The sequence below is a fragment of the Rutidosis leptorrhynchoides genome, chromosome 9 (assembly GCF_046630445.1).
Source record: "Rutidosis leptorrhynchoides isolate AG116_Rl617_1_P2 chromosome 9, CSIRO_AGI_Rlap_v1, whole genome shotgun sequence".
Classification (NCBI taxonomy): domain Eukaryota; kingdom Viridiplantae; phylum Streptophyta; class Magnoliopsida; order Asterales; family Asteraceae; genus Rutidosis; species Rutidosis leptorrhynchoides.
In genome coordinates this window covers 277,761,206-277,833,294 of record NC_092341.1, presented here as the reverse complement: position 1 = coordinate 277,833,294, position 72,089 = coordinate 277,761,206, and the positions used below count along the sequence as shown (strand labels likewise).

The following is a 72,089-nucleotide window of genomic DNA, read 5'->3' as shown; positions in this document are numbered from 1 at the left end:
GAGCAAAATAATTATATAGCAGTGAACGGTTTCGAACATATAGCAGCTAAATTTGTGATGGTTGTCTATGGTGATGAGGGTATTGAAGTTTTACTACCAAGATATGGAGATTAGGAAGTTAAATGATTGTGTGAATAACATGTAGTACTCGTTTGTTTTGTAATCAAATTGGTGTCGACAGGATATTCGAGCAAGAGATGAAGACAGATGAAAGAAGTAAGAGTACATAAAGCATGAGCACGATGGGTAACAGAATTTGGATTGTTCCTGTGGCCAAATTTCTGATTGGTACTTGATGAATCAATTATCTACAGTAAGAATTGTCAACAGAATTCATTCCTGTGTTTAGGTTTTTATATATCAGATATGATTTTTAAATAAATAAAAAATGCGTACAAATATGTAATTATATAAATATATAACTGTATTTATATATATGTATATCTGCATATGTAATTTCATATGTATATAACATTATTTTGTATATTTATATGTATTTATATATATCTGTGATTATATATTTGTTTATGTAATTTAATTTTAACTAATATTATTAATTGTTAATATATTAATGATAATAATATTGTTAATATTTATAATAATAAGAATAATAATATTAATATTAATAACAATAATAATAGAAAAGAATAATAGGTTTAATTATGAAAATGATCACTACAACAAAAGTGTACATATAGGACACCCAAATTGGTCCTATAATGTCACTTTATATGACCTTTTGGCCTGATAGGACCAACAGGAGATGTGTACCAACTAAGGCGGTCGTATTAAGTATAGACGCAAAAAAGTGTCGTAAAAGGTAATAAGATTATGAAACCAAATATCGGGTCCTATAATATAATTAACGACCACCTGGAAAAGTCCTTACAAGTACGTATCGTGTGACTTTTATTTAGATTGAGACATACAAAAGGGTCGTAAAAGTAAAAAAAAAAATTACATTAGTACCAACAAAGGGGTCCTATTTAAGTTTTATATTTATTAAGGACTAACAAAAATGGTCTCATTATTATGTTAGTACCCAAATAAGAGTCCCATTATAAAAAAAATACTACATTAGTACCAACAAAAAAGGTCCTAATGTATCGACATTCTTGTTTAGTACCAAGAAAAAAGGTCCCAATATACACAAATGTTACTATAGTACCACATAATAGGGTCCTGATATAATGATTTTTAAGGTTAGTACCACTAAAAAAAGTCCTTATATAAATTTATTAAACCTTAAAACCACAAAACGGGTCCTAATATATAATAAGGTGTTAGTTTAGTACCACATACAGAGTCCTAATATAATGTTTTCAAGGTTGGTACCATTAAAAAAGTCCTAATACAAATGTATTTTTAAACAATATAGCGTCCTATCAAGTAATAGTATTAAAACCATAAAATGAGTCCTATCAAGTCATAGTAATTCCGAATAGGTTTCTATATTCAGATCCAGTTTGGTTTTCGGATTTTGGCCAGTTTCAGTTTCAATGTCAGTTTTTATTTAATATGATAATGGACACCAATTAGCAATTTATACTAAAAATCAAATATGAAATAAAACATAATTAGATTTCAATAAATTATTCTCATAACATAAAAAGCACCAAACATAAAAAATTCACAAAATAATCCAACATATAAAGACATCGAATAACATTTGACAAAAAAATTAAAAACAATGAAAAGCAATACAGAACATCTTGGATAAGCAAGTATCTTTATCAGTCCAAAGGTACAACCTACAAATAAAGAAACCATATATTTTATAAGCATAAAATGCATATTATAAAAATTAATATAATCACAAATTTATGATAGGCATACCATTATGAACGTAGAAGGCCACGCGATAGACGTAATTATAGAGAGCAAAAAATAATCTGGCATTTCTCCATCCAACGCAAATCTTTAAGTTGGTGACACCTGCACCTTCAGGTGAAAAGAAGAAATCAAATAAACATTCGTTCAATAACTTGTCAAAGATCCAATTAACTTTTCAATTTAAACTTAAACAAAAGAAGGTGTAAATGCTAGAATTATATTATATTAAATATGAAAACTAACTAGATGTAACTATAAAAAGCATACTTTTTTCAAACCTTAAGCAAAAGTTTTTCAGTTCCTAAAAAAAACCAGCATCCCTGTCTGATTCCGGTAGCAAACTGACCAAATGCTCCAACTGTACACATGTGTGAGAGTCTGTACCAAGAAAGACCTTAACGCAAAGTTATGAACAACAAAAAAAATAAGTGTGAAGAGTTCACACAGTAGCAATCAGAGGTGACAATTTCGTCCTATAAATGGACTGAAGTCGATTCAGGTTACGTTTATCTCTAATAAAAAAAAACTAAATCAAGAACCGGGTCAAGTAATTCAAACAAGTCATAAGTCACCTGTACTTTTATAAGCATAAAACTCCTAGATAATAAAAAATTTCAAACCTAATTGACCCGCTCATTTTACCAACTCATTTAAGATCTTCGCTTAAATTAGACTAATGGATTCAAGAGTACCTCTCCGAGTTGTGCAAGAGCAACATGATATACACCTTTGAAATCAGGATTAGCCCACACTAACATTTTAAACTCATTTAATATACATTGAACACATGATTAAATATCATATATGTTACAAAATATAATATCATGATTTCCAAAAGGTGAGAACATAATACCTTGAAGTAGCTAAGATCTTTAATATAATAAAAGTATTTTATCCCTTGCTCGTAAGTATTTGATCTTTAATATCTAAAAGTTTCTATTAGCCACTTCATCAGTCGTAAATATATAGTGGTCAGGTATAATAACAATCTTTTCACGGTCCCAAACCTAAAACAATAACCACATAAGTCATAAGCTCACCACAACCATTTCGCATCATACTGCAAATTAAACGTACCACTAAAAAGGTAAAACAAATGTTTTGAATACTTCGGCATCATTTCCAAATTCTTTTTTAAATATTCGAATTGCACCCAGGCTACAAACATCACGTGTCATCAAAACATCAATGTTGACACATACATTTTCACCTGGGATCAAATGGGATTTTTCAGCAGCCCTAGAAAAGATCTTTTCTGTCATTGTCATACCGGTCCTAACTTGTAAAAATACATTCCAATTAGTCATAATCACACAATTCACCCATCTTTATCAATATTATCAAAAGTAAAACAAAAAATGGCAAAAAGGTAGAGCAAAATCAACAAAAAGCCCACAATAAAATTTTATTAGCTTCTCCACTTTATGATTTCAATTACTAAGTCAATAAGCTAAAACTGTACATAGATGAGCAAAAAACTCAAATTTCTTTTTTCCTATATATAATCAATCTATGATGCCATAATATTAGCTTTACATATGAAAGAAAAAAGCTAATCACTTTGCAACAATATTTGATGCTTGTTATAAAATTTTATATTATCACAAATTCATCAGTCATGTACACTTAACAAATAGTCCTATCACATGTATGTATCTATGTATCTATGTATCCCAGATTAAACAATCCAATCAAACTTGTCAAACAGATTTATCCTCCCTAAATAGCAGTTGTTCCCTTACTTAAGGTTTAAAACAACAAATAGTCGTACAAACGAATGACTTCTAACCACAAACCATAATAAGAACTATTTTAACAGTATTGATTAATTTCTAAATGAATGCTTATCCTTCCGAGCACATAAGCTTCAAATACAGACATAAGTTTCAGGAGAGGTATATAGCAAAGGAGTGATAATATTTTCTAAAGACTGACTTACAATATTAAACTCTCTTTCACTACAAAGGAGTGATAATCAACAACTGTCTCTTCATAAGTTTTAGGACATCAATATAGCATTCCCACCCCAAATTAAACCTTAAAACATTATTAACTGAAGCACCAATCCAGGAAATCTATATGTACGTTGGGGAATATACGTAATAAATTGAAATAATCCATGACGAACAAACCTGACGATGGTGAATTTCACGCAATTTATAACATCGATCAGTTTTGGCATTATTATCAGATCCAATGAGTTTTACAACAAATGAAAATACCAATCTAATTAAACCCTATAGATTGCAAAAGTTTGAGAAAAAAACAGTCATTTTGCATAGTTGTCTTCAAAAATTCGAATGAGAACTTCCATTGGAGAAATCAATGAAACAAATCAATTTTGATAAGTAATCGATTGAACAAATCGATTAAGAAATCGATTACTTAAACGATTGGAAAAAGCAATTAGTTAAAAAATCGATTACTTAAACGATTGTAAAAGGCAATTAGTTAAGAAATCGATTGAGAAAATACATGTACTTATATCTCTAGCAATGTTTTTAGGGAAATCGATTAAGACTGATTGAGAAAAGCAATCGGTTATGGATTAGGGTTTTAAAAAAGCAGCGATCCGTTTAGCATCTGTGATGGGAAGGGAGATTTTTGGGGAATTATAGAAGTGAAATAGATTTAGGATGAGAAAAGAATTTGAGATAAAGAGAGTTAATTTGGGCCGCTGGATCTTTAAAAATTTTTAAGCACAACTTTTTTTCTTTTAAGAAATGTAGATTCGTTACAAATATTAACAAACAAAAAAATGAATATTTTTTACTTTAATTTTACTTTAAATTATAACTTCGTTAAAAAAGTAACAGTACTCTTTTTTATTAACAATATTCCATTAACATTTTTCCATTACTAGGACAATTATTTTTGAAGTCATGGAGTATTCAAATTAGACAACTATCTTATTTCAATTAGATTAGATTGTAGATATGCTTCTACCTCTATTAGATTCTAATAGTTAGCAAATTTTCAATTGTTCCTGTGTATTGTAATTTCGTTCCGCTTCCTGTCTTTGTATCTCTAAAAATTATGTCATAAGCGGCGTCGGTGGTGGTAGCAGAGGCGGCGCCAACGATGGGAGAAGCGGCGATTGTGCCCCTTTTTCGTGTGTCGCACTTTGGGAAAACTGAAAAAAATAATAATAAGGGAATTGGTAGGGTTGATGGGGGTAGGGGTTGATAACTTTCTCATAAAAAATAGTTGGATATCCAGGATAAATGGGATTCAAAATTATTCAAATTTAAATTATTTTTGTCAGCTGCTCAAAAATAAAAGGATTCTTTGCCAAATCAAATTTAAATCTCTAACACTTTTTCATTTCATTCCTATACAAATGAAAAGGAAACGGTTGCTATTTTTTAGAATAAAAGGCGGATTGAAAATTGGGGAATAATTTAAGGGTTTTAAATTTTATAAATTGTTTTAGCGTTAACTTTTGTTTTTTTTGTTTAACCAAATTATTTAGTGCCTATCTCTTTTCAGCAAAATCTAGGGGTGTATAAGATTTGATCTGACGCCGTTTACACCGAATATTGAACCGAAACCAAATAAAAAAAAATCAAACCGAATTTGAAAATTCATTTTCGGATTAAGTAAAATCGAAACTGAATTTGAAATCGGTTTTCTGTACAGTTTTCAATTTTGAACATTCTGAATTTCGTTAACCAAAAATTGAATATCAAACTGAATTCAATTTATAAGATATTAAATAAATATGTACGCGATATATGATTTGAATAGATAATAATGGACAGAATACATGAATACGTGATCATTAAGTATCAATAAAAGGTAAGAAAGAAAATTAATGGCAGGAAAAAACAATTACAATAGAGCAAGAAATCAATGAGAACAAATTTTTTAAACAAACTCACTTGGCGAAACGATAACCCACGGCGAATGGGCGATGATAAGTGTTTGGAGAAAAAACCTTTGATTTCACCAAATCGGTAGACTAATTATTTAACATTTTATTGAATTTCTGTTGCTACATATAAGTCATATACTTTCAGTTTTGTTGCGATGTTAACTATATATTAAAAAAATTAACTTGTTAAAAATAAATGTAATTAATCCAAGTAAAAACTTATAATAATTTAGTGAAACAAAATGTTAAATATTACATTTTTATAACTTTATCAAAAAATTAATTAACCACTCATAACCGCCACCCACCACCACCTCCCACTTACCACCACCAACTTCAACCACTACCACCACACCACCACCACCTTCGACCACCATCCATCACCACCACCTACCAACTACCACCAACCACCACGACCACCAATAACCACCACCTTCCTCCACCACCTACCCATAACCACCACCCACCACCAATCACTAACACCAATGACCACCACCAACCACCAACAACAACAACCACTACCTCTCACTAACCACCACCACCTCACCACTACTTACCACTACTAACCACCACCACCACCACCCCACCACCTACCACCACCATCCACTACCACCGCCAACTATTACCCACCACCATTAACCACCATCCATCACCACCACCTACCAACTACCAACCATCACGTACACTAACCACCACCACTACCTACCCATAAGCACCACCCACCACCAACAGTCACTACCTCCCACCAGCCACCATCACCACCACCAGCCACCGCCACCTCTCACCACTACCAACCACCACCATACCACCCACCAACTATCACCACCACCCACTACCGCCATCAACTATCACCCACCACCATTAACCACCATCCATCACCACCAACTACCACCAACTATGAAAATAATGAATGAAGAGTGGGAGTGATAATGGTGGTGGTGGAGTAGTTGTGGTGAATGGTGATGGTCGTGGTGGTTACGGTGGCGGTGGTAGCAATGAGTACCACCGGACCAACAAGCCATAACCAGACCATTAAACCACCACTGAAAAATAAGACAACCGGCGATCACCCAACCGCCACCGGAACACCAAACCGACCCTGGATCACCACCGGACTGCCAAACCATCATAGGACCAATGAACTATCACCCAAACACCACCGGGCTACAGAACCACCACGAGACCACCACCAGGCCATCATCGGACCATCAGACCCCTAGACCAATGAACCATGATCCAACCACTACCAAATAGACCCTCACCAAATCAATCATTAAAATTTGGAAGCTTTCCTGGTGTTTATGTTTTGTCAAATAGTTATTCTTTTGTTATTTATTGTTGCTATTCTAATTATGCAATATAATTCTGCTGTTCCAGCTATGACTTTCAAAAGCCTTTAATTAACTATATTGTTTTCAGGTAATCTTTCGTTTAAATTCTCCTATGCATTTACTTTGTGTTCCTGAACCTATTTCAATTTTAATTTATGTTTATTTACAAGAATATGTGTTTACATTAGGTGAAAGAATGAATAATTTGATAGTCAAGATAGTGAATAAATATTTAAACAATGATTATTGATATGTTTATATAATATATATGTTCGATCCAGAGTCAACCACGATATAAAGATGATAACTTATACTCGTATTATTATTTTAAAATATAAAATTAAATAAATATTATAAATATAGAATATTTGAATATTGATATTTACAACAATATATTTAATAAATAAAAATATTGGTATGTAGATAAACAATGGAAAACTAAAAGGTATTTCACTCTCTGAAAAATTAGGCGCCAAGGTTTCCTGTTCTTTCTCAAAATTTTAACACTTCCCTGTTAAATGGATTTTTAGTACTCCGTATATTATTTTGATTAACGGACATTTATTCTTAAATGTATATAAATAGTAAACGAATATAAATAGTAATGTGAATTTCTTTTTAGGATGAAGAAAATATTTAATAAATAATTCATCTGTCCCATAAAATAAAATTGTCTATTTTAGTATTTTTGTTCATCCCAAAATTATTATTACTTACTGTAAATAACTTTTTGAAATAATTAAAGTTTTAACTGTGTCTCTTTTATTGTTGAAAATTAATTTTAAGTATAACAATTAATTTATTAACTATTCTTTAAAATAACATTAAATGAAAGTTAAATTTTAAATTAAACGATTTATTAATACTCCGTATTTTTTAAGTTTATTAAAAAATTGATACTTGATATTGACATTGATATTTGATATCTACACGTATTTCAAGGTCTGAAAAATTAGCACCATGCCGCGAAACTTCACTCTTGTTTTCCCCCAAATTTCTTGAACTGTTAGTTCCCTCTTTAGTTTTATTATCAAGAGCCTTTAAGTTTTAACATTTGCCTCTTTTAGTTTCATAAGGAAACCCTAATAGTACATCTGTTGCTAAATCGTATTTTAGATCCCGTCGCTTGATTCGTTCATTAAGATACATTGAATCTCACCTACCAGCGATTCAGCAACATGGAATCACAAACTCTCGGTCAATCCATTGCATATATAAATTGAAGGTAGTTTTTTGCGATTTTAGTCGTACTTGAAGGTATTTGTTATTTTTAATTTTGTTCATCATTTTATGATCTTTGATTTCTATTTGTGTTGCGTTACAGGGGATTGTTTTTTTAATCATTTTAGATGATGGCTAATTTCACCAGAAGTCGTACGATTTAGCAACAGCCTTGTTCAAATCACACCATGGTCACCGTCCTACAAGGTATCATCACAAATTCAATATGCTGATCTATAGTGTTATACATAACTTTTGATAATGTTTTTGGTACTCCAACTTTGTGTACACTCAATTTAGGGTTCCACAGCTAAAATTTTATATTCTGTTTGTGCCAATCGTGAATTTTGGTAACATTTTATTTTCAACTTGTGCAAGTATTGCTACATATGTCTTAAAGAAGATGTTATAAAGAAACTTGATCCACATACACAAACATAGACTGAGTTTCGGTCTTCATTTGTAACATATTGTGACATAATTTTTAAAACATTTACTTAGGGAAAATAGAAGAAAACATAAATTCTTGAACGATTGTATCTTCAATTAGCAGTTGTATATATATGAAGCATAAATCACTAAAATCCCGCTCGACTTTCTGCTTTCTTCTTCTATGGACATGCTTCTTTCTTCATGGATGTTCTTTTGTCTTCTACGGACATGTAAAATAATGAATGGGTCCGTTCAAAGCCTGTGACCCATCACCATTTTTAGCCTCTTTAAAAGCAAATAAACAGTAATAATATTGATAAGATTACAAGATCTTTATAATTTTACAATAGAATTGTAGTTTGTTTAAAAAATCAATATATGACTATATGAGGCTTTAAGTTTGTGAAAACATGTTTTTCAACTCTTTTGTCCTTGCCAACCTATTGGAAGTAAAATACATTCCCATCTCATATTTGGTTTTAGCTGCTTTCCTTTACTTTATTTAATTGACCTTTTGGAGATAACATATAACTAAGATGTTCCATTTCCAAGTAGATTAGTCAAAATTGCCGCTGTTATTTAGTGTTTTACTACATGTCACCCGTTATACTGACATGGTTTCATGCAATGGAATAGATGCGTCATATCTTGGCATGAAAACCTAATAGTTGCAGCCATGGTGTTTTGTCTTCCTTTGCTTCGAGCTATATATATGTATCTGACTGTAAATTTACCATGGTGTGTCAAAAGATTGTATATGAGCATCTTTGTTTTGAGAAATTTTACAATTGGAGTTGTATATATACTAGAGCCTTATAGGTACATGTTAAGGCATTTGCACCTTTTGCGTTATGGGAGTTCGTCAAAAGTCGTTTGTTTATTAGCCTCTTCCATTTATTATGATTGAAATTGCTTACACCTCTGCTGAGAGTTTATATTGCATTAAGAGAAGGTTATACTATAGATGAGATATTTTATTGTTATGTATATGATGATTATTATTACAATAATATTAATATGTAATTGCAGGTGCCTTTCCAAAAAAAATGTAATTATGGGTAATGTTTAATCAAAATTACATTCTTACTAGACTTGCTCAGATGGTATAGTTTTTTATTGTATGTATAAAGCTAGCTCAAAATACTACTCCGTAGTTACCATCGACTCTTTTATGTGAAGTTAATGATGGTTTAATTGAATATCGATTATGTAGGAATCTTCAATGGCTAAATTCATCGTGCAGCAATATATACCAGCAGTCGGTGGAGAAAAGGGTTTTAATAGAGTTGACAGTATGTACATAGTAAAGGTTTAGATGGTGGCAACTGGCTACACTGATGGAGATGAAATAGCCATGAGTTGCGATGGTGGTAAGCTGATGAATCAATTGTGATTCTAATTTTTGGTTCGAAGAGCATGTTAGATCGTGCTCTCGGGGTAATCAATTGCGCTACCATGGTTGTTGTGAACAAGGACGTGTGTGGGTTTCCAAAGACGTCGATCCACCAGTTGATCAGGAAGATAACATAGTTAGTTGTACAGCTTTGGGTTCCTCTGATTACACTGAATGTCGTAAATAGGTACTAAGACGATTATGCAACGGACCCATCAGCAGGGCTCAACAGAACGCCATTCACAAATCTAGAGGATGAAAAATACCAGAATAGTAAAAACACTGCATAAGTACTCGCAGGAATCTGATCTAATTTCTAGGTAACACCGTACAACTTCATTTTATCTTCAGTTTATTACACTTTGTAATTGAGACTCGTCCGCAATAAATGACTAACAACAGCGTACTATAGTAGAAGCTCGTCAACTAAAAGTTTAAATAAGTAACCCCGAATATATGTTGACCAACTGTTTCCTGTTACCCACATCAAATAGTTACAAAGTGACCACAAACCAACATCATGTTGACAACAAGCCAGTTCACCGAACCAAGCCAGTTCTTGGGTGAATGGTTTTAGCTAATAGCGCCACTTTTTTACAGGGCTGGAGATTTAGTTGAACCAAGTATGGGCGCCGAAGCAATGAGCGATGTTTCCTCTTCAGGAAGCAGGACCTGTTAAATTGGCAGATCTGCAAAGAATCTTAAATTGCTGGAGCAGCTGGTTATGGAGGTTATCAACAACCGCAGCAGGTAATGGATCATGAGTTGTGTCCACAAGCTGATCCTAAGTTATGTTCATAAGCTGGTTAGGGCTATTGTTTGTTTCGTTTGGTGTTCATAAGCTGGGCTATTGTTTTGTTTTGTTTGATTTTCTTATTTTGTCACGATGATTAATAATAAATTTTATTATGATACAATTGAAAGTAATGTCCTAATATTTCACATCATAGTAAGACTCATACAAATTCAAGGGTAAGTGTCGATCAAACATTTGGTGTCAAAGGCCTTTTCATCTTATTTTGCTTTGCGTTTAGCTACACATGGTCATCTATATATGATTTATCACATGTTGTTTCTCGAATGTTGTTGTTAGTGAGGCTACTTCAATATTGGGTGGATTCCTGACCACTTGTCCAATTGGTTATGTTGACCCAACAATCCGGCTCTTCAGATGTTGAAAGTGTTAACTATGAACTACCCGTGGTGACAGTTGATTGTGTTGACCCAACAATCCGGCTCTTCAGATGTGAGTTTTTTTCACGTTTGTTCATATGTTCAAAACTTAGTTGCTTCTCAAATGTGAAGTTCATGAATTTTCAATATATTATATCGTGTGTAATGAAAAGCCGTACGATAAAGCTAAAAATGTTGTGACTCTTGCTTTAAGTCCAGTCGTGAGGGCCCTTGTTGACCCATATGAAGCTATGAACTAAATACGAAACTTGGATAACTTAAGAACCACATGCAGTAGGGATGAGATCGGTACTAGACCAGTAGGGAACCGAAAATACCGATAGCGAATTTTGACAATTTCAGGAGCCGATGACCGAACCGTTTGACACAAGCAGTACCGGTTTCAGTATCGGTACCGGTATTTTTTGGTATATACTGTTTAGTAGTTGGTACCTATTTGAAATGAGTAAGTACCTTCACATTGTTTTCACAAAAGTCAAGAATTATGTGATTATGTGAAGTGAACTATGTTTATGTTTACTACATGGAAAGCTAGCTTTAAATTACTTAAAATTATGTGTGTGCAGTTTATAGTATAATTCACATGTCTTTCTTTTTTCACACGTACATTTCATAGTCTACATGTTATATGTGCTTGACTGCAATTCATACGCAAATTCGCTAGGCACGTGATTTACTTCTACATGTATCATAACACAATCTCAAACATTTATTATTTAACTAAAAATTATTTAAAAATTTAATGCTTACACATTAGGAAATTTACATAGTGAAATTATGAGATTAGATTAGATGAAGATAAGTGTCATTTGTTGTGCCACAACATAAGATCGGTCGAACATTCCCAATGGAACGTGCTTAGGACTACAATACTTGCAAATAATTAGGACTACAATACTTGTTTAGTACATGGTATTTGTAACTTAGGTAATTGAACGTGCAAAAAACCAAATCTTTTGTTTTCGGTTTTACATATAGGAGTAATGGTACCGAACCGTATAGTACCGAAACCGATTATTGTTTAAACTAGGAACACGAAACCGTTAAATGTATTATAAAGTCCTTTTTAATGATTCACATAAAGGGTCATATGAAATCATATGCTAATTAAGATTCCAAAGCTCCTCTACCATATTAAATAATCAAAGTGTTTTAAAAATTTACAATGATAGGACATAAGTATCACATGTCCTATTAGCTTCGGATGTAATGACTATGACAAATAAATGTCATGTGATATTTCATTTCATATGACTTTTATATAAGTTGTCCCATTAAATTAACACATAATGCGACACAAAACCGTTAAATGTATTATAAAGTACCGTTTAATGATTCACAATTAAAGTGTCCTATGAAATCATAAGTATTACATGTCTATTAGCTAAGTATATAATACGACTATGACATATAAATGTCCTATGATAGTTTATTTCATATGAGTTTTATATAAAGTGTCATATTGAATTAAAACATAACGCGACACTAAATGGTTAAATGTCTTATAACGAAACATTTGATGATTCACAATTAAAGTGTCATATGAAATTATATGATAATTATGACCTCAAAAACTAAAAATGTCCTATTAAAAAATTTAAGTGTCCTATTATATCTAATATAATACGACTCACACAAATAAATGTCTTATAAAGAGTATCTTTCATATGACCGTCATATCATGTGTCCTATTACTCTACCAAATAATAAGACACACACATTTAAATGTCTTATAAAGTCCCTTTATATGGTACACAATTTAAATGTCCTATTATATCATATTAACTATTATGATAATTAGGACCCCAATAGCTAATTCGTCCTAATAACATACATTTATAGGACATATGTACAAAATGTCCTTTTATGCTACAATGTAATAAGACTCTCGGAAATAAATGGCCTCTAAACGTATATTTTTTGTGACGTTCAAAACAAGTGTCCTATTACATAAACACATAATGAGACACTAACGAATAAAGGCCTTATAAGCTCCTATATTAGGATCCACTTTCTAAGTGTCTTATGAAAATATTTGATAATAGGACACAAAAAAATAATGTGTCCTAGAAAAGAGCTCTTTAGGATCCCACTCTAAAAGAGTATATCATAATGGGACCTAAATATCGTCTAGTCCTATCTAAGTAACTTTTACGACCTTATTTTACTAGGTCCCAGGAAAAAAGGTCCTATATTCTCACTTTTGTTGTAGTGGATAATAATAATATCATTACTTACAATACTAAATTATATATTTCAAATAAAAATAATAATTTTAATATTTCTGATATTAATATTAATAATAATAATGCTAATTATACTAATATGATTAATGATAATAATAATATTAATAATAACAATATTATAAAAATTGATATATATATCAATTTCACATTATAGATTTTATACATTTCAAATGATATTAATAATACTAGTGTTGACATTAATATTGAAGTAATGACAATTTTATTATAACATCTATAGTTATACATGTATTACATATATGTATTGTTACTTTTGTAATACTTATTATTCATACAATATATCCTATAATAACTTTTATTTATCATCCATTATTTTTAAGATTACATTATATTAGAAATCACATATGTTTATAATTAGATTCACTTTTTATAATAACATAATGATTCTGTTTTATTATTTTACATTTCAAATTTTGTATTTATATATATATATATATATATATATATATATATATATATATATATATATATATATATATAATTACATATTTACTTACAAAACAAATTGTTCGTGAATCATCGAGAATAGTCAAAGGGTATTTGCATATATGAAAACAGTTCAAAATTTCTTGAGATTCAACTTAACAAACTTAGCTTATCGTGTCAGAAACATACAAAGATTAAAGTTTAAATTTGGTCAGAAATTTCCGGGTCGTCACAGTTAGGAGTAAAATTTTGTCAATGGATCCATTAACTAGTATCAATAAGGCTTACTATATTATTCAACAAGTTGAAAAACAAAAACAAGTCACTCATCATGATGTTGAACCTACTGCTTTCTTTGCAAATCAAAAATAATAAAGGCAACAACAATGCTGGTCACATGAAATTCAATAAAGAAAGGAAGGATGATAAGAAGTGTACTTTCTGTCAATTAGAAGGTCATGTTTATGAACAATTTTTGGAGAGGATTGGTTATCCTGCTTGGTACAAGTGAAAGAAAGGAAAGAAAGGCAATAAAATGGCTGCAAAAGTAACTGTTGAATTCAACAATTATATGCATAAGAATACACCTATTGACATGGAAGAAGAGAATGATATAAACAATGGCAGGGTTGATGTGGATCAAAAACTTGTTAATGTTCTGTGTTAAGAGATGATGAAGATGTATAATGATAAATCTATAGACTTTGATGGTGCAAGTACATCCAGGCCACATGCAGGTATATCATTCCAAGCTTCATTAAATATCTTGACTAAAACATATAAAGATTTTAATGTGAAAGAGGATTGGAAAGTTCATACATGAGCATCACATCACATGTCAATCAAAGGCTTTTTTCCCATTTTCCTTCCTTTGTTAATAATGTTTTGCAAAATAAAGTTGTTTCTGTTTTTGATGTTTCTCTGGATTTATTCCATTATAGACTTGTTCATAGTTCATTTTTCAAGTTAATTCATGTAACTGATTGTAAACAAGCAAATGTATCTCAATTTTTCTATGATACTTGTTTACTTGCTAAATCTCATAGATTAGATTTCCCTCTCAGTCAAACTAGTAGTCAAATTCATTTTGAAATGATACATTTTGACTTATGGGGTCCATATAAAATACCTTCTTTGACTGGTGCACATTACTACTTCTTTACTATAGTGGATGATTACTGATATGACCGAAATGGGCAGTTTTATTTATGCGGTGTTGTTAGGCCGCAAGGCGTCATAATCAGCTATCGAGAGGTGAGAGCAATAGTTTTAAATTTATATTTAGCGGGGCCTATGTTGTACTATTTTTTATTATGGTGAGTAAGGGAAGTATGACCTAGGGTCAAATTTTTAAGATATCAGTAGAATCAAACCTATAACTAAAGCTTAAGATAATCCTAAAGTGAAGGAGTAGTGGTGTATTACCTAATTTTGGGTTTTCTAGTTTATAAGATAAAATAAAGTAAGTGCAATAAAATTTGTAATTCAGATAAGGTCAAAGCAAGTGCATACTATGGTTTCGTCAGTTACTTTGCCGAGGTTATGGAATGTTGGCTCATGAATAGGTAGTGACCTTATATTCACTACACTGGTCCTAACGCTCTTGTCATAAGACATGTCACTGGGTAATGTGTTAGGCTTGAAGATTCTGAATAGACAACAACGTCCCTTACCCCCGACACCCATGCAGTCTGACTACAGGCATACACGTTCAAACGGCTCATCTAATTGAGCGACTCGGTTGGGTGACGTATTAACATTCAACAAAGTTCTAAACTTTCTTAAGCATAATGAAATACAAGGTATGCCATATCCGAGAGACGTGATGTGTTTCGATGCTTTCGTTAATGATTGGGTTTAAAAATATAGTTAGGTCCTTAAAAAGAGTTCAACCATAAAGCCATGGACAAGTCGGTTTGACTTCCATGAACACGTTCGGTTATCCTAACGGTTCAATCCTTTATATGTTTATACAAACATTTCCTTAATTAACTAAGAATCCCTCAAGCGGGGTACAATGCTTGAGACCGCGTTATGGTGAAGTGTGCTAATCAGCACTGACCGGGTTCCATGACCTTACTTAGCAGAGGTACAGCTTACAACAACCGTTGTGCTTCAGCGTGGACGTACGTAGTTTATATGCTTGGTGACTACACTAGCATGGTCTAAGACCGACAATGTACTATGGGCCTAGTTAGATGTTTCACTATGAAAGAGTCCTCAGTCGGAATCTAAGGCTCGGTGGACTTACTACAACCGGTGTGCCTCATTCAAACTTACGTTGTATCCGATAGACTTCTCTTACCAAGGGGTGACACATATAGTGTACTCTGAATCGGGGTTCGCGACTTCCCAATAACATAGCTGATAATTACGTTCTATTAGTTGGAAAAGTGATTGAGTTTAAAGCATAATCGAAAAGCATCTCGACAACATACACAAACCATAATATTATTTCGGCATTATAACTAACTACACCATAGCATACACTAAAGATAACTACTCGCTAATCATGGTAACAATATCACAAATCATAATGATAGAAGACCTTATATAAAGATAAAGGATAGAAGTACCAGTAGATTAAACGAGTTCTGAATACAAAAGTGATAACTTCAAACTCCAGACTGCTCCTAATGCAATCTTCGTCATTCTTCTCCGGGTACTACGTTTCCTGCACAGAGTCGAAGATATTGAAAGTATGACTAATATTGTAGAAAGAGAGAGAGAAGCGAATTGAAGTGTGTGTAAAAATGGATGACAAATGGCCTTTAAATAGAAATGGATTTTGTTGTCATACGGCTGGCCGGCCGTATGGCTAGCCGTATAGCCTGCCCGTATGGCATGGAAAACCGTTTCTTATGCCCGGATGCTGGCAGGCTGTTTATAATGTAGGAAAACCGTATGGAAGGCCAGATGGTAGGCTGTATGGAAACTCTGGTCTGCTATTTTTTCCGGGATCGTAACTTTATTTTTGGGGTCGTAACTTGTCTTTCACCGTTTTCGCTCTAGAATCTTCATTTTAGCTCCGATTCTCTTGATTCTTTTTACACCAGCTTCGTAATTACTTGATCTTCATTTTTAACCGACAAAGCGAGTATTTTGGCGAAAAAGCTCGAAACTTATTGTTTTTGGACCTCAATACTAGGGTGAAAACGTGACTTTTTAGCCGATATCAATTACCCTAGGTGTACATGGACTTATTTGTTGCATACAAAAGATAGTATACCTACTTTACTGTCCAATTTTCTGTCATACATTCATACTCATTTTCAAGCCAAACTCAAAGTCTTGAGGCCGATAATGGTACTGAGATAGTAAATAAATCATGTTTGCAATTGTTGCTCTCAAAGGGTATAATTCATCATAAATCCATGCCTTATACCCCTCAGCAAAATGGGGTGGTGAAAAGAAAACATAGGCACTTATTGCACACTGCTAGAGAACACAGATTACATGCAAATTTGTCCTTAAAGTTTTGAGGTGACTGCATACTTACTACAACCTACTTAATTAATAAAATGCCAATAAAGATTTTGAACCGAAAAAACTCCTTTTGAGCCGCTGCGTGGTAAAAAACCATTTATAGAAATTTTAGGACCGTAGGTTGCTTATGGTATGTTGCACATGTTAAATCTAATAAAGATAAGTTTGAACCAAGAGGAGAAAGATGTGTTGTTATTGACTATCCACCTTGACAAAAGGGTTATAAATTGTATTTTCTACAGTTAAAGCTATATATTTTGTAGCTGAAATGTAATTTTTTGAGAGGATATATTTCCATTCAAAGAACCACGTAAATATATTCTGAATGGGAAAAGATCAAACAATTTAACATATTTTCCAGTTTATGGTAATGAAGAAGAAATGCAGCAAGTTATTGAATAAAATGATGTTTTGTTCTGGGCGGGAATTACCACATACAGAAATATATGATGTAACTAGGCAGGAATTACCACCTGTCACTTCTAAAACAACTCAAGTCAATCCAATTACAGTCAATCTTCTGATTTACCTATAAGAAGGTAAGTGAGAGTATCTATTCCACCAGTTTGGTTACAGGATTTTGTTGATCCAACCAAAAAAAGTCATCATGCATCTAGTGTAATTACATACCCATTGTTTACAAAGGAATCATTTGCTGAATATCCAAATGATTTTGTTGTTTCTTTAACTAAGGTACAATCATCCACTAAACCAACAAATTACTTGCAAGTATTATCTGATCTAGGTTGGCTAGAGGCAATGAATAAAGAGATTATGGCTTTGGAAAACAATGATACATGGGAATTAACAGAATTAACAGAAAATTATAAAGTTGTTTCATCAAATGGGTTATATAAACAAAACACAATGCAGATGCATTGTTGAGAGATTCAAACCCAGACTTGTGATTAGAGGTTTTGAACAAAAAGAATGAGTAGATTAAAAACATACTTTTACTCATGTTGCAAAGGTAGGTACAGTGAGAGTATTGATTTCTATTGCCAATGCCAAACACTGGCCATTACATCAGTTGGATGTAAATAATGCATTTCTCTATGATTACGTGGATGAAGAGATTTATATGAAACCTCCAAAAGGTTACACAAAGGTTAGAGAAGGTCAAGTGTGTAAACTGAATAAGTCATTATATGGCTTAAAACAAGTATCAAAACAGTGGAACCCTAAACTTGTAAAATACTTGGTTTCAATAGGGTTCAAACAATCTAAGCATGATTATTCTCTAATTGTCAAGGCTAAAAATGGTAAAATTACAGAAGCTTTGATATATGTAGATGCTATTTTAGTCACTAGGAATTCAGAGAGTGATATTCAACAAACAAAACAAGCTTTGGATCAAAGGTTTACAATACGAGATTTAGGCTTGACAAGGTACTTTCTTAATGTTAAATTATGTAGGACAAGAAAGGGCACTTACATACATCGAAGAAAGTATATACTTGACTTATTGACAGATGCTATTTTGACTGCTGTAAACTAGCCACATTTCCAATGCCTCAGACTCTCAGAGTATGTAGTTGTCTCTAGATAAAGGTGACAAATTGTCACAACCAGAGTCTTACAGGAGGTTGATTGGAAGGTTATTTTATCTGTCTATGACTAGACCAGATATATCCTATGCAATACAGCATCTTAGTCAGTTTATTTCATCTCCCACGTGTCCACATATGGAAGCCACATTCCATTTACTTCGATTGAAAGGCTCCATTTCAAAGGGTTTATTTTACCCAAAACAACTACAGTTGAAAATTGCAGGATTCTCAGATGCAGATTAGGCATCATGTTTGATGACAAGAAAATATCTCATAGGGTATTGCGTATTCATTGGGGATATATTGGTTTCATGAAAGACTGAGAAACAAGTAACAGTAACAAGATCTTCCTTCGAAGCAGCATATAGAAGCATGGAAACTACAACTTGTGAACTAATTTAGTTAATACACTTATTACAATATCTGCATATCACAGTCCCAATCACCTTATTCTGTGATAATAAAGTTGCTCAATAAATTGCAGCTAATCCATGTTTTCATGAACGCGACAAACATCTTGACATTGATTGTCACTTTACTCGAGACAAGATTCAAGATGGTTTTCTTCAAACATCATATATACCGACTCATTTACAATTGGCAGACATAATGACTAAGGCACTAGGTTCGCATCAGCATTCTATACTTACTTCCAAGTTAGGAATTGTGGAAATTCCAACTTGAGGGGGGAACATGGAAATATAATACTTCGGGTTAATATTTCCAAGTTTGAAAGTACAAGGGTAGAATTTGTAAATATTGTAACTAATTATGGTTTAGGTGGTTAACCGTATTTAAAGGTTTTTTAGCTGTTAGATCAAGTAGTTACTGGCTTAATGATGTATATAACAATGTAATTAGCTCATTTGTAACTTGATTCAGTTTAATGAAATCATTTTCAATTGTATTCCCTTTCGTTCATTGACAGTCGTAACATATTTTGTCATTTTGTTCCTTGGTAATCTAGTGTTGTTTATATATATATATATATATATATATATATATATATATATATATATATATATATATATATATATATATATATATATATATATATATATATATATATATAAAGCAAGGCCCCCACCCCCACGTTACGCTGCGTGGGTGGTTTCCCACAAGTCTTCCAACAGGTGTGGGTTACACATGGCAAAATTTTATTGGTTGGAGCAGTTTATATTTGTTATCAAAATTTGAATCCGGATAAAAAAGTTAAATTACATAACACAATATACATATATATTTTACTTATTTAAACACATTTTTTAATTGATTCCATCAACATCTTCATCTCTTTCAATATTTCTTTCAAAAAAGAAAATGTCTAACCATAATAATCAACAATCAAACAACTCAAATCAACCACCCGAGACTCCCTACGATTATGCTTCCGGTTCATGCACAAATCTTTTGGTGTTCGGAACATTAAATTCTCCTGATTTAGTACCATCCCTAATCCAAACTCAAAGTCCTCAAAATTTTTCTCACATCACTAGTAACTTATATGTATTATATCAACCACCTACTTTAATCTTTGATCAACAGCAACAATTTTATAATAATCAACATCAACAACAACAAATACTTCAACACCTTCAACAAGTTCATTGTTTTTGATGAATCCGATATTAAAAAGTTTATCGTTTTTTCTCCAAAAAAGAAAAACCTTCAACAAAATTGTTGGGGGAGAATGTTGATTTATTCTTAACGATAATATTAATCTTAACCAACGATATTAAGTATTTTGATGATAACACATGCACAAAACCAAAGGTACTGGTAGACATCTTGACATAAATATACAAGTTCACTAACCCACACTTACTCTAGCAAAAGACCAAACTAAATGAATCTTAAAATAAAAGCATATGACACACGGTTTGGTTCCACGATCGACCGCATGTCAGATATTGGAAGTCCTGTACACTAGTTTATGAAACTAGGTACACGGTCGACTCCACAGCTGACCGTGGATCGACTGCAGTACGTTATGTCCAAATCTCTTGATCAAATAAAGTTTGACCACTTCGGGACATCTATAATACATGAAACCTGTTTCAACATGCTCAGAATAATTGCCCTCTTCATATCCAAAAGAGTTTTGGTCACTAGAACGCTAATATTTTTCAATCACACCTAATGACACTTTAATGACGTTTTAGCCTTGATTAAGGATAACACATAAGTATTACAGGATAACTTATGCTCCTAACAATGTATTTAGACATACTTAGGATGGTCAGTTATCCTTCCGTGTACATGTGTTGGACATTAATGTATACTTATACATTAATCTTGCAAAGTACCACATTGCAAGTAAATTTACATAGCCTTGGCATAGTTCTATGTCATCACTATGTGTTTGATTGTAGATTAATTACTAAGTAATATCTTGCCAGTCATTACATATGTATTACTTGACTACTTGCTATTACTACATGAGTATTATCTGACTATGTGCTAAATGCCAATTTGCTAGTAGTTACTTAATATATATGAATGAACTTTGTCTTGCTATAAGCCATTACAAATGTATGCTTAGCCTACCCAGATGCATAAAGTGTAACTTGGTTGATAACAATTGATATGTCATAATCAAATTGTTTTAAGTACTTAAAGAATTATTAACACACATATTGAAATATCAAAAGAAACATGTTTAAGTTTAGCAACATGTCTAAGAATGACTTAGTCTTGATTAACATAATGTGCTGCAACATGCTTAAATGAACTTATTTGTTTTACTAGGTAAGACATCATAAATACATCTAATTAATCCATGTGCAAGCTTAAAGATAAATAATAACATGCTTAGTGATTAATTAGATTATTGTGATCCATGACATGTTGACCAACCAATAGAACTTAAGCAAGTGTGTTAAAAACAAACAAAAAATTATCACAAATCTGAGATTACTTCAATTGGTTATCAAGACTTGTATCCAAGAATGTTGGACTTCCCTCTTTGGTTATGACAAGTCACTATCCAAAGAATACAACCAAGGAGAATAATGCACTTAATGCATATAGTACTTGTATAGGATATTAGGTATGTTTTGCAGATATAAAATGAAGTAAAGAGGCCAAAAGAATCAGCTTTTAATGAATTCAAACGGTTATACAACGGCTAGGTGAAAATGACCAGACAACGTGTGGTCGACCCACGATCGACCGTGGACTGAGCCGCAGCAACGGCTACTTTTTTTGTCTCTATCTATAAATATCAAGACTTGGAGAGCTTTAAAGATTTGACCCTCTTGCATGTTTCAACTCTAATTCATCAGAGAATTGCAAGATCATAATTCATATATATTTTTGATTAGCAAGAGAAGTTCTATGATCTCATAGATTGTAGAAGTGTTGTAAACTTACTATCAAATTACTATCTTTGTGAGTTTACTTAGTGTTGTATTATCCTTTGAATTGTCTTAGGATTTTCATCACTAAAAAGGTGAGTCTTGTACTTTGTAACTAGAAGCATAAGCTAGCTTAGCTATCATCTTCCTTAAAGGGAACTAGAAAGTTGATTAATCCCATTGAGGATTAATACTTGTCTAAATGAATACAAGTTGATCTAAGTTAGAGGTAACCTTTCGAAGGGATAGAAAGATTAGATTTGTTTTCTACAAGGAGTACAAGACTTGTAAATCGGATCTCCACCGAGTTTGGAGAAAAGTCTTAGTGAAGCAAAAATCCCGATTAGTGAATCGGGGAGTGGATTAAGGTGGATTAATTAACATCCACCCCAACCACTATAAATCATTTTGTTTATGTTCTTTACTTTACTTTACTTTCCGCATTACTTCAAACATAAACACTACATACATTGAAATTGAGTTGATTAAGTTTATCAAATCTTGTTGATCATCGAAAAAAAATTAAAAATCGTATTAAGTAACTATTCACTCCCCCCACCCCCTTCTAGTTACTTGCAAAAATCAACAAATAATAATAATAATTAATATTATTTTTTATATATTATTATTATCCGTGTAATAATAACAATAACAATAATAATAATAATAATAATAATAATAATAATAATAATAATAATAATAATAATAATAATAATAATAATAATAATAATAATAATAATAATAATAATAATTATTATTATTATTATTATTATTATTATTATTATTATTATTATTATTATTATTATTAATCATATTGTTATTATTATTGAATATGTTTTTAGGAAAAGTGAAAGACGATGACACAACAAGGTTAGCGAAATGTTTTTGTGACACTTAAGAGGATCCTATAAAAAGTATCTCGCTAAAAAGCGAGTTTAGGGAACAGTGAAAGAAAAGGTCAATGACAACGAATTTGTATGGATACGAGCGGAAGATTTGTTATCTTTTAAATGGCGGAATGTGAATAAAGCATGTATGCACGTTTTCAAAGAAGTAAAAGATTAATGGTGAAGTGGAGCAAACGATGACGACATTTATGATGCGGCTATTACATCCTATCAAAATCGCCACGCAAAAAAATTAAATTGAAGGATGCATTTTTATTCATGATTGAGCATCAATAGTGGAATGCTCCTGATGATCCGGTTGGTAAAGCTGAGAATGTTTATGAGGATGTTGATGACGGTCAACCCGACGATGTGAGACTTTCGCATGATTTTGAGGATGAGTTGTTTGGTAACACGTCGATTCAACGTCACGTGGGATGTGACAGAGCAAATATAACAGATAGGAGTTCAGCCTCTTCAGATGCAGGAGTGTCATCTCGTGGTAGGAGTTCGAGTAGTGGGTCAAGGGTTGATGTGTTCGGGTAGTACGTCAAGAAAGAACAAATGGGTAGTGCGCAGGGGGACGGTTTATGTAGGGGCAAGGGGCGCCCGCCCCCAGTGGATTTGCAAATTTCAGTGTAAAAATTTTGGATTTTTCGACTTTGCCCCAAGTGGATATTTTTTTTGCCCCAAAACCTACATATTTTGGCCCAAAACCTTCAAATGTTGTCCAAAAGCATCCAAATTTTGCCCAAAAACATTCAAATCTTGCCCAAAAATCTCCATATTTTGCCCAAAAAAATTGATAGGTTTTAGAAAAAAAATTCGTCCCCGGTAAAAAAAAATCCTGCTTCCGCCACTGAGTGCGCGTGATACATTTTCTGAATATGTCAGTATGAGTCAGCTCTTTCTAGTTTTGAGGTGTTAGAAAAATCATCTGCGAACATGCCGGACCTGAGTGATGCAAACAGTGAAATTTGAAAAAATGGTCGTCGCAAGTTAAAATATGGTTTGAACATTGGTTTATGCATTTAATTAATATAATTATGCTTTAATGTCTTTTTATTTATCATTTATGTTTTTAAACTTTTTTTTAATTTATAATTATGTTTTTTTTTTATAAGTTTCTTAGTTTTAATTTACATGTATTTTAGTTTAATTAAGAAAATATGTGCATCTTATATTTCTAAGTGTTTTTTGTTACGAAAATAATAAAAAAAATATTATATTACTTACAAACAAAAAAAATATCACAACAATACCTCACGTCCACACTTCTAACTCATACTCTAAAATCACACAATCTGTTGATGCATAATAAGTCCCTAGTTATATCAACTGACACGAGTTTGGATCAAGTTTTAGCAACCGCATGGTTGCATGTGCAACCGCACGGATTCATCGTGCATCCGTACTGATGTAGTGCATCCGTACGGATCGGGCCCAACTGAGTATAAAAGGAACCCTAATGCCTCACATTTAGGGTTAATCAACACAATTAGTTTCAGCTGATTTTCTCTGAACCAAATAAGTCCCAAAACCCATACAAGTCGAAGTAACGACTCTAGGCATCGATCTAATCAATCATTCTTGATTGGTTTGACTAAATCGAAACCCGAAAGTTCACGAATTCGCTCAAACATCTCCGAAGATCCGAATAGCTACAACAAAGTGGTATCAGAGCCAGGTTGTAGGATCGATCGTTATTCCAGCGAATTCGTATTTTAGTATTTAATTTTTTTTTTGTTTTTTCTGTGTTCATCACGTTTTTGCCCAAAAAATTGCAAAAATCGGTTTTATTTGTTAAAAGTTAAAATTAATTGTTGAAAAACGTTCATTACCATCATACAAAGTCACGCCAATTTACAGATCAAATTTTCATTGAGATACGAGTGCAAAATCGTGATTTTAAAGTCGAAAAAAATCAAGTCTTTGGTCCGATCAATTTGCACAATCTAGAGTGTTTTTTGGAAAAAGTAAAACTGTAGATGTGTTAGGAATCTAAAAACGAGTCGATCCGCAATTTTTCGTTGTTTAATTCACGTTTTTGAACCTATTCCGCCATCGACCACCGTGAACCACTGCAAACCACCACTCTCCGGTCGTCGGAATATGCAAAAACACCTTAGAATGTAACCGTACGGATACACAATCAATCAGTACGGTTTAAGAACGTAACCGGACGGTTACAGGCAACCAAATATTGCATCCGTACGGTTTTAAAAGTGAAAAAAAAAATTCAGCAATTTTTAACGGAGAAGATGAAGTTCTGTCAAATTTTTAACGAAAAGGACTGATGGTGAAAATTTTTTGACGATCAGAGGGGCCGTCAAGATATTCAGATTTTGTCAGGTTTTCACATGAAAACCTGATACGTTCATCCAATTGACTCTGATAGTCATTTTTTGATCGTTTTTATCTGTATTTCGCGCGCTTTTTGTCAGAGTTTGAGTATTTAAAAGGTTTTATTCACTGTTATGGATAATAGAATGGACGAAAATAAGGATAAGGCTTTGAGAAAAGAATGGAAACATTTTTCCGCTTTCCAAATGAGAGTTCGGAGGATACAATAGCTAGGTATCGTCATTTGTTGTCAGAGTTGAAGAATGTTGGGATTCAATTGTCAAATCGAGACATCGTGAGAGGTTTTAAAGATGGGCTACCAAAGAAGTGGGACCTTGTTATTATGATGCTTGAATCAAAATGCTCTCTCGCAGATTACAGTCTCAGTTCAGTTATATCAATGATGAGGGAGAATGAACAAAAAATATTGATGTTACTACTGAGATTGAAAATCCAGCAAGGGATGAAGAGCTGGTTGGTAATGTTACTAAGGATGAGAAAATGAAAGAAGTTACTGATGCTAAAAAGTTGCAGGTTGGATCAGACGATTCCGATACCGAGTCAGAACCCAAGTCGTTATGCGCATTTATGGCTGACACGTCATCTAAGGGCCATGTATGTAATAAATCCTCTTTTGTTTGTGTTAAGTGTCCTGAACTAAAAGAACAGGTTAAGCAGTTGACTAATATTTGCCTAAACTGTAATAATTGTACTTCCTTAGAACAGGAAATTGAATTACTTAAGAAAGGTAATGAGACTCTTAAGAGACAGTATGAGGATAACATGTTCTATAGGAGTATGGAGAAAGAATTTAGGGAGATCATTAAAACTCTAGAGGACCAGGTGACTGATTTGAAGTCTAATGTGATACTGAATACTCAGACTATAATGAGGCAGATTGCTGAAATAGATACCCTTAAGAGAGAAAAAGAATCTTTAAGGATTAGTTTTGAAATGGAAAGAGATAAGGCATATATTTTCTAGAGGTCTGCTTTTGTTTTAGAGTATTGTCAAAACGTAGCGGGAGAGGAATCTAGTGGTGAATATAAGCAATGTCCTCCACCGTTCGAGCATGATTACAGTTTCTCACCACCTGAGAAACAGTTCGGAGAGGACTATGTTTCGATTCAACCCATTGAGATGGAACAGGTTAAGGGTAAAGGGTTAGATAGTTGTGAGACTACTAAGGTTGGAGTTGCAAAGTCTGAGAAGGTAGAAACCACGAAGAATGATAATTCTGGCAAACCTAACCCCAAGTCAGTGACTATTTTGAAGAACCCCAATAAACAGAGACCAATCAGAATTAGGAACCGTTCCCCAATTAAGTTTGTTAAAGGTCCTAGTTTTGAGGAGGAGGATTTCCTGAAACCCGCGTGTAACTCACCACCTAATTTTGTTGAGGAAAGTGTGGAGGATGTGACTTCTGAGGATGAGGTTAGTACTCTAGGTTTAGCATCAATACCTGAGTCCACCCCTGTGCCAAAAGTTGTTGATAAACCTGAGTCAAAATTCAGAAAAGCTTTTAAACCCAAATCCTCTATTTCTAAATCAAAATCAAAGGTTAAGTCTGATCACAATCCAACGACCAAACCCATCACTTCTCCTAAGAAAGAGGAACTAGAGTATCAAACTATTCCTGGTGTTCCCTTAAAGACTCCAAATCTCAAAAGTGCGTACATCCCACCACATAGACGAAAGGCTAAACAGGAACTTATTGAAACAACCCGTCCATATTACTATAAACGTAGTACATTATTCATTGGTCCCATAGCGAGGTATTTGACCTCTATATGATACGTTTTAGAAAAATATTGCTTTCGTTTTATAAAAAGCACACCATTATTATACATAATGCGTGTTTTAAACAAGCGGGCGATTATTTAAGAAATAATTCCCATGATACATCGTTTCCAAATACTACACACGGGACATAACAGTCAAATATAATACATGACAAAGGTTTTATTGAATGCAACACTTCATTTAAACAAAAGTATGAGACTCCATGCACAGCTTGCTCAGATAATGCAACAGCGGAAGACTTTCTTAAGGACCTGAGAATAAACATGCTTAAACAGTCAACACAAAGGTTGGTGAGATATATATGTTTAAAGCTAGCATCGATATAAATATAGACCACAAGATTTCATAGTTATAAATATATGTACACTCGCAAGTGTATAAAAATATTCTATAAGTTGTTGAGCGCTTCGGTAACCATACTTAACCATTAATGTAGCATATTCCCTTTATTATGAAATCTCCCTACACTGTACCAAGTGTAGTAAAAACGAAGTACGATGCAACCATTTACGTTACTAGAGCGACTAGCCCGGTTGGGGTTGTCAAACCTGATAGATCTATCAATAGGATTTGGGCTTACATGTTCTTACAACATGTAAATATTAGTTACCAAGCTATTAGGGAAGATATGCAAGGTGGTACAACTCAACGTAGAATATATTTTAAGTACATGTGTCCATGGCGTAAAACATAAAATGCATGTATTCTCATCCCAAAATATTAGATTTTAAAAATGGGACTATATACTCACGGTAGTAAAAGTATATTAATAATAAGTTTTCAACTTATTAAAAATATGCCCATCGTCCTTGGATTCACGAACCTGTAACAAATATATATATATATATATATATATATATATATATATATATATATATATCAAAATGTAATACAACTATTATTCGTATCATATCTTCAATCACATGTGATTGTTTAAGTTCATATTTTCAATCACATGTGATTGTTTAAGTTTATATTTTCAATCATGTGTGATTGTTTAAGTTGTCAAGTTAGCAGTCCAACGTTAGTAGTCCACAATTAGTAGTCCACAGTTAGTAGTCCATAGTTAGTAGTCCACAATTAGTAGTACATAGTATACACGTGTTGTATAAGACTCAATTATGACCCACAATACCGTTATTGTAGTTACACGTATTATGTATGTGGTGTCTTTTGATTTATCCGACGTATTGTGTAACCATGACATGTTAGAATACATGTATGATACAAGAAAATTTAGCTAGGATATGGTTAGTATAGATTTTAATGAATTAATCCCATAATCAAATTATCCATTTCTAACCAATATTGTTTTGCCCATAATTTCTGCATTATAAATCCGTTTTGAGTGAATCAAATTGTTATGGTTTCATAACGAACTGTAATTTGTGAAACTAAACTGAAAAAGTGGTAGTTTTTAGTCGGAGTTACAAGTTATAATCCATATTTGAAAAAGGTAGTCATTTCCGTTGAAAAAACGACATCTTGATGACCATTTTGAAAAACATACTTCAATTTTGAGTTTAACCATGATTTTTGGATATAGTATCATGTTCATATGAAATATAATTTTTCCAGAATAACAACTTTTAAATCAAAGATTATGATAGTTTTTAATTATCCAACCCAAAACAGCCCCCGGTTTTACTACGACGGCGTATGCCCGGTTTTACGGTGTTCTTCGTGTTTCCAAGTTTTAACTCATTAAGTTGGTATATCATATAGATATAAACATGTGTTAAGTTGTTTTTAAAAGTCAAGTTAGAAGGATTAACTTTGTTTGCGAACAAGTTTAGAATTAACTAAACTATGTTCTAGTTTATAAACTCTTATATAGATAGTTATAAACATATGAATTGAACAAGAATTGAAGTAGAGTTTTTAACTCAAGTTTAGAATGTAAAGTTGCTGGAAAGAAGTAGTAGAACAAAATTTGAGAGAGTTCTTGCAAGTGTGTGTTAAATTGGAAGTAGAATTTGGAAAATGAATGTGTAAAAATGAGTTAGAAATGGTGCTTATTTATAGGCTTGAAAATTTGGTTTTTAGTAAAAATATCTAAGATAAGTTAAATGTATTAAGTCATGGATGATATATTAAATTGATTAGGTCATGGATGACATATTACACAAATAATTGCAGATTTTTATTGGTATATATCAATAGTAAATACTTTTAGAAGCTGTGTATAATACGGGTAAAAAAATATCGTATGAATGCGAGTAGAATTCTTGAGAAAATTGAACGAAAATATGAGTATATCTATCCTTTATATGTATTGGTATACTATAAAGTGTATTCAATACTTGTAAGGATGTATTTACACTCGTAATACATTATATGTAAATAGATTTTAACATAAGTTAATTACGTCGTTTAAATAGTAACATATATTGTTCAAAAATTCTTTAAATTAGTAGTATGAAAATATATATATAATACTTTGTTAATATACTTAATGAGATATTTAATTATCATATTTTTAAGTTAGATATAATCCATATATCCATATATATACATAAGTATATGTTTAATACAAGTTATGACGTTCGTGAATCATCGAACAAATGGTTGGTCAATTGTTTGTATGAAACTTATTTCAAAAGTTTTAAAACTTGTCAAAATTTATTACTTATCATGTCGGAATAATGTTATCATGTAAAGATTAAATTTAAATTTTGGTCAGAAATTTTCGGGTCGTCATACTTATTTTCAAAGAGAGAAGGACTCACCGTCCTATAAAGTATGTAGATCGTAGGATGTGTTTTGATTGTGGAGAATATGGACAAGTTGCTTGGAAATGTTCGAACCATTTGCGTACACCACATAGGAAGGTGGACCTGAACCAAACATTTTATGAAAATTCGTCTAGATTAAAATGGAGGAATAATAGATTTTTCAAAAATCGTTCAACGTCACCTGTTAAGAATCAAGTTTTTACTTCAACTGTTAAGATTTCCACGCCCATTGATGTTAATGAAACACCATTTTATCATAAACGATCGCCATCTAGACGTCATGTCTGAAGATCTAAATCGGAGGGAGGTGGTAGTTCAAGTGGTGATGATGTGATTACGACACCGTCAGGATCCACAGGAAAATGCGTGGATCTACAGGTTGTTGGTGTTGATAGGAAACCCACTGCCATTTGGGCTTGGGTTCCTACTTTGGACTAATTTTGTTTTTGAGATTTTGCAGGTTGCTATGTTTGTTTAACCTTGTTGATAGTACCTGGATTATCGACAATGGGGCGGTCCAGCACATAACTGCCCAGGAAGATGGCTTGCATATACTTCAGTTTGCAACCCGAAATGAAACATATGTTGATGGCTTCTACATAAGTCAGTGTAGAACTCGTGAAATAACGTCATTTGGTGTCAAAAAGTCAGTCTGATATCGTCCAAAAACAAAACATCAAATGAGTAACCATCCAATCTGTATCATTTGTATATCTGCATTTGCATTTTGCATCATTTTTGCATGTTACTTAGTTTATTTTCTGTTTTACATGATCATTTTATTTTCTGTTACGGATTCTAAGATTGAAAAACCAAAAATATTGTTCTTGTTTGTTTTCTGTTAAGTAGAATAGTTGAGAAAATTGCTTCATCAGAAAATACAAAAATATTGAAAAATGAAAAAGCCATAAAATCTGAAAAAACAGAAAATGAGAAGTTGCTATGTGAAAATGGGAAATGATTGTATTACTGAACTTGCATGTTAATCGTACTGCGTAAAAAGTAAGTAGTGCATGATTAGTTAATGAATGTCGATAAATTTTGAGGATTGAATTTTGGAACGAGGGAATCAATTAAGCATAAAGTAAATAATCTTGGCAAGGAAATCGTGGAAAGATTTACAGCGGTTGACGGTAGTCACCTAACTATCATTGAGAATGTACTGAGAAATGATCGTTCAGGAACTCAACAGACGGTTGAGGTCTCCCCTACTACGATTTATACTCTAGTGAAGGATTGCTATGTGAGTCCGCAAGGTGAGTTTACTCTGTTAGAACCTATACCAGTTTCTATTTACCTTTGATGCTTGGGCCGAAACGCATCATTAGGTTAGTCAGGTATCCAAAGGGGGGTGTTCTCACTATGAACGGGTCGAAAAGTGCAATTATGTATCACAGACATATCATCGGTTAGAGATTGTATCAAAGGAGACTACTTCAACGCCAAAGATTAAAGCTGCAGTGTGATTCATCTTAAAATGTGGGGCATCATCATCGAAGTTGTAATTTTGATTTCATGTATGGTTTATTTTCATTTATGTTGAGAAAGCTAAAGCGCAACATCGGAAAATCTAAATAAAAAAAATAAAAAAATAAAAAAATTGTGGATTATGTTTTATTTTATTCATGTATATATGATTTATGAATGTCAATAAAGATAGTGCACCACATCCAAAACAAAGAATCAAGGTTATCAAAGTGTAAACTTCGTGTCTATCAATCGATTAAATTCTATTTGAGTGAGGAAGATGATCAAACAATGTGCTGATCAGAACGAATTAAGTTGTCTATATCCGAGGGGGAGAAGTGCCAGAGCTTCAGATCTAGAAAACTCAAATCATTCTGTTTATCCTGGAAATCATATTTAGCATATAAGCAGGATTTTACTTATCATTTAGAGGGACGTTACATCTATTGTCTGTGATATGGGTTGTGCCGATTGGTCTAGATAGCTGGGGACATCTTCTGGAGGGTATTCTGACTTAGAATTCCATTACCCCCAAATATATCATATCATTCCATCATTATTAGCTTTCTTCTCAAGCATGAGGGTTTATAGTGACTGGTAACTGAGTTCTTACGGAGTATGTAATAAAATTGAGACAAACAAAGCCTTCTGAATCGAAAGGTATAAGTTTAAGGTAAAAGCTCATGGCTGACAGAATTGCTGGAAACATCGTGAGATGCTTCCTGTTCAATCAAATTGAAAGTACATCGAGGTGATAGCGGACAGCTTCAATATATTGTGCTTAATTGACTACCTAATAAATTTGTGCGATCTCAAGTGAGGACTAAGTTTGAGATTATTTACCTAAGTGTGCAAGTGATTTTCAAAGAGTCTGGAAGGAAAGTCTAATAAGTTTATTGATATTCAAAGACTGAAAGTGTAAGTACTTGAAAATCAAAAATGGAACAAAAAGTTCTGAATAAAAGGAATTAACGATGTTAAAACTGCAAAATATAGTTCAGTTCTGATCTCAAGAAAAATATTGATAAATTCTTCTTCTCACAAAAATATGTGTTTATGTTATGATAGTTGTGTAGTTTGTTCCTGATAATTTAATCTGAAGATGAATAGCAAGTTAATTAGCTCGTTATTTCATGTTTGTGTTATTCACTATGCGGTTAGTTTATTGATTTATTTCATCATAATGTATATGTTTGTATTTACTTTTAATAGTTTGCATTTAAAAGTGAAAAAGACAAAAAGATTTAGTGTGTTTTAGTATTTTTGCATGTTTCAAGTTTGCATTATTGCATGTTTACATTGCATCTGCATAAAGATTAGTTTCAATATCTTAGTTGTTGCATGTGTGCATCCATATTATGAAAAATACAAAAAGATTTTGGTGTGTTTTAGCATAAACTTTAAAAAATACAGAAATAGTTTCTATTTGTTTTTGCTGATTGAAACTCAAAATGTATGTGTTTAAACATTGTTTGAATTTTGAATGATTGTGAAAAATGTTGAGTCAAAATGGTCAATTCAGTGTGTGTTTGAAATAGATGTTTTATATGATCAACATTTTGTCAAAGATGATATACGTACAAGCCATGTTAACTGAAAGAAGAGTTAAAGTTGGAGCTTCTAAAGTTCTGATGAATGTGAAGGAATGGCGTACGTGAGAGAAAGGAATAAAGCTGTTTAATTAATCGCCTCAATGATTATAATTGTTATGTTGTAAAGAAACGAGAGATTGATTATATCTAACGTGCTAATGGTTATATATGTCATTGTACTTGTAGTGACCCGAACTTTTCCATGTTTATATATATTAATTGAGATTGATATTTACATGATTAAATGTTTCCAACATGTTAAGCAATCAAACTTGTTAAGACTTGATTAATTGAAATATGTTTCATATAGACAATTGACCACCCAAGTTGACCGGTGATTCACGAACGTTAAAACTTGTAAAAACTATACGATGACATATATATGGTTATATATATAGTTAACATGTTTTTATTATAAGTATGTATCTCATTAGGTATTTTAACAATGAGTTATATACATAAAAATGAGACTATTAATTTAAGAAACTCGAAAACGATATATATAACGATTATCGTTATAACAACGTCTTACTAGGTACATATGAATCATATTAAGATATTGATACACTTGGTTAATTATGTTAAATGATAATTAAATATATTATTAAGTGTATTAACAATGAAATACATATGTAAAAATAAGACTACTAACTTAATGATTTCGAAACGAGACATATATGTAACGATTATCGTTGTAACGACATTTAACTGTATATACATCATACTGAGATATATTATATATCATAATATCATGATAATATAACAATTTAATATCTCATTTGTTATAATAAACAATGGGTTAACAACATTCAACAAGATCGTTAACCTAAAGGTTTCAAAACAACATTTACATGTAACGACTAACGATGACTTAACGACTCAGTTAAAATGTATATACATGTAGTGTTTTAATATGTATTCATACACTTTTGAAAGACTTCAAGACACTTATCAAAATACTTCTACTTAACAAAAATGCTTACAATTACATCCTCGTTCAGTTTCATCAACAATTCTACTCGTATGCACCCGTATTCGTACTCGTACAATACACAGCTTTTAGATGTATGTACTATTGGTATATACACTCCAATGATCTGCTCTTAGCAGCCCATGTGAGTCACCTAACACATATGGGAACCATCATTTGGCAACTAGCATGAAATATCTCATAAAATTACAAAAATATGAGTAATCATTCATGACTTATTTACATGAAAACAAAATTACATATCCTTTATATCTAATCCATACACCAACGACCAAAAACACCTACAAACACTTTCATTCTTCAATTTTCTTCATCTAATTGATCTCTCTCAAGTTCTATCTTCAAGTTCTAAGTGTTCTTCATAAATTCCAAAAGTTCTAGTTTCATAAAATCAAGAATACTTTCAAGTTTGCTAGCTCACTTCCAATCTTGTAAGGTGATCATCCAACCTCAAGAAATCTTTGTTTCTTACAGTAGGTTATCATTCTAATACAAGGTAATAATCATATTCAAACTTTGGTTCAATTTCTATAACTATAACAATCTTATTTCAAGTGATGATCATACTTGAACTTGTTTTCGTGTCATGATTTTGCTTCAAGAACTTCGAGCCATCCAAGGATCCATTGAAGCTAGATCCATTTTTCTATTTTCCAGTAGGTTTATCCAAGGAACTTAAGGTAGTAATGATGTTCATAACATCATTCAATTCATACATATAAAGCTATCTTATTCGAAGGTTTAAACTTGTAATCACTAGAACATAGTTTAGTTAATCCTAAACTTGTTCGCAAACAAAAGTTAATCCTTCTAACTTGACTTTTAAAATCAACTAAACACATGTTCTATATCTATATGATATGCTAACTTAATGATTTAAAACCTGGAAACACGAAAAACACCGTAAAACCGGATTTACGCCGTCGTAGTAACACCGCGGGCTGTTTTGGGTTAGTTAATTAAAAACTATGATAAACTTTGATTTAAAAGTTGTTATTATGAGAAAATGATTTTTATTATGAACATGAAACTATATCCAAAAATTATGGTTAAACTCAAAGTGGAAGTATGTTTTCTAAAATGGTCATGTAGACGTCGTTCTTTCGACTGAAATGACTACCTTTACAAAAACGACTTGTAACTTATTTTTCCGACTATAAACCTATACTTTTTCTATTTAGATTCATAAAATAGAGTTCAATATGAAACCATAGCAATTTGATTCACTCAAAACGGATTTAAAATGTAGAAGTTATGGGTAGAACAAGATTGGATAATTTTTCTCATTTTAGCTACGTGAAAATTAGTAACAAATCTATTCCAACCATAACTTAATCAACTTGTATTGTATATTATGTAATCTTGAGATACCATAGACACGTATACAATGTTTCGACCTATCATGTCGACACATCTATATATATTTCGGAACAACCATAGACACTCTATATGTGAATGTTGGAGTTAGCTATACAGGGTTGAGGTTGATTCCAAAATATATATAGTTTGAGTTGTGATCAATACTGAGATACGTATACAATGGGTCGTGGATTGATTCAAGATAATATTTATCGATTTATTTCTGTACATCTAACTGTGGACAACTAGTTATAGGTTACTAACGAGGACAGCTGACTTAATAAACTTAAAACATCAAAATATATTAAAAGTGTTGTAAATATATTTTGAACATACTTTGATATATATGTATATATTGTTATAGGTTCGTGAATCAACCAGTGGCCAAGTCTTACTTCCTGACGAAGTAAAAATCTGTGAAAGTGAGTTATAGTCCCACTTTTAAAATCTAATATTTTTGGGATGAGAATACATGCAGGTTTTATAAATGATTTACAAAATAGACACAAGTACGTGAAACTACATTCTATGGTTGAATTATCGAAATCGAATATGCCCCTTTTTATTAAGTCTGGTAATCTAAGAATTAGGGAACAGACACCCTAATTGACGCGAATCCTAAAGATAGATCTATCGGGCCCAACAAGCCCCATCCAAAGTACCGGATGCTTTAGTACTTCGAAATTTATATCATATCCGAAGGGTGTCCCGGAATGATGGGGATATTCTTATATATGCATCTTGTTAATGTCGGTTACCAGGTGTTCACCATATGAATGATTTTTATCTCTATGTATGGGATGTGTATTGAAATATGAAATCTTGTGGTCTATTATTATGATTTGATATATATAGGTTAAACCTATAACTCACCAACATTTTTGTTGACGTTTTAAGCATGTTTATTATCAGGTGATTATTAAGAGCTTCCGCTATCGCATACTTAAATAAGGACGAGATTTGGAGTCCATGCTTGTATGATATTGTGTAAAAACTGCATTCAAGAAACTTATTTTGTTGTAACATATTTGTATTGTAAACCATTATGTAATGGTCGTGTGTAAACAGGATATTTTAGATTATCATTATTTGATAATCTACGTAAAGCTTTTTAAACCTTTATTGATGAAATAAAGGTTATGGTTTGTTTTAAAATGAATGCAGTCTTTGAAAAACGTCTCATATAGAGGTCAAAACCTCGCAACGAAATCAATTAATATGGAACGTTTTTAATCAATAAGAACGGGACATTTCTGTACTGCGTGATGTTACCATGTGCAGGTAGGGATGGCAATGGATCGGATATGGATCGGGTGACGTCGTATCCATATCCATATCCATTTAAATTTTGTTTATCCATATCCATATCCATATCCATATCCGTTTAGTTCCAGGTCATCCATCCATATCCATATCCGGTGGATTAAGCGGGTTAATGGATATCCAATGGATATTAGAATTTTGTTATAATATTTTCTAATATGCGATTACAATAAAAACGCAGTATAACAAAAATGAATATAACATGACATATTAAAATCTATCCGTAAGAATGTGTAATCTTTGTTGAAGATATAACAAAAATTGTTAAATTTACTATAAAACATAGATTATTAAAACTTAAATATGAAATTTGTAAGTTTGTTTTATTATATATATACGTGTATTATTGTAATATATTATAGTTATTTTATTATAGGATTTAAAACATAATGTAAATGTAACGGTAAATAAACTTGTAATATTATATATGCAAACATACATCTATATTTATGTATTTGTATATGTATTTCGGGTGGTAATGGATATATCCATGGATGACACTTTTCATCCATGTCCATATCCATATCCATTAAGGTTCATCCATATCCGTATCCATATCCATTTAGGTTCATCCATATCCATCACGAAGCGGGTGGATCGGGTGGATATCCACCGGATCGGGTGGCCATTGCCATCCCTATTATCAGGTTATGAAGCTTTAGAAGGAAAAATTAGTTACTGTGGGGTAATCAGAACCTTCTGATTATTTATGGGCCAAACAAAGTCAAATCTTAATTTCCGCTGCATATATGAAGATTTGAAGATATTGAAGAACCTAAAGTCACAGCAGTCATAAGTTAGGGTTAATCTGATGACTGGTGAGCTTTGAAGATTGCTGAGTAGAAATCTCCGAGTATTAAAAGAGATTTTACTAAATGGTTCAACAAGTTGTATTTCTTGGTAATTGTATCGACTTGCGATTATCATTGGAATATGACAGGGATAAAAATGAAGAGAGAATATATGTGCCATATGAGGGAGTTTATTGGTGCATAAGGGGAAATCAAGTGAAGCTGAAAGTAACGCCACATCCTAGGAGGAGTGTGTTGATCCTCAACAGAGATGATGGTGTATAAGTCTGGGTAACGAAGGAATGTTGATAGAACTAGGTCCTAGGGGAAGTTTGTTGATGCATAATAAGTCCCTAGTTATATCAACCGACACGAGTTTGGATCAAGTTTTAGCAACCGCACGGTTGCATGTGCAACCGCACGGATTCAACGTGCATCCGTACGGATGTAGTGCATCCGTACGGATCGGGCCCAACTGAGTATAAAAGGAACCCTAATGCCTCACATTTAGGGTTAATCAACACAATTAGTTTCAGTTGATTTTCTCTCAACCAAATCAGTCCCAAAACCCATACAAGTCGAATTAACGACTTTAGGCATCGATCTAATCAATCGTTCTTGATTGGTTTGACTAAATCGACTCCCGAAAATTCACGAATTCGCTCAAACATCGATCCGAAGATCCGAATAGCTACACCACAATCAACACTATCATAATCCAACATTCTTAACCCACTTATGCATATTATCAAAAAAACAAAAAAAACAAAAAACAAAAAAAAAGTACAAAAACAAATCCACAACCCATTTCGCGCCACCTCTCATAATAGTCTCCATATTCTCATAATAGTGTCTTGTCGCAATACCAATTTAATGAAAGTTCAAACAAGTTACATTCTCAAGGAATCAAACCAACAACACACATGCAAATAGGACCACTCGATGTTTAAAACAACTCTGAGACAATGGTTTCAGTCAATAAAAACATGCCACGTTTCACCAACCCCATTCCCATTTAAGTACCAGTTTACTTCTCGTTGCTAGGATTTCAACGAAGTTTGAACGAAACCCAAAACATTCAAACGTCTAACAAATCTGAACCCTCAGATCAATCATCAGATTGATTGACACTGTTCGGATTGATTTTATGCTTGCCGTGTTGAAGGAAAAACTACTCCCACATTTGATTTGATTTGATTGTGCGATGTTTGATGGAGTACCTTGTTAACTCTGGTGGACCCTAATGCATGGAATCATTATTTTGGTGTTTAGGTATGGTGATTTTTGGTCCAATAAGTGATTGCCACGAAATTATTTATAATCAATACGGAGTATGAAGGATAGTTGGCATTTGTAGTTTTGTTTAAAGAATACACAATTTTTTTTTTTTTTTTTTTTCCTTAGCGAAAAACAGAAATTAAATATAAAATTTTCACGAAAAAGTGAAAATTAAAGGAGCTACATCAATTCTCACACTGGACTCACATACTCTCAATACTTTCTAGCCCATTAGGCAAATACAAAACATTGATGAACAAAATATAAAACGTGCCATAAACTACTTTAGCCCACAAATGAAGGCTTGGCACACTTTGGCATGAGCTAACCATTAAAAAACTTTTTCTTGATCCGTGATTATAGCTAACCAAATCTTCCAAAAAGTTGCCGGCACGATAAGAGACCATGACTTCGATGCTTAAAACCCATACCATGAAACCGATCGATCGAAAGCAACCAAATAATCCGTGATTATACATATTTTGGAAATTAATGCAGTAATATATTATATTACTCCGTATTATATTATATTTACTTCATATATGTTGTTTGATTCGTTTATGGCTTTGTTGAGTTGTTCATATTAGCGTGTTTCTATTGTTGTATCTTGATAGTTTTTATGTTTCCTAGTCTTTGTTGATTGCTTAGTGTTAGTGTTAGTGTTAGTGTTAGTTTTAGTTTTAGTTTGTTAGGCTTAGTTGGAGTTTATTTGTTTGGTTCGGTTTGTGTCGGCTCGCTCTTAGATATCCTTTAGTTCTGTTGGTTGCTTTATTTAGATCGGTTTTGTTTTCTTCGGCCAATGCGTTGTTCAAGTCGGTTTGTTTTGTGTTTTCTGTAAAGGCCCTTTCAATTTTTGTAAAAGACTTTAGTTTTATATAAGTTTTTCGTTTTTCGCCAAAAAAAAAAAAAAAAAAAAAAAAAAAACCCTCTTGATTGGAAAGGTTAACTACTTATCCCCGTAATACTAGGTTTAATCAACACTTTTCTCCAATTTCTCCAATTTCTTTCTACCAACACTTTTCTCCACCACCCAAACCCACACAACTACGCCTATATATATTCACTTTTCACTTAACATTGAAAAGGCTAGCTCTCCAAAAAGTTCACTTTTAATTCTACTATATCGATCGATGTGTTATATTTCCTTGTACTAAATACTAACACGTACATATACATATGTATATGTGAATTAATGTATATGAGCTAATTAATCAAGTCTGCAACAATTAATGGCAAACATGTACCAAAAACCACCTTCCATTTGTTCTTCATATCATCCATTATCAGAACCTACCGACGATATTTCCATTTTGCTCAGCCAAATCATTTCAAAATCATCATCATCATCTTCTTGTTCTTCGTCTATACCGATTTTATGTACTCCGAAACAAATGCAATGTGATGTCCAACAACAACACGTGCCAAATTCGTCTGATGCTATTCTGGTGAATGCTGGTGCTCATGTTTCTTCTTCTTCTTCAATGGGAGCTACAATTGATTATGAGCTAGATGAACATGATTGCGAAAGCCAGGTACGTATTCAGCTCTGTTCTGGTTATAAATTTAAGGATAGTCCATTAGTCCATATACGAGTCACCTATTTTTAAGATTATTTGACTTCGCTCGTAACAGTCAACTCGTGTTTTGTAAGAGTATACAATAATTAGTCATAAATAGTTAGCCAAATACAAACGGACTAATTCCAGTTAATCCCTACAAGGTCAAATGTTTAATTGACGGCTAAATTAGCCAATATTATTGTACAAAATAGCAATCTATTCACCAGATCTTAGAACAAAACTTTAACAAATTATATTAAAACTATGAATCAGTTGAAAAACACAATAATCAATTGTTCAAATTATGTTGAACAATTGTAGAGATTACACACAAGAATAAAAGACTCAACAGCAGAATAGATTCAAGATAATTGAATCTTCACAATACAGAGATAATATGAAAACCCTAATTGAGAGATCACGAGCAGCTGAATGTATGTGTGTGTTTTGATATGTGAAGAATGACTGAATGAATTGATCGGCTACAGATAAGGGCTTTTATATATCTTGAATAACTTGGGCACCAATCTTGGGCTTTTACCCTTAATAAAACATTGCTTTAAGCCCAAAAGACCTTCAATCCAATAAGCATTAATCCAAAAGATAGAAGTCCAAAGCATAAAGTCCAATATCTATCATTCTACACTTTTATCTACAAATCTGCACAAAACCAAAGCAAGTTACAAATGAGATTGAAAAATATAAACATGTATTTCAACACTCCCCCTCAATCTAATTTGTAAATATATCTTTCAAATTAAGATTATTACAAAAAAGATTATGTTGAGCTGAAGTTAATCCCTTTGTAAACAAGTCTGCAGTGTTCAGGTTAGAATTAATTTTTTTCAATTTTAATAACACCACTTGAAACCTTGTCTCTTACATAATGCCAATCAATATCAAAATGTTTTGTCCTTTCATGATAAACAGGATTTGCTGCAATTTGTATTGCATGAGAATTATCACAAAACATTTTCATTGGGATTAAATTCTTAAGTTTCAATTCAGTTAGAAGTTTTAAAATCCAGATCAATTCACAAGTGACAGCACCCATTGCTCTGTACTCTGCTTCTGCAGAGGACCTTGAAACAGTTGGTTGTCTTTTGCTTTTCCAAGAGATTAAAGAATCTCCTAAAAAAATGCAAAAGCCAGTAATAGATTTTCTAGCTAATAAGTTCTTGTCCCAATCAGAATCAACAAATGCAGTAATGTCAAAGTTTTTCATACCTTTGTTGATAGAAATACCCTTACCTGGGCAGCCCTTCAAGTACTTCAAAACTCTAAAAGCTAATTTTAAATGTGAAACAGTAGGAGCATGCATAAATTGACTCAACACATGAACAGCATAACTAATATCAGGCCTTGTCACAGTTATATAAATTAGCTTACCAACTAATTTTTGATATACAGACATATTTTTAATGATTTCTTCATTTTCCCCTTTATAAGATGACACATTAGCATCAATAGGAGTGTTAACAGGTTTAGCAGCCAATAAACCAAACTCATTAATTAACTCTAGACAATATTTTCTTTGAAATAGATTCAAACCTTCATCAGTATTAATGACTTCAATTCCAAGAAAATATTTTAGTAAGCCTAAGTCTTTAATCATAAATTTAGAACTCGAAAAAGCTTTAACAGATTTGATTTCATTTATATTGTTACCAGTTAACACAATATCATCTACATATACTAACAACACAACAAAGATGTCATCTTTAGTTTTAATATACATAGATGTATCAGACTTAGACTGAACAAAACCATTTTCATTTAAACAATTTGAAAGCTTTTCATTCCACTTTCTGGGTGCCTGCTTTAACCCATATAAAGACTTAGTTAACTTGCAAACCCTTTTATCATTTTTGTCAAAATACCCAGGAGGTAAAGACATATAAACCTCTTCATCAAGGTCACCATAAAGAAAGGCATTATTGATATCTAATTGATATAATAACCACCCATTGTTAACAGCAAGTGTAAGAACACACCTAACAGTGACCATCTTCACAACAGGTGAAAAGGTCTCATCATAGTCAACACCTTCAGTTTGACTAAACCCTTTTGCAACTAATCTAGCTTTATATCTCTCTATCTCTCCATTAGATTTGTATTTTATTCTATAAATCCATTTGCAGCCTATAGGCTTTCTATCAGGAGGAAGATCAGTTAAAATCCATGTTTGATTTCTATTCAAAGCTTCCATTTCAGCATTCATTGCATCATTCCAGACTTGATTGACACAAGTTTCATAATAGGATTTAGGTTCAACATTTTTATTTAATGAAGCAGTAAAGGCAAGATTTTTATTACTTAATTTTGCATAATTAAGATACCTTTCAATGCCATATTTAACTTTACCAGTTAAATGATAATCACCCAAGTGTTTTGGTAAAAAAGACTCTCTAGTGGACCTTCTCAAGTTGGTGTCAAGTGGAACTTGAACACCATTTCCCTCAGTATGTTCATTATTAGTACTCTGAGTAGAAGTACTGTGATTGTTGTCATAAGGGTCCATCATTGGTGTTGCTGTGACATCATCTATATGAGTACCATGATCTGGAACAGTTTGATCTTGATAATCAACAATGATGTGATCAGTTCCACAGGATTCACAAGAACTGGTGTGCACAGATTCTTGACCTCTCAATATAGATGTGTCACTACCTTCACCATGATCAGAATGATTGTCATCATAGGGATCTTGAGAAGGAGCACCTTGATTATTTTCAAAATCTGTATCAAAAAACTTAACATAATCAGATTCAATGAAATCTATTTTTCCAGAAGTAGTTTTCATTTTAAAAGGAAAAATATTTTCATAGAATTTAACATCTCTTGATATCAAAATTGATTTTGTATCAAGAGCAAACAATTTGTATCCCTTCTGAGTATTTGAATACCCAATAAAGGCACATTTTTCAGACTTAGAAGCAAGCTTATCATGATTATTTAAATTTGTAGCAAAACAAAGACAACCAAAAACCCTTAAATGATTAAGTGAAGGTGGTTTATTGTAGATAAGTTCATATGGTGACTTTCCTTTAAGAACAGATGAAGGAGTCCTATTTATCAAATAGGTGGCAGTAAGAACACAATCACCCTACATATTCAAGGGTACTCCCCCTTGAAAAGTAGAGATCTTGCAACATTAAGAAGATGTCTATGTTTCCTTTCTACAATTCCATTTTGTTGTGGTGTATAAACACAAGAAGTTTGATGTATAATACCATTTTGTTTTAAAAAATTAGAGAGAGTATGATTAAGAAATTCAGTACCATTATCACTCCTAAAAACTTTGATTGACTTGTTAAATTGATTTTTGAACATATGAACAAAGTTTATAATATTTTCAGAAGTATCACTCTTATTTGATAAAAGAAACACCCAAACTGCTCTAGAAAAGTCATCAACAACAGTCAAGAAATATCTAAATCCTTCTCTAGCAGTGACTTTGTATGGTCCCCATACATCAAGATGAATAAGTTCACCTATTTCTGTTGAAATATGATCACTTAAAGGAAAAGGATCCCTTGTTTGTTTTGCCTTATGGCATACATCACAAGGAGAAAAAACATCATTGCCAAACCCTAGAGTGTCCTTTAGAACCTGCATAACAGGTTCTGCAGGATGACCTAACCTATTATGCCACATGTGTTTAGTTAAAAAACATGTATTAATAGTGGAATTAGCAGAAGTACCTAAAACAGACAAGTTGTCAAACACATATAAACCACCATGAACACTACCAGTCCCCAATGTCTTTCCCATTACACCCTTGTGGGTTAAGTCCTGAATATAACAATTGAATTCATCAAAACAGATAAACTTTTTACTGTCTTTAGCTAATTTGTATATAGACATTAGGTTAACAAGATAGTCTGGAACAACCAACACATCAAACAAAGTAATATCAGAAGACACAGAATAGTCTCCAATTTTCAAAATTTTTGCCAAAGATCCATTTGGATGTTCAACAGCCAGATTTAAATCAGAAATATCAATAACATTTTTAAGACCATGTTCACTAGTTGTGTAATGTTGATTTGCTCCAGAATCTATAATCCAGCTAGGTTTAGGAAAACCTGAGCTGAGATTGGTCATATTAGATTTAGAAAAATTAGAACAACAAGAATAACAAGATCCAATACCTGCCATATTGGCTTTAGGATCATTTGAAGAACTCCTTGAATTGAGGAGAGACATAAGAACAGAAATCTGTTCTTCAGAGAAAGGCATATTGCCTTGAGAAGAAGTATCTGCAGCAGCAGAATTACTAGCAAAATTTTTATTATTGTTATTATTATTATTATTCCAAGATGGTGTATAGTTATGATTGATTTTATTATTAACCATTTTTCCTCTGTAATTAGGTGGATAACCAACCACTTCATAACACCTATCAATTGTGTGTCTAATCTTTTGACATTTAGAACATTTTAGGTTTGGATTAGGACCTCTGCCTTTAATAGGAGTATTTGAAACATTAGATTGATTTGTCACCATTTTAGAATTGAAAGCAGAAGCATGAGGCTTCTTGGAGGTATTTTGAGATGTAATTCTGTGAGATTCTTCTCTAGAAATAAGAGAATATGCTGTTTTAACAGAAGGTAATGGTTCAGTGGTTAAAATGTTACTTCTTAATGAATGATAGGAATCATCCAAGCCCATTAAGAACTGCATAAGTTTAATCATTTGATGATGTGATTTTCATTCATATGAATTATCAGGTATTTCAACCATAGCATCAAATTGTTTCCAGAGTGAATTAAGTGTATGATAATATTCAGACAGTGAACTCCCATTTTGTGTTAATGAGTTAATTTTTTGATGAAGATTAAAAACCATAGCCCCATCAACCCTATCATAAGTCTCTTTTAACTTAAGCCAAATCTCAGAAGCAACTGTTGAAAAAATTTGACCCAAATAAAGTTCTTCTGAGATTGAGCCAAGAATCCATGAGAGTACAACAGAATTACACCTTTCCCATTGTTTAATTAAAACTTCATTTGATTCATTCTTTTTAACAGAACCATCAACAAAGCCAAACTTATTTTTAGTTTTTAAAGCAAGAGTCATAGCACATTTCCAGACTCTAAAATTTTCAGTTCCAAGTAATTTGAAGGTAATAATAGGTGTACTAGTTATATCACTTGGATGTAAAAATAATGGATCATTGAAATCCAACTTTGAAATAGGATTATCTGATGTACCCCCTGAATCACCCATTGAATAACAAACAAACAAATAATAAAAAGATAAAGAGAGTCCTAATACACAACTGTGCTTGATCAGGTATTCACCAGTTTCAAGAACTGGGATCAAGAGTTGGGCACAGTTTATGTCTCTTCTACACAGAAAAACAAGTTAGTTCAATTCAATAGATAAAGAAGGGATAGAAGTAACCGAATAATCCAGAAGAAAGTGCACAAGAAAAGAAAAGAAGCAGCAGCAGTGAATACAACCCCTAATTGTCAATTAGGGTTTCAAAGAACACCAAGAATAGATTTAGCAATCTATTCTATCCAGAAACACCTTCGATTCTACAAGAATATCACCCAATCAATGAGACGACTACATAAAAGAAAAAACCCCCAAATTGTCGAAACCCTAATTTCAGATCTCAACAAAATCGCCAATCGATTGAGAAGAACAAGTTGTAGATTCGATTCCGCTCTGATACCATGTACAAAATAGCAATCTATTCACCAGATCTTAGAACAAAACTTTAACAAATTATATTAAAACTATGAATCAGTCGAAAAACACAATAATCAATTGTTCAAATTATGTTGAACAATTGTAGAGATTACACACAAGAATAAAAGACTCAACAGCAGAATAGATTCAAGATAATTGAATCTTCACAATACAGAGATAATATGAAAACCCAGAGATCACGAGCAGCTGAATGTATGTGTGTGTTTTGATGTGTGAAGAATGACTGAATGAATTGATCGGCTACAGATAAGGGCTTTTATATATCTTGAATAACTTGGGCACCAATCTTGGGCTTTTACCCTTAATAAAACATTGCTTTAAGCCCAAAAGACCTTCAATCCAATAAGCATTAATCCAAAAGATAGAAGTCCAAAGCATAAAGTCCAATATCTATCATTCTACACTTTTATCTACAAATCTGCACAAAACCAAAGCAAGTTACAAATGAGATTGAAAAATATAAACATGTATTTCAACAATTATTTTAATATTTATTATTATTATTTGTTATTTCAAGTAAATCTTTTAACTTCATATATGTTTTTTGAATGTCATTATTGTGAACATATTTATCTTGTATTGAAATTGAAATATGTACGATTGTTCTTTTTATATAATTATATAGGAGGGGTTAGAACACTTGATTGAAGAAGATATTGTTGCAAAACAAAACCCGACCCGTAATCCATCAAAACGAACCCGAGCTGCAGAGGTTCATAATATGTCTGAAAAGGTAACAATCAACTTTATCTAACAAATCTAATAACTATAACTATGAATGTTGATTCTCATTTTCTAATAATTGGAACTGGAATATAAATAAATATAAATATAAAATATATATGTTAAATGTATGTTTGGGTCAGAGGAGGCGGAGCAGAATCAATGAAAAACTGAAGGCTTTGAAGAAACTCATCCCTAACTCAAATAAGGTTAGTCATTTAATCATCCATTATACAAACATTTAACATTTTCGACTAAACTTATGATCTGTTTAATTTATCAGACTGACAAGGCTTCTATGCTGGATGATGTCATTGAATATCTGAAGCAGCTCCAGGTCCAAGTGCAGGTAAGTTGTATTTGTTGCTTATATGGTAACAAGTGTTGTGTAATCTCGTTTAATATACTTAGGTGTAGTTTGTTTTTATTAGTCTCTAGATCTTATTATTTTTGGTGTTTGAAGACTGTATCTTTTTCTGTAAATATAAGATAAAATAATGTTTTCACATACTTATAAATATGCTTCTACTAAAACTGTAGACATGATTAAGTTATTTTGCTGACATAAAAACAAACAATATCCACTATTCAACATACAAACATTTATGTCACATTCTTTCTACGGACATGTCCGCAGATCTTCAGAGAAAAAACATCTTAAAAAATAAAAAACATCTTATTGTTCAACACATTCGAAGACGAGTTTGTAACCTATAATTGTTTTATTATTATTTCTAAAAATAGACATTTTGCTCATGGAACTAAACATATGTTGATTTTTGTGTCAGATATTATCTATGAGAAATGGGATGAATTTACACTCAATGTGTGCACCAAATGGTGATCTTCAGCCGAACCATAGACCCTATGGAGTAAATCAAACCATTAACTGGGTTAACAATTCTCGATTGACAGCAAATCAGAAAACGCTAGAGAACTCGAAGCTTGGTGTCCCTGTTCAATGTGCCAGTCAAAACCAGCCATGGATACTTGACTTTTCTCGTGCTATATAGTCAACAATCTACATTTGGAATTCAACCGGGTTAACAATTGTCGATTGAGATGGAAACAAACTTTTATCAAGTGTTATTATGGCTGCGATTCAACTTTTAACATTATGTTTTAGCTTCTTGGATGAGAATTTCATGTTGTCCACCAAAACTAATACTAGTAGAATTGACCGAATCCACAAGTAGCAGTAGACAAGTTATTTGCCTTATTTTTTTTTAACGGCTGAAAATTTTAATAAAAACTAGCAAGACGCTAGGACATTACAAAGATAAAAGAGGGTTTTGCAACCAAGTATTCCAATTTAGATTAGCTTTAAAATAACGAGCCGAAATCCAATCGAAGGAGGAAAGAACAATACAATCGATAATATGACATTCAAACTTCGAATGATCAAAGATAGAGCCGATATAAGTCCAAAGCGTCGCGTAACAAATAACTTCAATGATGATGTGATCCATATGTTTTTGATGAGCAGTTCTAATCCAGTTACAAAGATCATCGAGAGCATGCCACATTGGAATAGAGACATCGATCCAGGAAGCAATGTAAGCCCACACCTCAGTTGCAATTTTGCATTCAAAGAAAATATTTTAGAGATCTTCAGCATCAGTTGAACATGAACAGCATAAAATGTTTTGCAAAACCACACCTTTCTTTAATAATTTACATTTGTCTGGAAGCCTATTAAGACTTGCTCTCCTAATAAAAAAAAATTTACATTTGGAGGGATGTATTTGCACCACATGACTGGCTAGACTTAGAAGCATCATCATCTAACAGAAAAAGAGCCATCACCTGAAAAATTACACACCCTTGAATCCAATGAAGTAGAAAAGGAAACATGATTAATTGTTGTAAGAAGTTCAACAAATTGTTGTGATTCAGATCCTCATCGAATAGAGCGACGCCAACACCACTCCCAATTATCAAGTAAACGTCTATATCCAACCGAACATAATTATTGAACTCAAATGCATAAAGTCGCGAAAGACGAACTTTCAAAGATGTGTCAAGAGCCCAATTGTCATGCCAAAAAGAGGTCTTAAAACGACCACCAATTTTAATGCGTAAGCAGTTCACAACTGAAGGGGAAACCGAAAGCAAGTTCAAGAGTGTGCGATTAATATATGCCCAAGCACCATCAGCCAAACGATGAACACAAGGTTTTAAACCATCAACTTGAATTTCATGTATGGCCTTAACAACTTGAGCCCAAGTAACATACCTCCATTGCCATTTGTATAAAAGAGCTTTGTTGTGATTTAAAGCTAACTACTCCAAGACCACCTTTTTCTTTAGGTTTAAGAATGGTATCCCAATTTCTCCAATGAATTTTACGATCCTCATTTGAACTCCCCCAAAGAAAATTAGCACAGAGAGATTCAAGGTGTTTGAGAATACCTTTAAGGACTTTAAAGATGGAAAAAAATACCAAGCGAACCAAGGACCGATTTAATCAATGTTAAACGACTACCAAAAGAATGGAGTTTAACTTTCCAGTTTGAAAGACGCTTGTTCACCTTCTCAACAATAGGCTTCCAACTTTCTAATAACTTCATGTTTGCACCGATTGAGATTCCCATATAGCAGAAAGGGAACGAAGCAGGCTTGCAACCAAAAGTATTAGCGACTCGATTAAGTTCTGTTGCGGGAACACCAATACCAAGAATATTAGATTTATGGACATTAATTTGCAGACTCGAAACAAGGTAGAAGCATTTCAGAATATCAATTAGGTTTCTGATGTTGTTGTCACACCATTCGCCAACAAAAAGTGCATCGTCTAAAAAAAAAACAGTGAGACATAAGAGTAGAAGACGCTACATTTCCCACTCATGGGCCTTTGTAAAGACTATTATCAATGACATCCAAAATTGCAACGTGCAAACATTCCATGCAAATAATAATAAAAAAAAGAGATAACGGGTCTCCTTGTCTAAGACCTCGACCACTCTTAAACTCCTCCGTGGGACTACCATTGACAAGAACCAAAGTGAAAGAAGAATTGAGGCAACATTTAATCCAATGAATCCATCTACGCCCGAAACCAAGATTAGATAACATGAAGATTAGGAATTCCCAACTAATCGAGTCAAAAGCCTTTTTGAAGTCAACTTTGAGAAGCATAGCCATTTTCTTTTTCCGTTTACACCAATCAAGAATCACACTAATGATAAAAGGCTCGTCTAAAATTTGACGACCTTTAACAAAATCGGATTGAACCGAAATGATGACGTGATCTATCATCTTGGCAAGATGATTAGCAAGAAGTTTGGCCAAGATTTTATATTGTATCCCAACGAGACTAATAGGTCGGTAATCTTTAACAAAAAGAGGATTATCCACCTTTGGGATTAAGGTAAAGAAGGTAGAGTTACAACCTTTGGAAATGAATCCTGAAGCATGATAGTTATGAATAAAACCGCACACATCCTCTTTAACCATATCCCAAAAGTATTTCAATAAATGAAAAGAAATTCATCTGGGCACGGTGCTTTGTCATCACCGCAGTCCCAAACCGCGTATCTAATTTATGATTCAGTAAAGGGAAGCTCAAGATCATTAGCTAATACTGAAGGTAAAGTTCGTAGATTGTTGCTGACCCCAGAAAGTTTGATAGTTTTCGAGCAATTGAATTTGTTAACAAAGAATTTATGAAAAGCCGATTTAACCAACAGAGTAGATGAAAGTCAAACACCTTTAGACATAATACCCGTGATAGCTTGTTTCTTTCATTTTTGGTTGATAGAAGCATGAAAAGGAGATGAATTTCATCACCGAACTGATTCCTTAGTTTCTTGGCTTTTTGGGCTGCATTCATATTATCCTATTTATCAATGAAAGCAAGTTCTTTAAGAGTGTTAAGTCTCTAATTGGACAAAGAAATGCGATCACCCCCCCCCCCTCCTCTAGCTCATTATCAATAAAATCCAATGAGGCCAACAGATTTCATTTCACATTGCAACAAGAAGAAAAATATTCTTTATCCAAGATTGAATTATTTGCTTCACAAACTTTAACTTGTTCTTGAGAGAGATAAATGGGTTATGGTTAGCCCCATTAGAAACCAAAGATGAATCATCCCAAGCTTGCCTTACTACATCTTCAACCCCAACTATAAAATACTAGGAGGAAAATTTTTGAAAGGTGATGGACCGTAATTAGAAAATTCTTTAAAGAGAACGATCGGACATTGGTCTGACCAGAGGTTTGGTAACACACGAATAACAAGATCTGGACATGAATCTATAATGCCACTAGATACAACAAAACGGTCTAATTTGGCTCTGCTATCACATGATTTACTTGATCGGGTGAATATCCGCGAACCCACAGGAAAATCAAGCAAGCCCGTAGGAGAAATAAAGTGGTTAAAATCATTAGCCAAAAGATTACAATAAACAGAACCTTGCCTTTCATGAGCAGCTCTGACAACATTAAAATCACCGTAAAGAATGTAATCCCCAACATTATTTGCCATGAATTCAGAAATAAAATTCCAAAGTGTATTCTTCTTGATACGATCTTGAGGAGCATATATATTAACTAAATAACGATGATTCTAATTATTGCTTCTAAAGCCTTCTACAAATAAAACATTTTCAAAAGTGATGATTCGTTCTTACGAAAATTAGAAGGATCCCAAATGGTAAGAAGATCATCGGATCTACCCCGAGCACTCGAACAAGCCTTTCAAACGAGAAATTACCCTAGAAATACTTAGCAATGGAAAATTCCAAGTTGGTTACCTTAGTTTCTTGTAAACCTAAGACACCAATTTTATATTCGTTATAGATGTTGCGAATCCAACGTTGCTTATGTCTGAAACTCGCTCCTCCACCAATGTTAATGGATAAGATATGCATTAAACTATATTAGAAACACCCATTCTTTCAAGCATACACTTGAGGTCCTTTCGACAACTATTCATATCATTTACTTAAAGATAATCCAGTTGAGATTAAATTGTTAAAACATTTTGCCATATTTGAATCACTTTTCGACTTCGAAGCATTACTCGCTGCATTTGAGGAGCATTTGGGACAAGAGAACCGAGCACCATTGAACCCAGGTGGTTTTGAAAACGATTCAGAGGACATATCATGCTTACCCGAGTCAGACAAAAAGTAAGAATCATAAGTCAAAGTTATAAAAGTAAGAATTCAAAAGTCTAAATGGTACAACTTTTTTGAGATTTAGACAAAAAGACTAAGTATTTGTAGTTTTGTACAATCAGACCTTTTTTCGGACCGGGATATCAGCATCACTCGGAGGGAACTTAACTAACTTCACGATCATATGCCACCCACACACACGTTATGAGGAAACTCAAATCGCGATGATGGTGGCAGACCATCGAAGGTTGAGAAAACCACCCCTGAGAGACCTTCCCAAATCGCATTGATGTTGGCAGTACCATCAAAGGTTAAAAATTCCCTACTTGGAGTGAGAATCGAACCTGAGTTGGCATTGCAATCAAATCTTTTAGAAATATTTTGTGTTTTTGAAAGCTAACAAAATTTATTAGAAACGAGAGAACACAAGAAGCGTCTAATTATCATCATTACAAAGAGTACAAAAACATGGAGACTCCTTCACCTATCACACTAAACAGATAATACAAGAAAACTAGCTGGACTATCCTTCCATAACTCGAACTCACTCTTTTATGTATTAAATATGTTTGAATGCCATTGATGTGACATCAATTTGAGATATAAATCGATATCCCCCCTTAAGAATCGCCCTTAATCGCCCTTCTCTGCTCCGAATTTCCATGGATCAATTTGTTTCGCCACTTTCAAATCAACCAAAATAAGCATGGACTACCTCGTTAGCCTTGTCAGAGCCAAGATTAAAATTTTTACCCAATTATGGAGGTTGATACACCGCATAAATTGCCCGAGATATACTCCATCATGAAATGTAGACAGGGGCGGATCTACATGGCGTTGACTGGTAGCACGTGCAACCAGTCAAATGAATATTCTATAGTTAGTAATATGTTATAAGCTCAAACTGAAAAAAATACGCAAAAAAGGCGTTCAAATTTTAATGGAAGAAGTAGAAGAGTGGAAGGGATGAGTAAAGTGGCTGGGAGAATTTTTTTTCAAAATAGAAATATTTTCAACCTATATTACAAAAGTAGAAATTCAAACAGAATTTTTTAAAAAATGGGTAAACCGATGATCGAATTGCCGGTTTGCCAGTTTTGGGGCCAAACCGGTATTTCATTTTCCAGTTTGCGTCCCAGTAACATTTTATAATATTTTTAAGCCACGTGTGCCCTAAATGTTCAAACCGACATTTCGAAACCCGGTTTGTGTTTTTTTTTCTTCATATTATGTTATGTTTTTATTATTTAATATTTATTATGTTTTTCAAAAAATTATTTATTAGTTTATTAATGATTATTAGTTTACTAATAATGTGTTTATTTTTTTATTATGTAATATAATTTTGAGTTTATTAATTTGATTGTAAAACGAGTTTTCAATTATTAAATTATTAGAACCATTATAATAAAAATACAATCATTATATTAAAAGAAAATAACGATTTCTCATTAAAAAAAACAATCTATTACAATCATTAATAATACGCTCAATCAACGTCTACGTCTATGCCCATGTTAGTGTCCACCGGTACCACATGATGGTGGAATTGATACCCGGTCACTCCTTCGGAGTTGCTGTGGTTGTGGGTCGGGCTCATCATCTTCTAGATCCGCCGCATCATGTACATTCTGATCAACTTGTGATGTACCTCCCATATCCGGAAATGCCAAGGGAGAGTTTCGCTGCACATATGATTGAGTACTTTGAGATCCCAAATCAAACGCAGAGTTCCTTGGAGTTTGATGTCTATATGATGGACTTCCCATATCTCCCATTTGATAAGGAGATTTCCTTGGTGTTTGATGAGGGGTACTACCATAACCATAATCCACTATAGACACGTTCTCGTTCGGGGTGGCACTGGATGATTGACTCTGATTTGTATACTGAGGAAAACCATTGATCAAGCATGGAATATTCGGGTCGGGTTCGGTCTATGCTTGACATCAATGAAAGGGGATTTAAGGGTCAATTGAGTTTAACTCTCCGGTCCAGAGTACCGTGAATAACCCCTCGCGAGATGAGGATCTCAACAGGGGTGGTTAAACGTAGACCCACCATCGGCGGGTAGTCCAGTTAGCGATGGCTCGCGCTAAGTTGTAGGGTTTATGTTCATGGAACGTCACCTGTATATCGAGGATATCTAGTGAAAGGCTATAAGTCCGGTAGCGCGGGTATAATTGCGCTATTAGCTGCTGTTCTTAGAGAGTGTGTGTGTGTGTGTGATAGTGCTCCAAATGAACATATATTTTGTAGCAATATCCTCCCAATATGTAAATTATTTAGTTGTAACTGTTTTATTTTAAGTTGTAATCGTTTATATTAAATAAGTGCGAAGACAAAAGGCAAAAACGAAGATTTGAAGATGCAAACGTCCAAAATGCTCAAATGTACAAGATACAATCCAAGTGGTTCAATTTATTGATACGAAACGTCTAAAAATGACAAGAGTACAAGTTGCAGAACGCAAAGTACAAGATATTAAATTATACGAAAGGACGTTCGGAAATCCGGAACCGGGACCTGAGCCAACTATCAACGCCCGACGCAACGGACTAAAAATTATGAGTCAACTATGCACAAGAATATAATATAATATTTAAATAATTATATAAATTATTTATATATTATATATATTTAAATAAAACGTCGACAAGCAAATGGCCAAAAATTTGTGAGCTGGATTTCGGACCTCCGCACTCGCGGAGCTCTGAAGGCTTAAACCTCCACGATCGCGGAGCACACCAGGATCAAAATTTTCTATAAATTCAACGAGCTTCTGCCGAGTTTTATACACAAAAAATCAATCTCTCTCTCTCTGATATAATATATATATATATATATATATATATATATATATATATATATATATATATATATATATATGTATATATATATATATAATATAAATTAGTTTAGTTTTATATTAGATTAGTTTAGTTAATGTAATGGTTAATGGTTAATTACGGGTTTTGAAGTCGAAGTTCTGTCCGTGTAACACTACGCGATAAATAATCAATGTAAGTTATGTTCTCCTTTTTAAATTAATGTCTCATAGCTAAATTATTATTATGCTTATTTAAAACGAAGTAATCATGATGTTGGGCTAAATACTAAAATTGGGTAATTGGGCTTTGTACCATAATTGGGGTTTGGATAAAAGAACGACACTTGTGGAAATTAGACTATGGGCTATTAATGGGCTTTATATTTGTTTAACTAAATGATAGTTTGTTAATTTTAATATAAAGATTTACAATTGGACGTACCTATAAATAACCACATACACTCGATCGGACACGATGGGCGGGGTATTTATATGTACGAATAATCGTTCATTTAACCGGACACGGGAATGAATTAATAGTCACTAGTCACTAGAATTATTAAAACAGGGGTGAAATTATGTACAAGGACACTTGGTATAATTGTTAACAAAGTATTAAAACCTTGGGTTACACGCAGTCGATATCCTGGTGTAATTATTAAACAAAGTATTAAGACCTTTTTATAGTTTAAGTCCCCAATTAGTTGGAATATTTGACTTCGGATATAAGGATAATTTGACGAGGACACTCGCACTTTATATTTATGACTGATGGGCTATTATGGACAAAAACCAGACGGACATATTAAATAATCCAGGACAAAGGACAATTAACCCATGGGAATAAACAAAAATCAACACGTCGAACGTCATGATTACGGAAGTTTAAATAAGCATAATTCTTTTATTTTCATATTTAATTGCACTTTTAATTATCGCACTTTTATTTATTGTCATTGTATTTAATTGCACTTTTAATTATCGTACTTTTTAATTTTCTCGCACTTTTATTTATCGCAATTTCATTATCGTTATTTACTTTACGTTTTAAATTAAGTTGTATTTATTTTTAATATTTTACATTAGGTTTTAACTGCGACTAAAGTTTTAAAATCGATAAACCGGTCATTAAACGGTAAACCCCCTTTTTATATATTATTATATATTATTATATATTATTATATATTATTATATATATTTTGTACAAATATAGTTATTTAAAATATAGTGTGAAATAAGCCATCTCCCTGTGGAACGAACCGGACTTACTAAAAACTATACTACTCTACGATTAGGTACACTGCCTATAGTGTTGTAGCAAGGTTTAGGTATATCCCATCTGTAAATAAATAATTAAAACTTGTGTAATTTGTAACGTATTTCGTAGTAAAAAATAATAGTATTTCCGTACCCCCACGCTACGACATCAAGTTTTTAGCGCCGCTGCCAGGAAACTCGGCGAAACGCTATATTTTTTATTTTTATATATATTTGTATAAATATATTTTTAGAAAAACAATATAAAATTTAAAAAAAAAAACCTGCCGAACCAGTTTGAGCCTGCACAGCTTCTGAGTCTGCGTAACTCCGCACTCGCGGAGCTCTTGGCCAGCAAAAAGACCGCGGTCGCGGAGCCTCTCTGTCAGGAAACCTTGGACTACATTAAATACGAATTAGGGTTTTAATTTTATATTTATTATTATTATTAGGGTTTAATTCATATATAGTTTTAATATAATTTGTATTTTAAGTTTTAGTTTTTATTATTTACATATTTATATTAATGCTTTTATAAAATATAATATAAAAATAATATTTTTATAAAATTTGTATTTTTATCATTTTAATTATAATTTGTATTTTTATCATTTATTCGTTCGTAATTAGTTTTAAGATTAGTTTTTGCCGTAGTTTATTTTTATTTCTAGTTTTTTTTTAAGATTTGCCGTAAAATCCCTTAAGTGCTTTTTCTTTAGATTAAGATTTAGGCGCTTTAGAATTTTACGACGCCATTTTTCGCTTTAGATTTTAAATAGATTTTAGTGCCTTTTAAGTAATTGCCGTTTTCCGAATAAAATTGCATTTACCTTTAGACCTTTAGGCGCAACTTTTTAGATATAGTTTTTAGACTTTTAAGTTTCGACGTTTTTCTTTCTCATTTTTATTTTTTGACGTTTTTCGACGCGCACTCTTTTTCTTTCTTATTTCTCGACACGCTAGTTTTTAGGACTTAGAAATTTTCTCTACTTCTTCTCTAATAATTCTAAAGGAAAAATTATTTTAAGCGGTTAAATTGATAGACATCCAAATTTTCTGCTTCGTAGTAATAGTTGGATTTGTTAGTGGCTGAGTTGTGAGTTTCCGATATAAAGGGTTCTGGCTCCCTGCTGCATCTATTGGCTATTCGAAACGTGGGAAAAAGCAGAAAAGTCTATTAATTTGATAACTTATATAATTTTTATTTTTATAACTAATAGGATAATTAAGTAAATGCACCACATTGTAGCTAAAATTTGGTAATAAGCGCATTATGAAAAATCTTGAAAATATCTTGGAAACTCTTTATGACATCCGAAATCAATTTAATCAATACTCTCAAACGAGTGTTGATGACAATTCATTCGGTCAATCTTGGATCACGAATGACGAAACAATAACTGGTTGTGAAATCTGTGGAGATTATCACTCAACATGGGAATGTTATTATTACGTTCCTATGGAAAATTATGCACCCATGGAACCTGAATGGAATGATTATGAGGAATACAATTCTAATTGGGATTATTCCCAAGAATATATCCAAACTCAACAACCAGAAGACGAGAAAACTTATGTGCCTGAAAATTCTTTAGATTATATGAAAATCAAACTCGAAGAACTTGATGCTCAAAATGAACAAATGAGAGAGTTTGTAAATCGGCAAGCTGAAACTCTATCAGATTACACACCGGTTGATATGAGGAGTATTGTTAAGTTAAACCTCAAGGATTTTAAACTATGTTTATACATTCATTTAAACCTCGACCAAATTCCAATGATTCACGAACCATTAAATGAACATATATGAATATGTATGTATATGTGTATATGTTATAAATTGAAAATGTCAACAAAGTATTTAAACGTATAATGCTTTATATGAACGTATTTGTTTCAATATGATTATCGACGAAATTAAAAAAAAAATATTAAATGATTGAATTATCAGAAACATTGAATTATGATTACAAGTCTCTGTTGAGAGGTCCACTATGATTTGAGAAAATCTATTCCTCTTAACGATATTCGGAATAATTTGTAAAGCTATTTATAAATAAAAATAAAAAGTGTCATTTACGAAAGTTAGACAAAAGCTAGTGGAAAATTGGTTTCCATAATATTCTATTAATCTATTTTCAAACGTACAAAAACATTTTCAGTTTAAAAAGAACTTTATTATTAAAACGTATATAACTTTTATAAATATCTAGAATCACTTTTGACAACTCATTACTTAACCAGTATAATAAATATAACGATATTTATATTTTATTTCATTAAAAATATATAACGATTTAAATTAATATTATATATATATTTATACGCGTATTATACATACATAGTTTTTATACTTTTACTATACTTTAACTTTACCTTTACTTTACTTTTACTTTACTTTAACTTTAATAATTCACTTTAATAATTCATACTTTAATAATTCACCTTAATAATTCATACTTTAATAATTCACTTTAATAATTCATACTTTAATAATTCACTTTAATAATTCATACTTTAATAATTCACTTTAATAATTCATACTTTAATAATTCACTTTAATAATTCAAAAATCTATTATAAATAGAATTCAATAGATTTCATTATTTCATAGAAACTTGAAAATATATTCCTCTAAACTCTCTCAATCGATTTACATATATATATATATATATATATATATATATATATATATATATATATATATATATATATATATATTTGCTCTGTATTATTTCAAGATATTATTAGTATACATAAAATATTACGACGGAGTAATGTCCGAGTGATTTCAAAATAGTTTTTTGAATGAGTCGAAGCTAAGGAAATTATGGGTTATAGCTATGGAGGTGATGGGTATGGTTCATGGGTATGCTCGTGAGGTCAATCTAGTGTTTATCATCTCCGTTGCGTCTACGTACTTTCCTGCAATATTGAATCTCAATATTGATACGTGAGCACTCATAACTTAACTTTTATATATCAATAGTGTATCCCTGACTAGTGCTCGAGTATATAGGATTATGCATGCCTGTACATTCGATATTATCTTTAGATAGGTTTGTTGAATCCTGAATTAGATACATATGCTACTGAGATATGGTATATGATATGCATGTCATTGGAAAGCTAGCGAAAAATTAAGAACTTTTCATTTAGATATCGAATGGTTTCGATGAACGGATTAGAAGTTATAGTCAACTGAATTTTAGTATTATTGTTAAAATGATTATTATTACTATCGTCGTTATTATTTTAATAGAAATATCATTGTTATTATAATATATCATTATTACTATTATGTTAGTATTATCATTTTATCATAATACCATTTTTAGTAAATATAAATATTGTTATAGAATAATAATAATTATTATTACAAAATAATACAACTTTTACTTATTATTATTATGATCAATATTATTTTATCAAATAAATAGGGGATACAAAGATATTTTTCATCACGCGTAATATAATTACATTAATAATACTTACCACTATAGTTTTACGATATTAAGTGAACTTTATAAATTTTACTACTTAAGATATATAAAAGTATATATTATATATAAAGGTTAATATAAATTTTTATTAATAAATGACTTTTATTATTATAAAATCTAATAAATATATTTAAATATATAAAGCGACTATAGTTAAGTTATATAATAAACACGTATAAATTTTAGAAGTCATTTTGGGTCAAGTTGACTTTTGTTGACTTTTGCGTATTAGTCTCGAGCATTAGGATTGTGGTACACTATGACTTGACCAAAAATTGTTAGACAAATATTGACCAACATATAAATATATATAATTAATATAGGTTCGTGAATCCGAGGCCAACCTTGCACTTGTTAAATGACGTTATATGTATTTTTACTACGAAATACAGTATGGTGAGTTTCATTTGCTCCCTTTTTAATTGCTTTTGCAATATATATTTTTGGGCTGAGAATACATGCGCTGTTTTATAAATGTTTTACGAAGTAGGCACAAGTACTAAAACTAATTCTATGTGGGTTTAAACCAGAAATATACCCTTAGCTTGGTAACATTAAACTACTTGTCTATGTACGGTAGGCGCGAATCCTAAAGATAGATCTATTGGGCCTGACAAACCCCATCCTGACTATAGGATGCTTTAGTACTTCGAGGTTATTTTAAACACACCTGATCTGGTGTACTTCAGAGGGTAAAACATAAACGTTAAGGCTTGTTACCGGGTGCCTACAACTTATAGAATACTTTTAAACATTTGCGAGTGTACGGATATTTATGGAAACTGAAATCTTGTGGTCTATTACTATTACGGAAATGATTGATTATGATAAACTAATGAACTCACCAACCTTTTGGTTGACACTTTAAAGCATGTTTATTCTCAGGTATTAAAGAAATCTTCCGCTGTGCATTAGCTCATTTTAAGGATATTACCTGGAGTCATTCATAACATACTTTGAAAGACGTTGCATTCGAGTCGTTGAGTTCATCAAGATTAATATTAAGTCAATTATAGTTGGATGTAATATGAAATGGTATGCATGACGTCAATTTTTGATGTAAAGAAAGTTTGTCTTTTAAAAATGAATGCAATGTTTGTAAAACGTATCATATAGAGGTCAAATACCTGGCGATGTAATCAACTATTGTGAATCGTTTATAATGTATATGAACGGGTCCTTTCAGTTGGTATCAGAGCGGTGGTCTTAGCGAACCAGGTCTTGCATTAGTGTGTCTAACTGATAGTTGTTAAGATGCATTAGTGAGTCTGGACTTCGACCGTGTCTGCATGTCAAAAGTTTTGTTTATCATTTTTAGTCGGAAATCATCTACTTACCATCCTTAGGAAATTACCTGCTTATCCTTCTTAGTCTAGACACGTCTTGCTGCATTGATTGCATGAATAGTGTATAGACAAAATTCATATCTTAGCGTATCTGCTAAATCATATCTTATCGTATCTATTAAGGTAAACTTTGCCTGACATATTCCGTAAATTCCTCCGTAATCTATGAAATCTTTTGATCTATATATATAGATATTCTATGTAGTTAGAATACCACCCGATAGCCGGAAAATCATTTCGTATCGAAAAATCCTTTATCAAATCGTCCGAAATGGAATTCGTCATCAGTTCAAGTTCCTCGGATTCTGAAATGGAATCCCACTCAAGCTCCGAAAGCAGTGTGACTGGAATGGATCAACCAATTAGCCATCATCTATTCTGGATGAATTGGAGATAGGTTCGTAGCCTCCTTAATCATTGGAGACAAGAAGAAGGCGATCCTTTCCATCCACCACATTGCCCTCTTGGCGATGAACCTGAAGCACTTACCGGCGAACCGGTCCGAAACACCATTTTCTCTCTCATTTCTAGAGTATCTCGTCACGATTATATACTACATTAAATTCTAGATTTTATTTATCCACTCATCCGAACCGACAATCACACCGGTGTAATAGAAGAAGTCAACGGGCTTCGCGCTCGAGTAGTGGCTTTAGAGAATATGGTGCAAGGGTTACAAACACCAACAAATAACGAAGTATTAATTCATAATTTCAATTTTATTGAATAAATACTCCGTAAAAGTTATGTAATTTCTAAAGTCTTTAGGGATTATTCAGTTCTAGTTTCAACCGTAAATCAAATGAGTTTAATTTAATATTAACTCATTAAATCTATGTTACATCTGAAGAAATATACACATATATTTCCATAAAGACTGTAATAAAATTCTTTTGTACAAAATATTAATTGTGGAAATTTTTTTAACGGGTAGGTAATACCCGAGAGATATATAAATTCAAAATTAATATGTTACATTTTTCGAATCTGATTAAGCAAATCATCAACTATACTCCCAAAATCTCACAACAATATACATTCTTGTATAGTAATCAAAACAACCATTCTCACCCAAATTTGATTACGCATTCTGATTTTGACAAATCAAAATCCAAGTCATGATTTAACAGAAGACATTACTCTTAGATTCCTACATCTTTCAAAGCTATACTTTGGCTTCAAAACTGTGTTAGAACATCATATGTATATTAACGATTACAAACTGTGTTCAAACTCTCTGAAGTTTTCGAAGACACTTCAAACAATGAACAATCGAGATGATGATCCAACCACATATTACCCACATTTATGTACCTAAAAAGCTCTCGAAGCCAAAGTCATAGTTCGACGCGTATCCGTGTCAGACCCTTTGGCATTTATTAGCTAAAATGACTTTTCAATTCCTTTTCAAAGTAGACAGTTTTGTCACAGCTCCAGCAAGTCAACTTCGAATTTTCAGTCGGACTAGTCTTATTATAACCTCGATAGATACGTTGCCCTTTCGTCATCGTTACTGGGGACCTTTCATATCTCGCCACCTTAGCAATAAACTTACCAACAACTTCAATTATCTTTGACTTTTTGAATAATCATTATATTTATTGAAATCACATCATTTACTCATTCGCATCTTGTAACGAGAATTGTCATACGAATCATCGGAAAACAGTAACCAGTATTTTGAAATCTCGCAGCATGTCTACGCCAACAGTTATATGTGTACGTAAAACGTCTATCTCCTGGACTTACATACTTTGAATGTGAAGTTCTGAAAAATATTTTGAACTGCAAACTAGTTCTTGAAATGCTGACGAAGCATCAAAAACTGTAAACGATCTTAACAGTAAAAAAAAGTTTGATGACAAAGAATAGTAAGGTGGTAAAGCTGAGAAAAAGAGAAGGTTTGAAACTGGAAAACGGATTGAACAGACTATGAAGGAGGCTGTGGACAAATCACAAAGACTAAATCTGCCTTCAAAGAATCCAAATGATTCAGTGCCTGCTAAAGTCATTAATGAATACCTTACTCTTTATCCGAAGTCATTTATCTCTTTGCGCTATCAGTGTTACATCATATAAGAAACTATTAGTTTCTATATTCTATAAACTTTCGAGTTTAAAGTATGAATGTTTTAAAGTAGTGTTGGGAACTGAAGCATGAGTTAGTATAATATAATGACACTTGATCAACGTGATTATATTACAGTAAGTCATGCTGAGTTTCTAATGGGACATGATGATTCACAGACCATGCCGTCATCATGTTCCATGTTACACGACTCTTGTATTCTATTTAATCTCTAAAAAAATATCAAGAATATATTTTCTTGATGATTTGGTCTTTTCAGGGTATTCTGGTAAATTAATAATCAAGATCGTGCCATTACCATTTCCTTCTTAGAACATTAACTATGTTCATTCTGAAATTCATATCTGCGAATACTGGACCATTACAAACGTTGCTTAATCGCAAGAAGAAGAAACGAAAGGAAAAAACTCCAAAATAGAAATTGGAGTATAAATCGTAGCAAATAGAAGGGAGCATTAACTGTGGATGTCAATGATTATAGAAGACAAAAGCAGGGGCTTTGAAATATAAGGGAATATATAAAACCCAACAACCACCCAAAAATTATAAACCGTATATATCGATGCATATAGCAATATAAAGACACGGAAGAACTAAAAACACTATAAAACCGAGAGTATAGTAGAAGTAAATAGATTCTTCCGGAGGCAGATGAAAAAGAAAAACGACATATATGAAAGTGAGGAGTATATCGAGAATCAGTACTGGATGAAGCATATTGACAAATACTTTAAAATATGAGTTGAGGGAGAAAGAATAGAAGGTGTGAGTTGTAAGAAAACGAAGGAGGTGGATTTATAATGAAATACCCGACAGAGAAATCAAGATGGATTATCGTATTAATTCGAAGAGAATCATAATCTCCTTAATCACCGAAGCATCAAATCCAACATAGATTACAAAGATTTTCTTTAAATTCGGAGATCAATTGTGATGATGTCAAAAGATATGACAAATCACTATAATCTTATTTCCTTCATTTACGATAACTTCCCTCATACGCTTCGAGTAATCGAATTATTTTATCCATACTTCTTAGACATGATAAAATTTCATAATCGTTACGTCATAATAACATTCTCATTGTTAGCCATAACGACCTCTATCAAATTTCGGGGACGAAATTTCTTTAACGGGTAGGTACTGTGACGACCCGGAAATTTCCGACTAAATTTAAACTTTATCTTTATATTATTCTGACACGATAAGCAATGTTTGTTAAGTTAAACCTCAAGAATTTTAAACTATGTTTATACATTCATTTAAACCTCGACCAAATTCCAATGATTAACGAACCATTAAATGAACATATATGAATATGTATGTATATGTGTATATGTTATAAATTGAAAATGTCAACAAAGTATTTAAACGTATAATGCTTTATATGAACGTATTTGTTTCAATATGATTATCGACGAAATTAAAAAAAATATATATATTAAATGATTGAATTATCAGAAACATTGAATTATGATTACAAGTCTCTGTTGAGAGGTCCACTATGATTTGAGAAAATCTATTCCTCTTAACGATATTCGGAATAATTTGTAAAGCTATTTATAAATAAAAATAAAAAGTGTCATTTACGAAAGTTAGACAAAAGCTAGTGGAAAATTGGTTTCCATAATATTCTATTAATCTATTTTCAAACGTACAAAAACATTTTCAGTTTAAAAAGAACTTTATTATTAAAACGTATATAACTTTTATAAATATCTAGAATCACTTTTGACAACTCATTACTTAACCAGTATAATAAATATAACGATATTTATATTTTATTTCATTAAAAATATATAACGATTTAAATTAATATTATATATATTTATACGCGTATTATACATACATAGTTTTTATACTTTTACTATACTTTAACTTTACCTTTACTTTACTTTTACTTTACTTTAACTTTAATAATTCACTTTAATAATTCATACTTTAATAATTCACTTTAATAATTCACTTTAATAATTCACTTTAATAATTCATACTTTAATAATTCACTTTAATAATTCATACTTTAATAATTCACTTTAATAATTCATACTTTAATAATTCACTTTAATAATTCAAAAATCTATTATAAATAGAATTCAATAGGTTTCATTATTTCATAGAAACTTGAAAATATATTCCTCTAAACTCTCTCAATCGATTTACATACATATATATATATATATATATATATATATATATATATATATATATATATATATATATATATATATATATATATATATATATATATATATATATATATATATATATATATATATATTTGCTCTGTATTATTTCAAGATATTATTAGTATACATAAAATATTACGACGGAGTAATGTCCGAGTGATTTCAAAATAGTTTTTTGAATGAGTCGAAGCTAAGGAAATTATGGGTTATAGCTATGGAGGTGATGGGTATGGTTCATGGGTATGCTCGTGAGGTCAATCTAGTGTTTATCATCTCCGTTGCGTCTACGTACTTTCCTGCAATATTGAATCTCAATATTGATACGTGAGCACTCATAACTTAACTTTTATATATCAATAGTGTATCCCTGACTAGTGCTCGAGTATATAGGATTATGCATGCTTGTACATTCGATATTGTCTTTAGATAGGTTTGTTGAATCCTGAATTAGATACATATGCTACTGAGATATGGTATATGATATGCATGTCATTGGAAAGCTAGCGAAAAATTAAGAACTTTTCATTTAGATATCGAATGGTTTCGATGAACGGATTAGAAGTTATAGTCAACTGAATTTTAGTATTATTGTTAAAATGATTATTATTACTATCGTCGTTATTATTTTAATAGAAATATCATTGTTATTATAATATATCATTATTACTATTATGTTAGTATTATCATTTTATCATAATACCATTTTTAGTAAATATAAATATTGTTATAGAATAATAATAATTATTATTACAAAATAATACAACTTTTACTTATTATTATTATGATCAATATTATTTTATCAAATAAATAGGGGATACAAAGATATTTTTCATCACGCGTAATATAATTACATTAATAATACTTACCACTATAGTTTTACAATATTAAGTGAACTTTATAAATTTTACTACTTAAGATATATAAAAGTATATATTATATATAAAGGTTAATATAAATTTTTATTAATAAATGACTTTTATTATTATAAAATCTAATAAATATATTTAAATATATAAAGCGACTATAGTTAAGTTATATAATAAACACGTATAAATTTTAGAAGTCATTTTGGGTCAAGTTGACTTTTGTTGACTTTTGCGTATTAGTCTCGAGCATTAGGATTGTGGTACACTATGACTTGACCAAAAATTGTTAGACAAATATTGACCAACATATAAATATATATAATTAATATAGGTTCGTGAATCCGAGGCCAACCTTGCACTTGTTAAATGACGTTATATGTATTTTTACTACGAAATACAGTATGGTGAGTTTCATTTGCTCCCTTTTTAATTGCTTTTGCAATATATATTTTTGGGCTGAGAATACATGCGCTGTTTTATAAATGTTTTACGAAGTAGGCACAAGTACTAAAACTAATTCTATGTGGGTTTAAACCAGAAATATACCCTTAGCTTGGTAACATTAAACTACTTGTCTATGTACGGTAGGCGCGAATCCTAAAGATAGATCTATTGGGCCTGACAAACCCCATCCTGACTATAGGATGCTTTAGTACTTCGAGGTTATTTTAAACACACCTGATCTGGTGTACTTCAGAGGGTAAAACATGAACGTTAAGGCTTGTTACCAGGTGCCTACAACTTATAGAATACTTTTAAACATTTGCGAGTGTACGGATATTTATGGAAACTGAAATCTTGTGGTCTATTACTATTACGGAAATGATTGATTATGATAAACTAATGAACTCACCAACCTTTTGGTTGACACTTTAAAGCATGTTTATTCTCAGGTATTAAAGAAATCTTCCGCTGTGCATTAGCTCATTTTAAGGATATTACCTGGAGTCATTCATAACATACTTTGAAAGACGTTGCATTCGAGTCGTTGAGTTCATCAAGATTAATATTAAGTCAATTATAGTTGGATGTAATATGAAATGGTATGCATGACGTCAATTTTTGATGTAAAGAAAGTTTGTCTTTTAAAAATGAATGCAATATTTGTAAAACGTATCATATAGAGGTCAAATACCTGGCGATGTAATCAACTATTGTGAATCGTTTATAATGTATATGAACGGGTCCTTTCATATTGTGCAAGAAAATCTCATATCATCAAATTTTGATAAATTCGAGAGCTCCGAAATCACCAATTATCCCGATGATACTTTTTATTCAGCTTTACCAATTTCACAACAGATCGACACATTAGCCTCTACCAACGAAATCATCGATCCATCTATGGATGAAGAAGAAGTAAGGGAGACAAATTTGTACTCTTGGGAAAATGATAACGTTGAAAATTTTACCCCCGAGACCAAAATGGTGGGACCGATAAGTACTGTTAATGAAAAAGAATCTACTTCGATCCCGAAATTCACCATTCCACAATCTCCCAACCCAATATTCTTAATAGACGAGTCATCTACCGAAGATGAACTACGAGCTATAATAGATAATGACACCTCAGATTTTACCCAATTGGGTAATAGAGGTGAAACCTTTGATCCCGAGAATGAACGGGAGGAAATGTTAGGAATTGTCCACCCTATAGTATGTATGTCGGTATATAACGATCCATTTGACCAAGAACCAGAAAAGAGACATATCCATTTACTAAAAGCTACACTTAAAAAAGAATTAAGTAGTGATGATAGGGTGGGTCTAAACTTTAAACCTATTGATATATTTTATACCACCCGAGATGTAAATAACTGGCTCACTATTTTAATTCGTGGAACTTATTCTACCGACTTCACATGTCGTCAGCTAAGTGTGGGGAAGTCTAACCCCACTTAACGTTAAATTAGGGGTTCGGGTTAGTGCATAACTCGTTAATAAAAATGCATGATGAGTTAGGGTAAAATACGTATTTTCAAATATTAGATAACAGTTCAGAAAAGCAACCGTTTTTGAAGAAAAACATGTGTGATAAAACAAGAAGGAATGAACGATGAGGCACGCCATCTATCATTCGATGAGCTTTGTAATTACAAACTGGGTATTTTTAATCACTTTTCTACACTTATCATCCTCGTGAATTTATAATTATAGTCTGATTTCATGCAAATGAGGGCATTGCATGATCTCAAGTGTGGGGAAGGGTTATAAATTCTCTCGGGTTTGCACTTGGTTTATTTTCTAAATTTTATGAAAATTTTAAAAAAATTTCAACTAAATGAATTCAAAATCATGTTTATACATATTTATGAACGATGAAAACTAGGTGTTAATGCCGAAATTATTGTTACCTCGGAAAGGACATAAATTGAGAAACAACTAAAACGCTTGAATTTATTTATTAAATATAAAAAGACGCATGATAAAAGCCAAGTGTGGGGAGAATGTACCAAGTTATTCAATTAAAAACTATCTATCACATGTTTCTGTAAAGTTTATTGCAGGTGCTTTTGTTTTGGACTAAATTAACTGTTTTACCCGATTTATTATAATACTTTTGAAAGAATAGATGGATCTACACGATGAATCAATTCCATCATTACAAGGAAGTAAAGTCTTCTGAAAAAGACACGCGCTTCTTGATTTAGGTCAAGAAGTTGTCGTCCAGACCAGCTGTAGGTTGACGAAAAACCTAGAAAAGTCATCTCTAAAATCAGCAGGAAATCCACGGACCTCAGCATCAAACAGGGTCGCCATGTGGTCACACTTATCCTAACCATGAGAGGATCTGTCTAGTAAAATGGGGAGGGCGCCGTGCAAATTAGCTTGATAAGACTAATGAATCAGACCCCCAGAAAGGATAATCTCCTTAAAGATTAAAAAATCAGCATTTAAGCCTGATATTACTCAATCCTTGAGATTGACTTTAAAGATTGAGAATTAAAAACTCATGGAATTCGATGATATCTAAACTCGAGCTTGAACGAGAAAATATTTTGATCAAATTACAAACCGATTTGTTTTCTGAAAACCCATTTTCAATGCGTTCATTACCATTGAACGTAAAATCCTAAGAATTCACCAGAATTCATTAGGTCACCTAAACCTAATCGGGTGTCAACCGTAAGAACGGTGGTTGCATAGCATGGTCGAAGACAGGACCTTGTGCCAGACCGAAAAATCATAGGATGATCTTTACTATTGCTCCTACAAAGGATAGTAATAGCATCCGACACATTTTTGGACCATAATCAAATGCATGTCATTAGACATTGCCTTAACAGTTGCTTGTTCAACGCTTTCCTTTACAACCGGACGGTAGTTTGCCGAAAGGTAATATACGGGACAAGTAAACTGGACGTGTTGCTTTCCTAAATACAAGGTTAGCAAGTGGGTAACACAAAACCGCAAGTGTTGAGCTAAAATTTTCAAATTTGAAACCCACAAAACCCACAAAAATATTTTGCAAACACCGGTGAAGGGTTATTCCGGAAAACTTATCTAGGGTAAAAGCTAGATTGAATTTTCAAAAGATCAAATGTTTTCATAAAGATCCAATTTCCTTAAAGGATCTAAATTTTTAATAGTCATGTGGGACTGTAAACCACACCATTACTATCATTGTTTATACCGCCGTATCAAAATCACTGATGTATAAAGTGTGAGAATAAAAAAAGTGATTCGAGTGAAGTGTGATTTTAATTTCAAGTTATGTATTGCTTGAGGACAAGCAACGTTCAAGTGTGGGGATATTTGATAGTGCTCCAAATGAATATATATTTTGTAGCAATATCCTCCCAATATGTAAATTATTTAGTTGTAATTGTCTTATTTTAAGTTGTAATCGTTTATATTAAATAAGTGCGAAGACAAAAGTCAAAAACGAAGATTTGAAGATGCAAACGTCCAAAATGCTCAAATGTACAAAATACAATCCAAGTGGTTCAATTTATTGATAAGAAACTTCTAAAAATGACAAGAGTACAAGTTCCGAAACGCAAAGTACAAGATATTAAATTATACGAAAGGACGTTCGGAAATCCGAAACCGGGACCTGAGCCAACTATCAACGCCCGACGCAACAGACTAAAAATTATGAGTCAACTATGCACAAGAATATAATATAATATTTAAATAATTATATATATTATTTATATATTATATATATTTAAATAAAACGTCGACAAGCAAATGGCAAAAAATTTGTGAGCTGGATTTCGGACCTCCGCACTCGCGGAGCTCTGAAGGTTTAAACCTCCACTATCGCTGAGCACACCAGGATCAAAATTTCCTATAAATTCATCGAGCTTCTGCCGAGTTTTATACACAAAAAATCAATCTCTCTCTCTGATATAATATATATATATATATATATATATATATATATATATATATATATATATATATATATATATATATATATATATATATATATATATATATATATATATATATATAAATATAATATAAATTAGTTTAGTTTTATATTAGATTAGTTTAGTTAATGTAATGGTTAATTACGGGTTTTTAAGTCGAAGTTCTGTCCGTGTAACACTACGCGATAAATAATCAATGTAAGTTATGTTCTCCTTTTTAAATTAATGTCTCGTAGCTAAATTATTATTATGCTTATTTAAAACGAATTAATCATGATGTTGGGCTAAATACTAAAATTGGGTAATTGGGCTTTGTACCATAATTGGGGTTTGGATAAAAGAACGACACTTGTGGAAATTAGACTATGGGCTATTAATGGGATTTATATTTGTTTAACTAAATGATAGTTTGTTAATTTTAATATAAAGATTTACAATTGGACGTACCTATAAATAACCACATACACTCGATCAGACACGATGGGCGGGGTATTTATATGTACAAATAATCGTGCATTTAACCGGACACGGGAATGAATTAATAGTCACTAGAATTATTAAAACAGGGGTGAAATTATGTACAAGGACACTTGGCATAATTGTTAACAAAGTATTAAAACCTTGGGTTACACGCAGTCGATATCCTGGTGTAATTATTAAACAAAGTATTAAGACCTTGTTACAGTTTAAGTCCCCAATTAGTTGGAATATTTGACTTTGGATATAAGGATAATTTGAGGAGGACACTCGCACTTTATAGTTATGACTGATGGGCTGTTATGGACAAAAACCAGACGGACATATTAAATAATCCAGGACAAAGGACAATTAACCCATGGGAATAAACTAAAATCAACACGTCGAACATCATGATTACGGAAGTTTAAATAAGCATAATTCTTTTATTTTCATATTTAATTACACTTTTAATTATCGCACTTTTATTATTGTCATTGTATTTAATTGCACTTTTAATTATCGTACTTTTTAATTTTCTCGCACTTTTATTTATCGCAATTTCATTATCATTATTTACTTTACGTTTTAAATTAAGTTGTATTTATTTTTAATATTTTACATTAGGTTTTAACTGCGACTAAAGTTTTAAAATCGACAAACTGGTCATTAAACGGTAAACCCCCTTTTTATATATTATTATATATTATTATATATTTTTTGTACAAATATAGTTATTTAAAATATAGTGTGAAATAAGCCATCTCCCTGTGGAACGAACCGGACTTACTAAAAACTATACTAATCTACAATTAGGTACACTGCCTATAGTGTTGTAGCAAGGTTTAGGTATATTCCATCTGTAAATAAATAATTAAAACTTGTGTAATTTGTAACGTATTTCGTAGTAAAAAATAATAGTATTTCCGTACCCCCACGCTACGACATCAGTGTGCAAGGTAAAATCCGGGATCCTCTATGTTGTGGACGAAGTTCTATATTTATAGGGTAATCTTTCTTGTCTTCTATCGCCACGTAATAAGGTTAAAAGGATCGTGGCCTGCCAATAGTACATCTTCGAGCAAGCTGATCCGACAAAAGCAAAAAGTGTTC

General features: G+C 32.2%; 1 protein-coding gene and 1 long non-coding RNA gene across 3 annotated transcripts; one reads left to right on the top strand and one right to left on the bottom strand.

Moving 5' to 3' along the window:
• Positions 1–1,600: 1,600 nt before the first annotated feature.
• On the bottom strand, positions 1,601–4,497 carry LOC139866391 (uncharacterized). Of its 2 annotated transcripts, none has more exons than XR_011765431.1 (3): positions 2,101–4,497; positions 1,837–1,941; positions 1,601–1,751 (listed from the first exon to the last, which is right to left on the bottom strand). It is a non-coding gene; the product is annotated as an uncharacterized lncRNA (long non-coding RNA). The 2 variants fall into 2 exon arrangements; XR_011765430.1 differs by having other exon boundaries at positions 2,112–4,497.
• Positions 4,498–40,074: 35,577 nt separating this feature from the next.
• Positions 40,075–48,160, top strand: LOC139865631 (transcription factor SPATULA). The gene is made up of 5 exons (XM_071853706.1): positions 40,075–40,461; positions 46,838–46,945; positions 47,079–47,144; positions 47,219–47,284; positions 47,724–48,160. Exons 1-5 carry the CDS (start codon positions 40,159–40,161, stop codon positions 47,946–47,948), a joined length of 768 nt encoding a protein of 255 aa, XP_071709807.1. The 5' UTR covers positions 40,075–40,158; the 3' UTR covers positions 47,949–48,160.
• Positions 48,161–72,089: the final 23,929 nt, after the last annotated feature.

Coding starts and splice junctions, on each gene's coding strand:
- LOC139865631 (XM_071853706.1), top strand. CDS start 40,159: ATGGCAAACATGTACCAAAAACCACCTTCCATTTGTTCTTCATATCAT. Junction 40,462..46,837: donor AACATGATTGCGAAAGCCAG/GTACGTATTCAG, acceptor ATAATTATATAG/GAGGGGTTAGAACACTTGAT. Junction 46,946..47,078: donor TTCATAATATGTCTGAAAAG/GTAACAATCAAC, acceptor TGTTTGGGTCAG/AGGAGGCGGAGCAGAATCAA.